Source organism: Hoplias malabaricus, chromosome 4 (assembly GCF_029633855.1).
Source record: "Hoplias malabaricus isolate fHopMal1 chromosome 4, fHopMal1.hap1, whole genome shotgun sequence".
In the NCBI taxonomy this organism is placed as follows: Eukaryota; Metazoa; Chordata; class Actinopteri; order Characiformes; family Erythrinidae; genus Hoplias; species Hoplias malabaricus.
Window position 1 is genome coordinate 15,305,224 of NC_089803.1, and position 60,948 is coordinate 15,366,171.

General features: G+C 40.1%; 4 protein-coding genes across 4 annotated transcripts; 1 reads left to right on the forward strand and 3 right to left on the reverse strand.

Annotated features, from left to right (window-relative positions):
• Positions 1–2,583: 2,583 nt before the first annotated feature.
• On the reverse strand, positions 2,584–5,182 carry LOC136695527 (uncharacterized). Its single transcript, XM_066669647.1, has 4 exons — positions 5,025–5,182; positions 3,795–4,347; positions 3,346–3,659; positions 2,584–3,214 (listed from the first exon to the last, which is right to left on the reverse strand). The coding sequence occupies exons 1-3, from the start codon at positions 5,169–5,171 to the stop codon at positions 3,367–3,369; spliced, it is 993 nt and encodes a 330-aa protein (XP_066525744.1). The 5' UTR covers positions 5,172–5,182; the 3' UTR covers positions 2,584–3,214; positions 3,346–3,366.
• An 18,313-nt stretch (positions 5,183–23,495) lies between these two features.
• On the reverse strand, positions 23,496–25,999 carry LOC136695505 (uncharacterized). Its single transcript, XM_066669621.1, has 3 exons — positions 25,825–25,999; positions 24,143–25,144; positions 23,496–24,011 (listed from the first exon to the last, which is right to left on the reverse strand). The coding sequence occupies exons 1-2, from the start codon at positions 25,969–25,971 to the stop codon at positions 24,164–24,166; spliced, it is 1,128 nt and encodes a 375-aa protein (XP_066525718.1). The 5' UTR covers positions 25,972–25,999; the 3' UTR covers positions 23,496–24,011; positions 24,143–24,163.
• Positions 26,000–44,177: 18,178 nt separating this feature from the next.
• LOC136695501 (uncharacterized) lies at positions 44,178–46,759 on the reverse strand. Its single transcript, XM_066669617.1, has 4 exons — positions 46,602–46,759; positions 45,384–45,936; positions 44,935–45,248; positions 44,178–44,803 (listed from the first exon to the last, which is right to left on the reverse strand). Exons 1-3 carry the CDS (start codon positions 46,746–46,748, stop codon positions 44,956–44,958), a joined length of 993 nt encoding a protein of 330 aa, XP_066525714.1. The 5' UTR covers positions 46,749–46,759; the 3' UTR covers positions 44,178–44,803; positions 44,935–44,955.
• Positions 46,760–52,511: 5,752 nt separating this feature from the next.
• Positions 52,512–54,464, forward strand: LOC136694923 (uncharacterized). The gene is made up of 2 exons (XM_066668753.1): positions 52,512–52,882; positions 52,967–54,464. Exon 2 carries the CDS (start codon positions 53,850–53,852, stop codon positions 54,462–54,464), a length of 615 nt encoding a protein of 204 aa, XP_066524850.1. The 5' UTR covers positions 52,512–52,882; positions 52,967–53,849.
• The last annotated feature ends 6,484 nt before the right edge of the window (positions 54,465–60,948 follow it).

Consider the following 60,948-nt stretch of genomic DNA (forward strand, 5'->3'; position numbering starts at 1 on the left):
ACTTTTCTTTTCCTTTAGTAGCACCTTCATTAGTGAGAGCATTGATTGGATTCTTGATCAGTGCAGCAAAAAGTAAATGAAAGAAGTTATCAGGCCCTTCAGGGTTTCTGTAGTGCTACAAATGTCCGCTCGTTCTAATATCTGTCATTTAACTGTCAGGTTTGAATTTCACTTTCGTAAATAATTATTGACTGCTTTTAATTGTGCGTTTTCTCAGTTGCGTTTCTCTGTCTCACTTTCAGTTCAAAAACCTGTTACTTTTGAGTTGTGGCCTTGTTATGATGGAGGTGAAGGGTTTCACAAAAGTAAATGATATGTACCCGAATGTTAGCTGCCACTTGAAGTGGAATTAAGATTTAGGTGTCAGAACGTTTCTGCTGCATTGTTTAAGGTGCAACGGAAAACTCAAATTCAGAATCTAGCTCCTAAAATAGAATGTTTTATTCCTTGAATATGTCTGTTCTCAGTTAAGGACGTTGCATTGTGTAAGACGTACAAAACGTACTGTAAGTACACGATGTAATAATATAATTATAATACATTTACTCCATTTATATTTCAGTTGTCAACAGTTTTCATTTTGTTTTCTGGCTGAGCTGTAAGTAAAGCGAAGGTAATGAGAGAGCGTAAAATTAGTTCAGAGTAGACACAAAATGATATGCAAATTAATATCCCGATTGTATTGGCCAATACCACTGTTTATCAATAACAGTTTTGGCTTTAAGTTCATTCATTGTCTGTAAGCGCTTATTCAGTTCAGGTTTGCAGTGGGTCCGGAGCCTACTAGGAATCATTGGGCACAAGGCAGGAACACACACTGGAGGGAGTGCCAGTCCTTCACAAGGCAACACACACACTAACACTTACGAGTCACCAATCCACCTACCGACATGTGTTTTTGGACTGTGGGAGGAAACCGGAGCACCCGAAGGAAACCCATGCAGACACAGGAAGAACACACCACACTCCTCACAGACAGTCACCCGGAGCGGGACTCGAACCCACAACCTCCAGGTCCCTGGAGCTGTGTGACTGACACGCTACCTGCTGCACCACCGTGCCGCCCCTTGGCTTTAAGTTGAACAAAGTAACTGTTTGAACAATGGGAGCTACAAAAAAAGTTGTAGGGCACAGTGTGTGTGACATGAAATAAATTTCTACACCCAAAATGGTGCAGTGTATATATGAATACATTTGTTGTTTGTATATTTTAATGACTTATTTATGAAATGTTTGTATGATAACTGAGTGGGCGGTCTTGCCCTCTCTCTACAGCAGCATTGGTCAGTTTTGGCCATGTGTCCGCATGGGTCTATTTCTCCACAGTTTGGCAGTCTTCTCCACTTCTGTCGGATGGGACTGTGGTTGGTGTCGACCGAGGGAGTGTGTCCTAAGTGCTGTGTCTTCGTGCTGGTGCGCTGCTGTTTTCAGGCGTTGCACTGCTTCTGGTAGACTATGACCTGTGGACTCTGTTCATATTATATATATATGTGCTCTTGAAAATGAACCCATTAACCCCATGTGCCATTCATACTGAGGTATATTTAGAGCAAAACTCATGAGCACATGTGACAGTGGAACTTTGGGTTGTAGAAAATTTCCTCTCCCACAAATACCTCTTCAAAGTTATACCTTCACAAATTCTTGGTGTTTAGCAAATTTACTGATTATTTTCTACAAATTCCACTGTGACGATTGCTCAAGTGTGTTTCTTGGAATGTACCTGTCATCACTTTCTTTGCTATTTTCAGCCAGAGATATGTTTTGATTTTTCTGAACTACGTGATTTAGGACATTTTCTTTCAAGTGGAAAGAGTAGTTTGAGGTAGTACACAAAGCTAATCTGAAGTTGAACACCATCTTCTTTAGACAAACACTGCTAAATATTTAAACTGGTCAAGTTTGTACACGGAAGGTTTTCTGATTTGTTGTACTTTAGTTTACAGATCATTGTAAGTTCTAAACAGATGAGTATCTTTAAAAATGGGCTTTCTTTTAATGTGGACACAACAAAATGGGAATATATTATATTTCTGTATGTGGGCAAAATGATATAATGGTTAGACCATATATTTAAGCTTTAATGATTTCATAAATATATATTTTATTTAGGAAGGGATAGTCTTTTTTCACCATTAATCTCTAAGGGGCCAATTAAGCCTAGTACACTCCATTAAAGCCCATGTCAGACTTTTGACACAATTCATAAAATACCATTATTTACCTTATATTCTAATATTTACATGAACTAATGCATACAATTTGAAATGAGAGGTTCATCTGGCATTTTATAAACAGATACTCCTTAGAAAAATCATTTATTAAAGACACCTGAAAACAGATGTCAGTGGGCTTCAGTACACACCCTCATAAAAATAACATAATACAATTTAAACTGTGCTACAGTGAGCACTTCAGATGAATATCTTCCACTTTAACCATTTTATCATTTCTAAAAATATTTTGTGCAGAGATGTTTAAAGTAAAGCAGTGAAAATCCAGAAAACAAAGTACAAAACCAGATAAACATTGAATTTTTTAGAAAAACCTTTTATTATAAAACATATAAAATGTATATAAAAAGGTATAAAAATATATAATCTGGATATAAAAATATATAATTTGTATATAAATATATATAATCTGGATATAAAAATATATAATTTGTATATAAATATATATAATTTGGATATAAAAATATATAATTTGTATATAAAAATATATAATTTGGATATAAAAATATATATAAATCCACACGGAGAACTCCACTGTGCGACTGTGCTTCATGCAGAGGATTATCAAATTTGTTTATATAGCCCCTTTTACAACTTAAGTTGTCACAAATCAGCTTCACATAGTTAGTGTCACAACACAACATTTAAATCAAAGCCCAATGTGAGCAAGCCGAAGGCGACAGTGGCAAGGAAAAACTCCCTCGAGCCTGGAGGAAGAAACCTTGGGAGGAACCAAGACTCACAAAGGGGATCCATCCTCCTCTGATCAAACTACAGATCGGATTTTAAATGACCACCAACTAAGTGTACAATAATGATAATAGTCTGGGGGCATAATAATAGTGCAGCAGATTGGAAGTAATTTTTTACCTCAACGATGTTCCCCACAAAGATGTAGGAAAGCTGTTTTTATAATCTTACCCACATCCTGATCAAATGAGAGATGTGAAGTTCATCATCGAGGCATCACAGTCGCTCATCTGTGGAAAAATTCACTCACTCAGTCAGTCCACTGTGTTTCTGGATTCCCAAACCAGGTTTTTTTCAGCGCCAGTTACGCAATGTTCCTCCTTCATTTTTCTGCTTATAAACAGAAGCTGACAGAACTTACCAACACTTCTGTGGACTCTGCTCATCTCCGTTTGTGGAACAGCCTCCTCAGGAACCCTCCAGATCTTCGAGGCGTCCTGGAGCCCTGGTTCTGATTGGGCTCGTCCTGAACCGCTGGTTCAGGTTCACTGTTGCTGTCTCTGGAGGCAGAGCAGCAACTGAAGGCTCTCAATGCCTTCCTCAGACGGGAGCCAATCTTCCACCGTCTGCTGTTTGTGGCAGGAGTTGGAGCACACTGCTCTGTGCTGGTGCTCTCAGGGTGGTCAAGAACTTGAGCCACCACTACTCCTGCCGATGACACGCTCTCTTCAGCACCTGAGGCACTGCCTTCAATGTCCTCTTCACCTGGCTGTGTGGCAGGAGTTGGAGCACACTGCTCTGTGCTGGTGCTCTCACTGTGGCCATTACCTTGAACCACTTCTCCTGCCGATGACCCGCTCTCTTCAGCACCTGAGACACTGCCTTCAACGTCCTGCTGCCGACTGGTTGAAGGCATCTCCTCCTTGACGCTGCTCTCAGGCTCTTCATCCAAGAAGATAAAGGTCCGTGCCTCTAAGATCTTCGGACCTCTCGCACGATAGGTTCGACCTATGAATGTGGTTTCGTCAAACCTCCGCACCATCTCCTCGTACTCCGGGTCATGAATGACCACAATATGACACTCCACTTGTGGCCTATATTTCCGTGCCTCCAGCTGTCGTTTGTGCACCCCTGTAGCGAGAGCGTAGGCTGTAAGGGGCTTTGTCGTGCAGCCTCTTTTTGATAAATCGTACCAAGCGGAAGTCCTCCTGGCGGGACGCAGACTGGTACCAGGCTGCTCAGAGCTGACGTTGCTGTCATCAACCTCATTGGATCCAGAGGTTGATGCAGCTACTGAGGCACTCTCGGTGTTCAGAGGGGTGTGGTCTGAACTGTGCTGGTTTGCCTCATTGTCCAGCAGGCCAACACAGATATAGCCATCTACCCCCATGTTCAGGGAAGCATCCTGATTGTTTTGTGATTTCTACAAATTCAGAAGGAAAAAAGAGGAGTTTAATGAAAATGGTTAATTAAAAGGACCAATTAGGGTCAGTTAATAATAACAGTAATTAATAACACTCATTTATTCATTGTCTTTAACCCATTATCCAGTTCAGGGTCGCAGTAATAATTAATAATAATAATAATAATAATAATAATACATAAAAAACAACATATACATTTAAATCCATATGATGAAAGATTAAAACCAAATACAGTAAATGTAATAATTCTCAGTACAATTTAATAACAATGTTATTTATATCCTATTACATTTAAAAATTAACATAAATATTGTTATTATATTCCATATACATTCTTTATTTAACTGCATAATAACACTTTTATTAAAAGAGGAAACAGTTTAAAGTTTAATTTTATCCCTAAAACAGAAGCTTTTTCTTCATTTAAAAGCCCTTATTTTCCCGAAGGACTAGTAGGCCTCTTTACTGACACTAAAGCCCCATTATTAATTTTACCGAGGTGTGATGAAGGAATGAATATATGATGTAAACAGTTCCTTGTACATTCGTGGCCGTTCTATTTAAAGTAATACGATCACATTAAACCGACTGCAGCTCTTTCAAACGGTTATTTCACTCTCTAAAGCAGAGTAGAGCTAGTTAACCCTATAATTCTCCAATAAATCACTGAACTTACTCTTCCCCAGATCCAGGAAAAGCCACCGCGTCTGATACCATAGATCAGAGCTCCGGTGGTGGCCAAAGCCACGGCACCCCTTAACGTGAAGGGGTTAAAGATGTTGAGCATCTCTCTGCGAGACAACAATAGCCAACCTTTCTCCATCGTCGACTTTTGTGATTCTGAGTGTGCCGTGTCGCGGGGTGCTTTTATAGCATTCCGTTCCCCACCAGCAGCCAATCACATTCCTCCTTTTCCTCATCTCTAGAAGGTTCAGTAACGTTCAGGAAAGTTCAGGAACCAGGGTCATTGTGACATCACGGCTCGGCCGCGCGCCGACAGACAGAGCGAGCTATTTTATCATAAGTGGACGCAGGGCGACTTCTGATTGGTTGCACGCAACTCATCGTCTGATTGGTCGATCGAGATCTGGAAACTAGTAAACAACGTTTTCCCCTGCGCCCAGCAAAACTAACCGGAGACTGAACCTCAGTAAAATAAAAAAAAAACTCAAAATTTACAATAATCTTGAACTCAGATATATTAAACATTTTAGAAAACGAGTTTAATTTTGTTTTTCTTTTCACTGTTTTGCCTCGACATGTTTAACCACGGAAGTAACAAACGTAGAAGGCGCGGTGTTTTTAAAAGGATTTTCGCGTCTGTGGACAGTTTTGCAGTGGGGGTCTGCAGGTGCAGAAGGAAGCCTCCAGTGCCGGCATGTTTTTAAGCTCGTATCGAGAGCTAATTTTACAAATCGCAAGAGACGGCTCGTCGTGTAGACTGCAGTTAAGCCAGTGTGGACCCTAACTGTACATCCCCGTCCTAATTCCCCTTCCCAAGGACCCCCGGGCAGCTGACGTCACACCTGATTAAAACACGACTGACTTCTCGCTGTCGATAACGTACACAAACCAGGCCGTGTTCCTCTGAGTGCTTTCTGTGCACGAAAGACTTTATTTATATGCAGTAACCTGGATAAAATCAGTACAAAGTGTGATATTCGCTCTGAGCCTAGGACTTTTACATATGGGGAGCAAAACAAAATGGAGTCAGGGGGTGCGCAGTTAGACACTAAGGTTTAAAGGTGTTTTAACGGTGTTATTTGTTGTTGAAAGACCTCTGAGTGCATTCTGTGTGTTAAACAGTCACTGCGGTAAAGTTGGGTTCATATTCGACATTCGTAATTCCGCTTTTTTTCGCCAATTATCAAACGTATATTCATCGGTACAGTTGCAGATTCCTAATGTAACAAAGAAAACCAAAAAACGACATCCATAACCTTTATTTACTAAACTGTACTTGCTGAGATTAAAGCAGAAACGCAGCCGATCATCGCTGTTTTTGCCCCTGCGCCCAGCTCCAGCGTTAGGGACCGTCGCACAATTAGAATAAATGTGTAGTGTTTAATGTTAATGTCCAAATATTAATCTCTTTCCTTATTGTACCTAATAATGTCACATCAACTTGCAAATGTACACACTTTTATTGCTTACACACTAAGGTTAATTTTGGTGAAAAATTGTTATTATTTATTTATTTTTTTTTTGTTTATTTTTAATGAATTCAATAACCAAATAAATATTAAACGTTATGGAACCAAATGATATCAAAACAACCTAGAAAAGTACAGATATTTATTCTTCACACTTTACTAGGCTTATTTGGATGAAAAATTCAGTCATTAATTGTATAATGATTAAAATAACCATATAAATCTATTAATCTCTCATTTTATTTTATTATATTATTTTATTTCATTTTATTTCATCCAATCCTACACGCGTTTAGAAGGGATGGCAGTTAGAAAAATCAAACCTATGGTTACCCTTTTTAATGATAATGTCAGTGCATTAGTGTGGACACCTGGCCTGTTGATATGGAACAAATGTGTGTGTCCCAAGGTAGAGACAGTGAGTTAGTCTCTGTAATCACTCTATTTGATGGAGAGCAATGGGCGAACTGTGCAGTAAAATTAACCTCACATCAGAGTCAGTGGTTTCGAGGGGAGGTACCTCACATTTCCTTAGCAAAGGGAAAAAATAAACAATGGAAAGACATGTCAAATTTGATTTTAACTTGTTCAACAATCACTGATTGGCAACTGAACCTTGGCTGTGGTCCAAAGGCAAATATGATGTTGGTCTTACGAAAGGATCTCCAGAATTAATAATCGCTCCAAAAAGTGATTACAGGCCGTGCACAACTCAATATCCTCTGAAAAACGAGGCCATCGATGGAATGAGGACAGATAACTGTCCTTATCTTAACTGTCCATGTTTAGCAAAGTACTTTCAATACATTTTCACGTGGATCTAAGTGTTAAATAAATAAAGGTATGCATTTAAAATATGAGAAAAACATTACCATAACAACACACAATTATTTAATAGTGATCTTTCTCCAGTTTTATTAGTGATCTCAGCTTCATCAGCGGGATTAAGTTAAACTTAATCACTTCATTAGTGAACATCAATAAGTCATGACCCATAAATAACGTTTTAAAATAATTTCAAAACAACCAATAAAGTTATTGTTTTGTAAACATCCCTAGAACTGTGTATTTCTAAACAAGGAAGCTGTGATATGGATGAGAACATGATCAGATCAGGTAGAATAAGTATTTACTGCATGTGTGACTTTTTTCTGCGCTGCTCTACGCTACGAGTCACACCCAGAGAGAGAGAGAGAGTACACTTTAATGACTCCGCGTGCGCAGCAGCGGGAGAGAAAAAAAGCTTGAGTGTCGATCTTTTTACATGAGTATTGATCAATACCAGCGTTGGTATCGATATTATCGATGTTTGGATCGATACAAATGGTTAAATTCATTGGGCATTATCTCTTTATTTTCAAAGTGTCCCAAAAATCTGAAAGACCCATTGAAGACACAATATAACAGACTAATAATATCCTGAATATGAAGAAATGTCTTTGTGGAATTTTTGTCATGGCCCTGTGAACATAGCAAGTGACATGATGAACATGTGGAAACATGAACTTTGGGGTATATGTCCTATGGCATTTTTATTTTTGAATTGTCAGATTATCAAGAATCTGAAATTGATTTTACAGAAGGTGTAGTACAGATATAATATCCCAAAGTGCAGAGTTTAATTCATAAAGTTTCTTTAAACACTGAATGTCTGTGTGTGTATTCACAATGTCTGGTTATTTCTAATATTATAAATATTTATATAGAAATTTGTGATTGTAGATTATTTATTTCTTGTAACAGTGTTTCTTGGCAATAAATCTTATACCGTTGAAAGGTCTGTACATTTCTCTTTTCAATGGTGCCACATTTGTAAGGAACATGCATTTGTGGGAGGAGCAGTAGAGCTGAGTGTGTGGGCTGCACCCATGAAAATCCTCTCTGCCAAACGCCAATTACATTGTACAACCAATGTTTATAAGTAATTTCTTCAGTTTTATTTGTTTAAGCTCCATTTCTTAGTGCTGTTCAAATGAAGGTCAAATGTCCATATGTTTAAATATGTTCAAAAAGACAAAGGTTTCATGGGGTGTCCTAATTTTCACACGCGTGTATCCCCCACAGTTCATGTTTCCACAGATTCTGTCATATCCCATGCTCTGTTCACAGGGCCATTACAAAAAAATCTCCACAGTAAAATGTCTTCATCTTCAGGACATCAATAGTCTGTTATATTGTGTCTTTAGTGAGACTTTCATATTTTTGAGACACTTTGTAAATAAAGAGATAATATCCGCGGAAGGAAGCTAAAGGTGTAGTTTTTCCACGGTATGGAAGTTGTGTTCGTATTTCGCCATCTAGCGGCGACAGAATGCAACTACTGCACCATTTAAGGTGAAAGAGAAATCCTAATGAATCGATTGCTCATCCTTTGTGTCCCGCAGAGGCGATTGCTCTAAGACTGCAAGTGAAGCTCAGCTTCCCCTAAAATGTCAAAAAATAAGTGATCAAATATATACTGTTGTGTGTACATGTCATTGAATAAATATGCACTACAACGCGCTCAACTTTTGTTCAGAATCAGCTTCTTATCACTGGTAAAAACGTGGCTTTCCTCTCAATCATTTCCGCAGCTTCACAGTTCTTTAAACAGTGAGGACGCTGAGAGTCCACAGAGTTCAATAGTGAAGCAGTGAAGTGCAGCGAAACGAGTCATTGGATAAATGCTGGGCTTTGTCCCGCCCATCGGAGGCTCAGCGTCTCTGGGGGTCTATGGGGCAGTGGGCTGGCCTCGGCTGGCCCGGACGCTCAGCTTCTGCATGGTGATTGGATGATCTGTCTGAGGCTGAATCACTTTTTGATTGACAGCGAAATGAGCAAATCAGCGATCCTTTGGTGTAGAGATCCGTGGGAGCAATACATTTTCTTTCTGTTCTGAGTTGAACCGGAGACTTTCTTAATCCTCTTAGCAGCATTTTCTTTGTTAAAAACGACTAGCGACAAATCGAGCTTCTATTTCTGTTGGGTTTTTTTGTAGCTGCTTGTGTTTGGAGACTGACTTCTATCACTCTTTCTGACTTCTATCGCAGTTTCTGTCCGGCGGGTGCTGCTGAGCCCCTCCACCGTCACAGATCACTCACAGGCGGACGCACTTCACATGGGCCAAGGCCGTTTAAGTAGCTTAGCTCTGCTGGTCATTGAGAGGACACTAGTCAAGTCCCTGGAAAAGACGCCTTGTTGGTACGACAGGGTCGCAGATCATTTTCTTGAAAAGGAACGGAGGGTAGAATTTACGTTATAAATAAACCGACACATTTTATGATGTAGGCCGAAATTGAGCTTCCCCTCCTTGAAAGACCAGCATCCGCCACTGGTATCCTGGATGTGTTCTCTGAATTTTTTTGTAACTTGTATTTTGGAATCTGAATTTGGGCTATCGAATGTGAACAACTTCAAAATATATTGTCTGAATTTTTTTGAGCTTGATTTTTTTTCATCCTTGAATAATAACAGTGAAAAGTGTTCTTGAAAAAGTTAATTCAAGAGCAATTATATTCAGTAGATAATTCAGAAGCAAAAATATTCAGAGGTGGAAAACTGAAGGCTTAAATTCAAAAGCAACAAAAGTCAGATGCATAATTTCAGTGTAAATAAACTCAGTGCTACAAACTCAAAGGTGGTAATATTTCAAAGTTTGATGAGACAGATTTGTTTCCATAAAGATATCATTTATAGATTATTTAAAAATAATTTTTAATAATCAAAATATTTAATAAATATCTATGAATACAATTTCTCCAGATGAATGCTGAGGCTGTGACATATTTTCAGGTTACAGGCTCCGCAGATTGTTAATCAATATTATATCAATATTGTTGATTGCTGTATAGATATTCAATATTAAATTATTACAGAGTTGTGAACGGAGAGATATATTTTGTGTTGCACTGAGGAGACAAGGGGTGTGGTGCAGTGGACGTTATTAATAAAACTGGCGGAGAGCCGCCGGTTCAGTTGAGATCACTAATAAAACTGGCAAGAAATCACTACTAAAACTGGTGGAGAGATCACTACTAAAACTGGTGGAGAGATTACTACTAAAACTGGCAAGAAATCACTAATAAAACTGGTGGAGAGGTCACTAATAAAACTGGCAAGAAATCACTACTAAAACTGGTGGAGAGATCACTACTAAAACTGGTGGAGAGATTACTACTAAAACTGGCAAGAAATCACTAATAAAACTGGTGGAGAGGTCACTAATAAAACTGGCAAGAAATCACTAATAAAACTGGTGGAGAGATCACTAATACAACTGGTGGAGAGATCACTACTAAAACTGGTGGAGAGATTACTACTAAAACTGGTGGAGAGATCACTACTAAAACTGGCGGAGAGCCGCTGGTTCAGTTGAAATCACTAATAAAACTGGTGGAGAGATCACCAATGAAACTGGTAGAGAGATCACTAATAAAACTGGTGGAATATATGAATTTGAATGTGAATATATTGGGAGTGGGATGTTTGGCCCACTAGATCCCACTTACAATCTATTTAAGTCAAATCAAATATATGGTTTGTGGGATCACACTTCCAATCTATCAGAACTGCGCTAAAATTAATTGGATCCGGGACCCCCTCCACCTGGTGCGCGAGGGCAGAACGGAAGTGAAAACGGCCGGACTTTGAGGATTTTTAGCTTGGAGAGGGGTGGAGAGCTCCGCCATCTGTCCTGGAGGCTCCCATGTGCCGCCTCAAAAGAGTCTCCCTTATAAACATCACAAGGGAGATAAAAGGCATTATAAGAAAACAGAGACGACCCGTGGTGGTCCACCAAATTAAGGTGAAGAACCAAAAAGACTTCAAAATCATCTCCAAGGCTACACTTTTAAAGTGCAAAGAAGAAACCAAAAAAGAGATTCTGCATATTCTTGGTAATGGTGCTTTAATTAACCAGCTTAATGCACTTTTCCACACTGACGATGCAAATTTTCATTGTTTGCTCTTTTTGTTCACAGAGATTCTTACTGAAAAACGCTCAATCAAGCTGCAGCAGATGTTTTATGGTTATTTAGTGGCCTACCTGTCCTATATTTATGGACACAGGACAGGGCTGTACCAGAACTTAAAAGTGGAGGAGGTAGTGCTAGCTAAACATGACACAAAGAAAGATTTGTAGCTCATAAAATGTAAGCATTTTCTTTAATTTCCTATCATCGCCATTAGTTCCTCAGCATATTTGTTATGTGTTTTTGTTTTTAGAAAGTGTAATTTGTTTAAATAAAGGGATAAATAAATTAAGGGGATCTCTGAGGATCTGGCAACCCAGTTTTGATAGTTCCTGGACCGGTTTCGAAGAAGCTGTTTTGATCGTTCTGTCTTTCCTGTTACTTGTTTCTACTCTTATTTCTGTACTTATTCTGTTTTTACAACTTACTAACCATCCATAGATCTATTTTATAGATTGTCTCCACAGGAAACTTTATTACAGAGGCACTAAAACTGCCACCGGCCCCTGGAGTACCGTTTCTGGTGTAAGTTCCTAAAATCAACCAAAAGTAGTAAGTACCTGCAATACCATGGCTACTACTGGCTGCTTTGCCTGCTCAGAGTGTGGCATGTTTAGTTTAACTCCCTTTTCCACCTCTAGTGATAATGATAGTGGTTGTGTTTGTGCTAAAGGTCAGCTAGTTAGCTCTCTGGTGGATAAAGTGGACCAGCTAGAAGTGCGCATCCGGAGCTTATTATTATCAAGGGATAAACAGCGAGATTCAGTGTTAGCAACTCCGGGTGCTTTAGGGGGAGTTAGCACCCCCTCGAATCCGGCGTTAGAGCCCTCACTGCAGGGTGAATGGGTGACGTCTCTGCAACATAGCCGGAAAGCTAAGGCTGATTCTAACTATGGCCAAAGCTAGCCCACCGGGACACCATGCTCCTCAGATTCGCATGTCAAACAGGTTTGCCCCGCTCAGTGAAGCACCTGCTGAGGAGCCTGTTAAGAGTGCTCTGGTTATACGAGACTCTATTGTTCAACACGTGAAATTAGCTACTCCTCTAGGGGTGCCGGCAGTAACAGTTAGCTGTTTATCGGGAGCCAGAGCGCCGGATATTAGTGGCAACCTTAGACTGATAGCTAATAGGAGATGTTCGAGGATAGTCATTCATGTAGGGGCCAATGATATTCGTCTGCGGCAGTCTGAGGTAACTAAGGGTAATATTAGAGAGGTGATTAAACTGGCCCAGACGATGTCTGATGCCGTAATCTGTTCTGGTCCCATCCCAATGCGGCGTGGCGCTGAAGCCTACAGCAGACTTTCGGCGTTAAACTGCTGGATCTCCAAGTTGTGTTACAAAGATCAAGTGTGCTTTATAGACAATTGGTTACGTTTTGAGGGCAAGCCTGGTCTTATAGGTAGGGATGGTATCCACCCCACGCGGGAGGGTGCTGCCTTACTTTCTTGCAGCGTAGCACATAGCCTTTTAGTTGGTCAGCAGAATAGTGTAGACAGCTGCTGACAAACCAGAGCCGGGACCAGGCCGCAGACAGACAGGCTAAATAGACCGTCTGCGAACTGCCTTGAGGCGTCACCTAGGTTCAACTGTATTGAGACTGTGTCTTTCTCCCAAACTAAACGTAAAAGTAGAAAAACAATATCAGCCTGTTTCAGCAACCTAATCAATATTAAATCATACACAATACCTAGCAGCAACACCTCAGAACTAAAATGTGGGTTACTCAACATAAGATCACTAAACTCAAAAGCAGTCATTGTAAATTATATCATAAATGATCATAAATTCAACGTTTTCTTTCTCATAGAAACATGGGTTAGACCAAATGAATATTCAGCACTAAATGAAGCCACCCCCCTAGATTATAATTATGTACATAGCCCAAGATTATCAGGCAAAGGAGAACCAGAACTTAAAAGTGGAGGATGTAGTGCTACCTGAACATGACACAAAGTCGTCGTCATTACTTCCTCAGCACATGTGTTATGTGTTCTTTATTTGCTCTCTTACCATTTGAACAGGTTGAGACGCACAAAACAAACGAAGAGTTTGGTGTCGCCCAGCTCCTCCTCACAGCTAAAGAGTTTGGGTGGATGACAGACTACATAAAAGTCAGGCAAAGGCTGATGGGATATGTTACTTCCAAGTACTACTTCTCAACTTCAACTCTGAATTCCTGCAAAAATCTAAATGAATACATGCAAGTGGCTTGGACAAAGATGAAGCTGCCAGGGAAGCCCACATTCACAGACATAAGCAGCTCCATCGCCACCTACGCAAGTGAAGCATTGTGTGAGCAGGACTATCATAACACCACATTTTTTTCCCTTCTCTCCCCTAATGACCTGATATATTGTCATCCTTTACAGGCTAGGAATGCCCTGGGACCACAGGAAAGAACAAAAGTATCTCAGTCCATGTGTCATGACCTCGCCACTGCCAACAAGTATTATGCCCTAAATGTGAGTGTTCAAAAGGCTGCTGAACATAGGTCATTGTTTGAAAGCCTTGCGGAGGGTCCTGAAGAGGAGCCGCCTGTGTTGGCAGATGAATCCGGAGTAAAACAGAAACAAAAAGGAAAATGCACAGGAAAATTCCAGAAAAAGACAGAGACGTGAGGAAGAAGAGACAACAAGTGAAGAGGAAGCCAACATCAAATACCAAGAAAGTGGTTCATCGCATGAAGAGGTATGTCATACTGTGGTGCACTACTTGTAAAAATATGAAAACCTAATTCTACACACTGTCTCATAGCCGTTTTTTTTCCCTCAGTTAAATGACAAGCTGTGAGGAGGAGCAGCAGGAGGCAGAGGAGAAGGAGGAGCAGCAGGAGGAAAAAAATGAAGGCAGGAAAAAGCCCCTTAGGAAAATGGTTCCTCGTGTGGTGCTTAAAAGACTGCAATTTCACCACTAAAATTATCAGGCGTGTCACCAAGGAGACTTTGGACTAAGAAACATTGCCCACAAAAATCCAAAAATGAGAGAATGAGAAAAGCTGTGAAGAGGGCCCTAAATTATTAATTTTGTATATAGTTTTGCATTATTCTTTTTCATGTTTTTGTGTGTTTTCCATTGGTTCGTTAGTGTTTGTGTTTTTCAAAGTTCTGCCTATTTTAAATAGTTTTTCTGTTTCACTTGTTCAACTGATGTCAGTGTGAGGTGTTTTTTATTATTTTGGTGAAAGTATTGATACAGAACCAGAGGACGTATAAATTATACAGTACTCTAAAATCTTGTACATTGTATAGAGTTTTTAAGTGTAACTCATTCATTCATTTGGTACACACCCGAGGTAAAAAGCTGGCATTGCCACATTGAATGTGTTATGATAATTGTACTGCACATACTTTTGTAGCTAGTATTTTCTTTGGCTTTAAGATTTCTACAGACTCATTCTCCAGCACCTGAGAGAGATTTCAGAAGAGATGAAGGACCTTAAAGTTCAAGTCAGACGCAACACAGACGTCTTGCAGAGTTTGAGTGGTGTGGAAGGAGACGTGTCTGCCAGACAACATGGTCAACGTACTTTTTATACTACTATTTTATGATTTTAGGGTCAATGTGCTTGCTGTTATGGGAGGGACATCTACAAAAGATGCAGTAGGAGGATGAAGGGGAGACTTTTCTCCAATGGCCTTGCTATGCAAATGAATTGGACAGGACTTGGTGGAAAGCTGGCCTTTAAATCAACTGAGAGAGAGAGAGGACATTAAGTTGTTAAAAAGTTTTGTGAATTTGAATGCATGTTCAGAGTCTTAGCATTTTTAACTTAATACACTTCAAAAGGAGTACCGAATACTATAAACATGAATTTGTCTTAAGTGTTTAAATGACAGTTTCCTAATAGATTTACATGTCATAATGTAATTTATGAAATGTGTTGTTGTTATATAAAAGCATTGTTGTATATATAAATAAAAGAGAGAATACACCTTTCTGTTTTATCCCTGATTTCTGGAAGGTGCAGTGTATATTGCTAGGGTGCCTCTAGAAACTTTGTTGGTATTTCTAATAATTCTTAGGGTGTTGCTAAGTACTTCCTTTGTACCCTAAGTTGTTGGTATGCAATTACTGTTGCATCTTTTGTTTATTGCTAGGGTATTTTTGTGTAGTTGTCATGGTAACTAGGGTGTTTCTAAGCTGTTCGTGGTGGTGGAGGAAATAAGTACGAGTATTAGGAATTGAAATCTAACAGAGCATTTGCAATCAGAAAGTAGTTTATTAACCTTAAGGTGGTCAACACACAATAGCACAGAGCACTATGTGAATGTGGACAAAGAAGATGTTTTCACAGAGAGTTTATAAAGGTAGTGTATACGTCATAACCATAAGATAATCACTCTTAAGTTTCTGCAAGCTTAGTGTCCTTAGAGACATCCCAGTTTGATAAACAAGATGAGGGACAGAATGTTTTGTTCTGATAAAGAGCTGCCCTCGAACTGACCTGACATACACTTAGTTTGTGAGTTCTGTTGACGATTAGAAATGAATATACAGACAAAAGAAGCAGACGGTCTTTAACAGAGACATATAAACATTTCCATTACAGTCCCCCCTTGTCTCTAAGGACACTAAACACATACAGAAACTCTAGAATCTGCACAAGGAAACTTGTATTACTACACAGACGTTAAAGGAGGAAGAAAATATATATGTTTGTTTGTTCAATTTCGATAAAGGAGGTGGTTTTAAAGGCTTCTGTCTCGTTATAGGAACCTTTTTGTAAAGCTAAGCAGATGGCTGGAGAATGGGGATTTAAATGTTCCTGAATGAATTTGCTGGTAAGATTATAACTAGCTGTGTCTAAACCAGGGGTCGGCAACCCGCAGCTCTTTGATCCCTTTGATGCGGCTCAGCTTTTGAAAATAAGTATTATTTTTTAAAATTTAATTAAAATTTATTTTATTTTAGTTTGTTCATTTTCAAAATGTAATTCTATGAAGATTATGGCGATGTGGCGATTGTAACATCTAAATTATTTTAATATTTAAAATATTTTTGTCGCCAACCCAACGTCTTTTTTTCAGAGTTAAAATGTTTTGTTGCATGCAGAAATGTTATTTCATTTTCCCTGCAGTCGTTCGTTGATTTCATGAATGTAACACAGTATAGTTTGTTTATACATCACACAAAGGCAAAAACCCTGTTATCTGCAGTGTTATGTCATTAAAAATTTCAAAAGGGTTTTGTGGCTCCCAGTGTTGTCTTTACTGTGTGAAACGGGTCCAAACGGCTCTTTGAGTGGTAAAGGTTGCCGACCCCTGGTCTAAACCCATCCAAGCTTTATTCACTTCATCATATGTATTTTCAGAAAGTGAAGACTCAAAAGGATCAGTGCTGGAATGTGGCATTAGTGAACATACAGTGTACGTGTCATGTGCGTTACCAGTTGTCTTCACTGTGAAGTTTGCATATTGCCAGTAAACATTTTGACTGTAGTCTATGAACCTTTCTGTAGTCTCAGGTTTTGCTTCCCTGCATATTTTCACCGTCATCCAGATGGACGCTGTCAGGACGATGCAGGCGAAGATGAATGCTGTCACCTTGCAGAGGTTGAACAAGATGTACATTTTCCTGCCATGGTGAATTTGTTGTGTCAATTCTGGGGCTGGGGCTCTTGCAGTGTGAGATGTGGACCCACGTGTCCCTCTCAGCAATCTTCACTGCAGTGTGAGTAGTCAGGAGCACCTGGAACGGTCCTTGCCAGCGATCCGCTTTCCAGTTCGCCCTCATGTAGACCTTAGTCAGGATCCAATCCCCAGGCTTCACCGTGTGTCCTGTAACTGCTGGGCTTGGTAGAGATTCTCTCACCCTCCTGTGCACATCACACAAAACAGAACACAACATTGCACAGTATTTTTGCATGTGATCGTCTTCCAAGGCCAGTGTTTCACTTTTGGGAGCACATCCTGTATTTGGCCGACGGCCAAACATTATCTGGAAAGGGAAGAGTTTCGTCCTGGACCACACTCTTTGTCTCAGACTCATGCACACCAGCGGCAGGGCTTCCACCCGATTTAGCCCTGTTTCTTGATACACTTTGATCAGTTTTTGTTTTATTGTGTCCCTTGCTCTTTCTACCGCCCCTGCACTCATAGGGTGATAGGCACAGTGTTTGTGTAGTGGCATGTCAATTACTTAGCTGATGTGTGTTAAAGATTTGAAAACACGTCAACAATCACAAGCAAATATTTCTTTTTCAGACGTGGTGTTAATTCAATAAAATCCATTTGTAGGTGATCAAAAGGCATGTCAGGTTCTGGATGTCCATGTGTGTGTTCATATGAAATGGCTCCTGTTGAGTTTACATTCAGAGAGGTGAGACACTTTTGAAAAATTTAGTGAGAAGCCTTTTAAACACCACTGTGGATTTACTGCGTCTACCATTCCTCCCAAGGTTTCTTCCTGACAGGGAGTTTTTCCTTGCCACCGTTGCCAATGGCTTGCTTTTTGGGGACTAGTCTGTGGATGCTGCGATGAACCTTACAGAGAATTTTCTTCATAATTTCGAAATTCTTATTATAGTAAATGGATACAAGTGAAAACATCTCTTTGTCTCCTTTGTCACGGTTCAGCATTTTTTCTCAATCACATTTAAAGAACATTAATGGCCCCACTATGCATGAAAAAAAACAAGTATGATGAAGTAAACAGCTGCTAATAAGTTAACCAATGTCTTAGCTATGTAAAATATAGTGGCAGTTTATTTAACAAATAAAAGTATAAACATGTTTAGTTGAACTCAAGTCAATTGTTTACACACAGAGATGTGTGATTAGCTCATGAAAATACAACTCTAGCTAAATTACTGGTATGTCTATCCATCTCTTTAGGTATTTTATATTTTTGTGTGTACCTGCGTCCCAGAGATGAACGTGCTTTGGTCTGAAATGTGCATCTCAGACCAAGAACAAAAGCAAAAGACCTTGTGAAGACGCTGGCTGAAGCTGGTAAGAGTGTGTCTTTATCCACAGTGAAACGAGAGCATGAAAGGCCACTCTGCCAGGAAGAAGACATTACTCCAAAAGAAACATAAAAAAGCCAGATTACTATTTGCAAACACACACAGGAACAAAGACCTTAATTTTTAGAGACATGTCCTGTGGTCTGACGAATCTAATATTGAACTGTCTGGCCATAATGACCATTGTTACGTTTGGAGGAAAAAGGGAGACGCTTGCAAGCCGGAGAACACCATCCCAACTGTGATACGCGGGGGTGGCAGGATCATGTTGTGGGGTTGTTTTGCTGCAGGAGCGACTGGTGCACTTCACAAAATAGATGGCATCATGAGGAAAGAACATTATGTGGCAATACTGAAGCAACATCTCAAGACATCAGCCAGGAAGTTAAGGCTTGGGCACAAATGGGTCTTCCAAATGGACAATGACCCAAAGCATACCGCCAAACTGGTTACAAAGTGGCTTAAGTATAAGAAAGTCAAAGTTTTGGAGTGACCATCACAAAGCCCTGATCTCAGTCCTATTGAAATTGTATGGGCAAAGCTGAAAAGGCAGGTGCGAGCAAGGCGGCCTACAAACACGGCTCAGTTACACCAGTTCTGTCAGGAGGAATGGGCCCGAATTCCTACCAACTGTTGTGAGAAGCTTGTGGAAGGATATCCAAAACGTTTGACCCAAGTCATACAGTTTAAGGGAAATGGTACCAAATACTAATGAAATGTATGTAAACTTTTTGCAGAAAGTAATAAAAATGCCTTAGAAATTCTCTCTCTCTCTCATTATTCTGGCATTTGGCAAATATAAATGACTTTGGTAATCCTAATTGACCTAAAACAGGAAAGGTTTATTCTGATTTCATGTCAGACAGTGAGAAAAATATGCATGTGTGTCTTTTTATGTGGTCTATGTAAATTTCTGGCTCCAACTGTATGTACAATGTTTTTTTATATTGCACATGTATTTAATAAAAGTGCATTTCCCATTTCCCTCACGTATAAAAGACATGTCAGAATGATTATGATTCAGTAATTGAAGTGTTACTGTAGTCATGATTAATGATAATGAAAAAATAAGATGAAAAATAAAAGCAACCATTGCTGTAAAAGCTACACCCAATATGCATCAGGCATGCATTAACCGTCTAGTCAGGTTTAAAAGGGTCTTTGCCGAATTGTTGATTGACGTACATTTCATCCAATCACATGATGACATCAACCACAGGAAACCAGCGGAAGGGGGATTAGGACGAGGATATACGATTAGGCTTCACACCGCATATGAAGGAACTTCCGAAATGGGACAGCCTACTCACGCCGCTGTGAAGTAATCGGTCTACAAATGCGTCCTTCGAAGGATGCAGCCTCTCAAATAAGACGCAGCTACTGCCTCAAAACACTATTAATAATCTTTTCATTTTCCTTTGTGCTGTACTGTGCAGGTAGTGTCACAGTCACACAGCTCCAGGGACCTGGAAGTTGTGGGTTCAACTCCAGGTGGCTGTCTGTGAGGGCTGTGGTGTGTTCTTCCTGTGTCTTCGTGGGTTTCTTCCGGGTGACTGTCTGTGAGGGGTGTGGTGTGTTCTCTCTGTGTCTGCGTGGGTTTCCTCCGGGTGACTGTCTGTGAGGAGTGTGTTGTGTTTTCTCTGAGTCTGCATGGGTTTCCTCTGGGTGACTGTCTGTGAGGAGTGTGGTGTGTTCTCCTTGTGTCTGCGTGGGTTTCCTTCCTCCCACAGTCCAAAAACACATGCTGGTAGGTGGATTGGTGACTCAAAAGCATCCATAAGTGTGAGTTTTTGTGTGCGTGTGTGTGTGTGTGCGTGTGTGTGTGTGAGGGAGAGTGTGAGTGTGTGTGTGTGTGTTGCCTTGTGAAGGACTGGCACCCACTCCAGAGTGTATTCTTGGACCCACCGCGACCCTGAACTGGATAAGCGCTTACAGACAATGTACAAATAAATGAATGTACTGTTCAAGAATCCAATCAATGCTCTTTTAAATGAAGGTGCTACAAAAGGAAAGTAAAAGTTTCATATATGTTGCTTCCACATTATCTATTTTTTTCTGGATGTTAAATACACTAAAGCATATTTCTAGCATGACTTGTACAATTTTAGCCATTTAAACATATTTATGAACCATTTGGGCTCAACTCACCAGTAGGACGTTCTTTAAATGTCTTTGTATTTGTTCTTGTCTTTGTTTATTTAAAGCTTTGATGGCTAAATTTGTACATGTGATGCTATAAATATTTAAACTGTATTTGGTGTGCGTATAACAGGCAGAAATAAATAAATGATGTGGAAGTTAGTCTCAGGAACGTGCTTTAAACTTTTATTTTCCTTTAGTAGCACCTTCATTAGTGAGAGCATTGATTGGATTCTTGATCAGTGCAGCAAAAAGTAAATGAAAGAAGTTATCAGGCCCTTCAGGGTTTCTGTAGTGCTACAAATGTCCGCTCGTTCTAATATCTGTCATTTAACTGTCAGGTTTGAATTTCACTTTCATAAATAATTATTGACTGCTTTTAATTGTGCGTTTTCTCAGTTGCGTTTCTCTGTCTCACTTTCAGTTCAAAAACCTGTTACTTTTGAGTTTTGGCCCCGTTATGATGGAGGTGAAGGGTTTCACAAAAGTAAATGATATGTACCCGAATGTTAGCTGCCACTTGAAGTGGAATTAAGATTTAGGTGTCAGAACGTTTCTGCTGCATTGTTTAAGGTGCAATGGAAAACTCAAATTCAGAATCTAGCTCCTAAAATAGAACGTTTTATTCCTTGAATATGTCTGTTCTCAGTTAAGGACGTTGCATTGTGTAAGACGTACAAAACGTACTGTAAGTACACGATGTAATAATATAATTATAATACATTTACTCCATTTATATTTCAGTTCTCAACAGTTTTCATTTTGTTTTCTGGCTGAGCTGTAAGTAAAGCGAAGGTAATGAGAGAGCGTAAAATTAGTTCAGAGTAGACACAAAACGATATGCAAATTAATATCCCGATTGTATTGGCCAATACCACTGTTTATCAATAACAGTTTTGGCTTTAAGTTTATTCATTGTCTGTAAGCACTTATTCAGTTCAGGTTTGCAGTGGGTCCGGAGCCTACTAGGAATCATTGGGCGCAAGGCAGGAACACACACACTGGAGGGAGTGCCAGTCCTTCACAAGGCAACACACACACACTGGAGGGAGTGCCAGTCCTTCACAAGGCAACACACACACTAACACTTACGAGTCACCAATCCACCTACCGACATGTGTTTTTGGACTGTGGGAGGAAACCGGAGCACCCAGAGGAAACCCACGCAGACACAGGAAGAACACACCACACTCCTCACAGACAGTCATCCGGAGCAGGACTCGAACCCAAAACCTCCAGGTCCCTGGAGCTGTGTGACTGACACGCTACCTGCTGCACCACCGTGCCGCCCCTTGGCTTTAAGTTGAACAAAGTAACTGTTTGAACAATGGGAGGTACAAAAAAAAGTTGTAGTGCACAGTGTGTGTGACATGAAATAAATTTCTACACCCAAAATGGTGCAGTGTATATATGAATACATTTGTTGTTCGTATATTTTAATGACTTATTTATGAAATGTTTGTATGATAACTGAGTGGGCGGTCTTGCCCTCTCTCTACAGCAGCATTGGTCAGTTTTGGCCATGTGTCCGCATGGGTCTATTTCTCCATAAGATCCAGGAGTTTTTAGCTTTTTGCAACCTCCCATCCATGGCCGCAGTTTGGCAGTCTTCTCCACTTCTGTCGGATGGGACTGTGGTTGGTGTCGACCGAGGGAGTGTGTCCTAAGTGCTGTGTCTTCGTGCTGGTGCGCTGCTGTTTTCAGGCGTTGCACTGCTTCTGGTAGACTATGACCTGTGGACTCTGTTCGTATTATATATATGCTCTTGAAAATGAACCCATTAACCCCATGTGCCATTCATACTGAGGTATATTTAGAGCAAAACTCATGAGCACATGTGACAGTGGAACTTTGGGTTGTAGAAAATTTCCTCTCCCACAAATACCTCTTCAAAGTTATACCTTCACAAATTCTTGGTGTTTAGCAAATTTACTGATTATTTTCTACAAATTCCACTGTGACGATTGCTCAAGTGTGTTTCTTGGAATGTACCTGTCATCACGTTCTTTTGCTATTTTCAGCCAGAGATATGTTTTGATTTTTCTGAACTACGTGATTTAGGACATTTTCTTTCAAGTGGAAAGAGGAGTTTGAGGTAGTACACAAAGCTAATCTGAAGTTGAACACCATCTTCTTTAGACAAACACTGCTAAATATTTAAACTGGTCAAGTTTGTACACGGAAGGTTTTCTGATTTGTTGTACTTTAGTTTACAGATCATTGTAAGTTCTAAACAGATGAGTATCTTTAAAAATGGGCTTTCTTTTAATGTGGACACAACAAAATGGGAATATATTATATTTCTGTATGTGGGCAAAATGATATAATGGTTAGACCATATATTTAAGCTTTAATGATTTCATAAATATATATTTTATTTAGGAAGGGATAGTCTTTTTTCACCATTAATCTCTAAGGGGCCATTTAAGCCTAGTACACTCCATTAAAGCCCATGTCAGACTTTTGACACAATTCATAAAATACCATTATTTACCTTATATTCTAATATTTACATGAACTAATGCATACATTTTGAAATGAGAAGTTTATCTGGCATTTTATAAACAGATACTCCTTAGAAAAATCATTTATTAAAGACACCTGAAAACAGATGTCAGTGGGCTTCAGTACACACCCTCATAAAAATAACATAATACAATTTAAACTGTGCTACAGTGAGCACTTCAGATGAATATCTGCCACTTTAACCATTTCATCATTTCTAAAAATATTTTGTGCAGAGATGTTTAAAGTAAAGCAGTGAAAATCCAGAAAACAAAGTTGTACAAAACCAGACAAACATTGAATTTTTTAGAAAAACCTTTTATTATAAAACATATATATATATATATATATATATATATGTATATAAAAATATATAATCTGTATATAAAAATATATAATTTGTATATAAAAATATATAATCTGGATATAAAAATATATCATTTGTATATAAAAATATATAATTTGGATATAAAAATATATATAAATCCACACGGAGAACTCCACTGTGCGACTGTGCTTCATGCAGAGGATTATCAAATTTGTTTATATTGCCCCTTTTACAACTTAAGTTGTCACAAATCAGCTTCACATAGTTAGTGTCACAACACAACATTTAAATCAAAGCCCAATGTGAGCAAGCCGAAGGCGACAGTGGCAAGGAAAAACTCCCTCGAGGCTGGAGGAAGAAACCTTGGGAGGAACCAAGACTCACAAAGGGGATCCATCCTCCTCTGATCAAACTACAGATCGGATTTTAAATGACCACCAACTAAGTGTACAATAATGATAATAGTCTGGGGGCATAATAATAGTGCAGCAGATTGGAAGGAATTTTTTACCTCAACGATGTTCCCCACAAAGATGTAGGAAAGCTGTTTTTATAATCTTACCCACATCCTGATCAAATGAGAGATGTGAAGTTCATCATCGAGGCATCACAGTCGCTCATCTGTGGAAAAATTCACTCACTCAGTCAGTCCACTGTGTTTCTGGATTCCCAAACCAGGTTTTTTTCAGCGCCAGTTGCGCAATGTTCCTCCTTCATTTTTCTGCTTATAAACAGAAGCTGACAGAACTTACCAACACTTCTGTGGACTCTGCTCATCTCCGTTTGTGGAACAGCCTCCTCAGGAACCCTCCAGATCTTCGAGGCGTCCTGGAGCCCTGGTTCTGATTGGGCTCGTCCTGAACCGCTGGTTCAGGTTCACTGTTGCTGTCTCTGGAGGCAGAGCAGCAACTGAAGGCTCTCAATGCCTTCCTCAGACGGGAGCCAATCTTCCACCGTCTGCTGTTTGTGGCAGGAGTTGGAGCACACTGCTCTGTGCTGGTGCTCTCAGGGTGGTCAAGAACTTGAGCCACCACTACTCCTGCCGATGACACGCTCTCTTCAGCACCTGAGACACTGCCTTCAATGTCCTCTTCACCTGGCTGTGTGGCAGGAGTTGGAGCACACTGCTCTGTGCTGGTGCTCTCACTGTGGCCATTACCTTGAACCACTTCTCCTGCCGATGACCCGCTCTCTTCAGCACCTGAGACACTGCCTTCAACGTCCTGCTGCTGACTGGTTGAAGGCATCTCCTCCTTGACGCTGCTCTCAGGCTCTTCATCCAAGAAGATAAAGGTCCGTGCCTCTAAGATCTTCGGACCTCTCGCACGATAGGTTCGACCTATGAATGTGGTTTCGTCAAACCTCCGCACCATCTCCTCGTACTCCGGGTCATGAATGACCACGATACGACACTCCACTTGTGGCCTATATTTCTGTGCCTCCAGCTGTCGTTTGTGCACCCCTGTAGCGAGAGCGTAGGCTGTGAGGGGCTTTGTCGTGCAGCCTCTTTTTGATAAATCGTACCAAGCGGAAGTCCTCCTGGCGGGACGCAGACTGGTACCAGGCTGCTCAGAGCTGACGTTGCTGTCATCAACCTCATTGGATCCAGAGGTTGATGCAGCTACTGAGGCACTCTCGGTGTTCAGAGGGGTGTGGTCTGAACTGTGCTGGTTTGCCTCATTGTCCAGCAGGCCAACACAGATATAGCCATCTACCCCCATGTTCAGGGAAGCATCCTGATTGTTTTGTGATTTCTACAAATTCAGAAGGAAAAAAGAGGAGTTTAGTGAAAATGGTTAATTAAAAGGACCAATTAGGGTCAGTTAATAATAATAGTAATTAATAACACTCATTTATTCATTGTCTTTAACCCATTATCCAGTTCAGGGTCGCAGTAATAATTAATAATAATAATAATAATAATAATAATAATACATAAAAAACAACATATACATTTAAATTCATATGATGAAACATTAAAACCAAATACAGTAAATGTAATAATTCTCAGTACAATTTAATAACAATGTTATTTATATCCTATTACATTTAAAAATTAACATAAATATTGTTTTTATATTCCATATACATTCTTTATTTAACTGCACAATAACACTTTTATTAAAAGAGGAAACTGTTTAAAGTTTAATTTTATCCCTAAAACAGAAGCTTTTTCTTCATTTAAAAGCCCTTATTTTCCCGAAGGACTAGTAGGCCTCTTTACTGACACTAAAGCCCCATTATTAATTTTACCGAGGTGTGATGAAGGAATGAATATATGATGTAAACAGTTCCTTGTACATTCGTGGCCGTTCTATTTAAAGTAATACGATCACATTAAACCGACTGCAGCTCTTTCAAACGGTTATTTCACTCTCTAAAGCAGAGTAAAGCTAGTTAACCCTATAATTCTCCAATAAATCACTGAACTTACTCTTCCCCAGATCCAGGAAAAGCCACCGCGTCTGATACCATAGATCAGAGCTCCGGTAGTGGCCAAAGCCACGGCACCCCTTAACGTGAAGGGGTTAAAGATGTTGAGCATCTCTCTGCGAGACAACAATAGCCAACCTTTCTCCATCGTCGACTTTTGTGATTCTGAGTGAGTCGTGTCGCGGGGTGCTTTTATAGCATTCCGTTCCCCACCAGCAACCAATCACATTCCTCCTTTTCCTCATCTCTAGAAGGTTCAGTAACGTTCCGTAAAGTTCAGGAACCAGGGTCATTGTGACATCACGGCTCGTCCGCGCGCCGGCAGACAGAGAGTGAGCTATTTTCTGATAAGTGGACGCAGGGCGACTTCTGATTGGCTGCACGCAACTCATCGTCTGATTGGTCGATCGAGATCTGGAAACTAGTAAACAACGTTTTCCCCTGCGTCCTGCAAAACTAACCGGAGAGTGAACCTCAGTAAAATAAAATAAAAAAACTCAAAATTTACAATAATCTTGAACTCAGATATAATAAACAACATTCATTTGTTCGGACCGGCACGCTGTTCTGTGTTAATTAATGAATTGCTTTATTTGACCTCATGGGTCCTGTCATGTGACTTGGTTAGAGGGGACTTTTATTTTAAGATGAGCTCAGACGCTGGAGTTGTAGTGATGTAGCAGGGCTTGGATCAGTGCTGATTGTGGTAACGGCTGAACGTGCACATTTCACTCCAGCTCCACTTGACTACGGTCACCTTTTCTACAACGACGATTATAATCTAGAAGCTGCAGCATTTGAGATTTGGGTGGGCACCACGACCTACTGCTGCAGCAAAACAAACCCCTGTAGGAGGGACTGACCCTCTAATTGGCTGCAGCACTAAACGATGGAGAGCTAACTCCGGCTGTTGATCGGCTACATAACAGTGACGACCAATGAGAAGCGTTCTCGGGGTCCGTGGAACACAGTGGTTGTTATTTCAGAAAACGAGTTTAATTTTGTTTTGTTTTTTTTCACTATTTTGCCTCGACATGTTTAACCACGGAAGTAACAAAACGTAGAAGGCGCGGTGTTTTTAAAAGGATTTTCGCGTCTGTGGACAGTTTTGCAGTGGGGGTCTGCAGGTGCAGAAGGAAGCCTCCAGTGCCGGCATGTTTTTAAGCTCGTATCGAGAGCTAATTTTACAAATCGCAAGAGACGGCTCGTCGTGTAGACTGCAGTTAAGCCAGTGTGGACCCTAACTGTACATCCCCGTCCTAATTCCCCTTCCCAAGGACCCCCGGGCAGCTGACGTCACACCCGATTAAAACACGACTGACTTCTCGCTGTCGATAACGTACACAAACCAGGCCGTGTTCCTCTGAGTGCTTTCTGTGCACGAAAGACTTTATTTATATGCAGTAACCTGGATAAAATCAGTACAAAGTGTGATATTCGCTCTGAGCCTAGGACTTTTACATATGGGGAGCAAAACAAAATGGAGTCAGGGGGTGCGCAGTTAGACACTAAGGTTTAAAGGTGTTTTAACGGTGTTATTTGTTGTTGAAAGACCTCTGAGTGCATTCTGTGTGTTAAACAGTCACTGCGGTAAAGTTGGGTTCATATTCGACATTCGTAATTCCGCTTTTTTTTCGCCAATTATCAAACGTATATTCATCGGTACAGTTGCAGATTCCTAATGTAACAAAGAAAACCAAAAAACGACATCCATAACCTTTATTTACTAAACTGTACTTGCTGAGATTAAAGCAGAAACGCAGCCGATCATCGCTGTTTTTGCCCCTGCGCCCAGCTCCAGCGTTAGGGACCGTCGCACAATTAGAATAAATGTGTAGTGTTTAATGTTAATGTCCAAATATTAATCTCTTTCCTTATTGTACCTTATGATGTCACATCAACTTGCAAATGTACACACTTTTATTGCTTACACACTAAGGTTAATTTTGGTGAAAAATTGTTATTATTTATTTATTTGTTTTTTGTTTATTTTTAATGAATTCAATAACCAAATAAATATTAAACGTTATGGAACCAAATGATATCAAAACAACCTAGAAAAGTACAGATATTTATTCTTCACACTTTACTAGGCTTATTTGGATGAAAAATTCAGTCATTAATTTTATAATGATTAAAATAACCATATAAATCTATTAATCTCTCATTTTATTTTATTATATTATTTTATTTCATCCAATCCTACACGCGTTTAGAAGGGATGGCAGTTAGAAAAATCAAACCTATGGTTACCCTTTTTAATGATAATGTCAGTGCATTGCACTGCTAGTGTGGACACCTGGCCTGTTGATATGGAACAAATGTGTGTGTCCCAAGGTAGAGACAGTGAGTTAGTCTCTGTATTCACTCTATTTGATGGAGAGCAATGGGCGAACTGTGCAGTAAAATTAACCTCACATCAGAGTCAGTGGTTTCGAGGGGAGGTACCTCACATTTCCTTAGCAAAGGGAAAAAATAAACAATGGAAAGACATGTCAAATTTGATTTTAACTTGTTCAACAATCACTGATTGGCAACTGAACCTTGGCTGTGGTCCAAAGGCAAATATGATGTTGGTCTTACGAAAGGATCTCCAGAATTAATAATCGCTCCAAAAAGTGATTACAGGCCGTGCACAACTCAATATCCTCTGAAAAACGAGGCCATCGATGGAATGAGGACAGATAACTGTCCTTATCTTAACTGTCCATGATTAGCAAAGTACTTTCAATACATTTTCACGTGGATCTAAGTGTTAAATAAATAAAGGTATGCATTTAAAATATGAGAAAAACATTACCATAACAACACACAATTATTTAATAGTGATCTTTCTCCAGTTTTATTAGTGATCTCAGCTTCATCAGCGGGATTAAGTTAAACTTAATCACTTCATTAGTGAACATCAATAAGTCATGACCCATAAATAACGTTGTAAAATAATTTCAAAACAACCAATAAAGTTATTGTTTTGTAAACATCCCTAGAACTGTGTATTTCTAAACAAGGAAGCTGTGATATGGATGAGAACATGATCAGATCAGGTAGAATAAGTATTTACTGCATGTGTGACTTTTTTCTGCGCTGCTCTACGCTACGAGTCACACCCAGAGAGAGAGAGAGTACACTTTAATGACTCCGCGTGCGCAGCAGCGGGAGAGAAAAAAAGCTTGAGTGTCGATCTTTTTACATGAGTATTGATCAATACCAGCGTTGGTATCGATATTATCGATGTTTGGATCGATACAAATGGTTAAATTCATTGGGCATTATCTCTTTATTTTCAAAGTGTCCCAAAAATCTGAAAGACCCATTGAAGACACAATATAACAGACTAATAATATCCAGAATATGAAGAAATGTCTTTGTGGAATTTTTGTCATGGCCCTGTGAACATAGCAAGTGACATGATGAACATGTGGAAACATGAACTTTGGGGTATATGTCCTATGGCATTTTTATTTTTGAATTGTCAGATTATCAAGAATCTGAAATTGATTTTACAGAAGGTGTAGTACAGATATAATATCCCAAAGTGCAGAGTTTAATTCATAAAGTTTCTTTAAACACTGAATGTCTGTGTGTGTATTCACAATGTCTGGTTATTTCTAATATTATAAATATTTATATAGAAATTTGTGATTGTAGATTATTTATTTCTTGTAACAGTGTTTCTTGGCAATAAATCTTATACCGTTGAAAGGCCTGTACATTTCTCTTTTCAATGGTGCCACATTTGTAAGGAACATGCATTTGTGGGAGGAGCAGTAGAGCTGAGTGTGTGGGCTACACCCATGAAAATCCTCTCTGCCAAACGCCAATTACATTGTACAACCAATGTTTATAAGTAATTTCTTCAGTTTTATTTGTTTAAGCTCCATTTCTTAGTGCTGTTCAAATGAAGGTCAAATGTCCATATGTTTAAATATGTTCAAAAAGACAAAGGTTTCATGGGGTGTCCTAATTTTCACACGCGTGTATCCCCCACAGTTCATGTTTCCACAGATTCTGTCATATCCCATGCTCTGTTCACAGGGCCATTACAAAAAAATCTCCACAGTAAAATGTCTTCATCTTCAGGACATCAATAGTCTGTTATATTGTGTCTTTAGTGAGACTTTCATATTTTTGAGACACTTTGTAAATAAAGAGATAATATCCGCGGAAGGAAGCTAAAGGTGTAGTTTTTCCACGGTGTGGAAGTTGTGTTCGTATTTCGCCATCTAGCGGCGACAGAATGCAACTACTGCACCATTTAAGGTGAAAGAGAAATCCTAATGAATCGATTGCTCATCCTTTGTGTCCCGCAGAGGCGATTGCTCTAAGACTGCAAGTGAAGCTCAGCTTCCCCTAAAATGTCAAAAAATAAGTGATCAAATATATACTGTTGTGTGTACATGTCATTGAATAAATATGCACTACAACGCGCTCAACTTTTGTTCAGAATCAGCTTCTTATCACTGGTAAAAACGTGGCTTTCCTCTCAATCATTTCCGCAGCTTCACAGTTCTTTAAACAGTGAGGACGCTGAGAGTCCACAGAGTTCAATAGTGAAGCAGTGAAGTGCAGCGAAACGAGTCATTGGATAAATGCTGGGCTTTGTCCCGCCCATCGGACGCTCAGCGTCACTGGGGGTCTATGGGGCAGTGGGCTGGCCTCGGCTGGCCCGGACGCTCAGCTTCTGCATGGTGATTGGATGATCTGTCTGAGGCTGAATCACTTTTTGATTGACAGCGAAATGAGCAAATCAGCGATCCTTTGGTGTAGAGATCTGTGGGAGCATTACATTTTCTTTCTGTTCTGAGTTGAACCGGAGACTTTCTTAATCCTCTTAGCGGCATTTTCTTTGTTAAAAACGACTAGCGACAAATCGAGCTTCTATTTCTGTTGGGTTTTTTTGTAGCTGCTTGTGTTTGGAGACTGACTTCTATCACTCTTTCTGACTTCTATCGCAGTTTCTGTCCGGCGGGTGCTGCTGAGCCCCTCCACCGTCACAGATCACTCACAGGCGGACGCACTTCACATGGGCCAAGGCCGTTTAAGTAGCTTAGCTCTGCTGGTCATTGAGAGGACACTAGTCAAGTCCCTGGAAAAGACGCCTTGTTGGTACGACAGGGTCGCAGATCATTTTCTTGAAAAGGAACGGAGGGTAGAATTTACGTTATAAATAAACCGACACATTTTATGATGTAGGCCGAAATTGAGCTTCCCCTCCTTGAAAGACCAGCATCCGCCACTGGTATCCTGGATGTGTTCTCTGAATTTTTTTGTAACTTGTATTTTGGAATCTGAATTTGGGCTATCGAATGTGAACAACTTCAAAATATATTGTCTGAATTTTTTTGAGCTTGATTTTTTTTCATCCTTGAATAATAACAGTGAAAAGTGTTCTTGAAAAAGTTAATTCAAGAGCAATTATATTCAGTAGATAATTCAGAAGCAAAAATATTCAGAGGTGGAAAACTGAAGGCTTAAATTCAAAAGCAACAAAAGTCAGATGCATAATTTCAGTGCAAATAAACTCAGTGCTACAAACTCAAAGGTGGTAATATTTCAAAGTTTGATGAGACAGATTTGTTTCCATAAAGATATCATTTATAGATTATTTAACAATAATTTTTAATAATCAAAATATTTAATAAATATCTATGAATACAATTTCTCCAGATGAATGCTGAGGCTGTGACATATTTTCAGGTTACAGGCTCCGCAGATTGTTAATCAATATTATATCAATATTGTTGATTGCTGTATAGATATTCAATATTAAATTATTACAGAGTTGTGAACGGAGAGATATATTTTGTGTTGCACTGAGGAGACAAGGGGTGTGGTGCAGTGGACGTTATTAATAAAACTGGCAAGAAATCACTACTAAAACTGGTGGAGAGATCACTACTAAAACTGGTGGAGAGATCACTACTAAAACTGGTGGAGAGATTACTACTAAAACTGGCAAGAAATCACTAATAAAACTGGTGGAGAGGTCACTAATAAAACTGGCAAGAAATCACTAATAAAACTGGTGGAGAGATCACTAATACAACTGGTGGAGAGATCACTACTAAAACTGGTGGAGAGATTACTACTAAAACTGGTGGAGAGATCACTACTAAAACTGGCGGAGAGCCGCTGGTTCAGTTGAAATCACTAATAAAACTGGTGGAGAGATCACCAATGAAACTGGTAGAGAGATCACTAATAAAACTGGTGGAATATATGAATTTGAATGTGAATATATTGGGAGTGGGATGTTTGGCCCACTAGATCCCACTTACAATCTATTTAAGTCAAATCAAATATATGGTTTGTGGGATCACACTTCCAATCTATCAGAACTGCGCTAAAATTAATTGGATCCGGGACCCCCTCCACCTGGTGCGCGAGGGCAGAACGGAAGTGAAAACGGCCGGACTTTGAGGATTTTTAGCTTGGAGAGGGGTGGAGAGCTCCGCCATCTGTCCTGGAGGCTCCCATGTGCCGCCTCAAAAGAGTCTCCCTTATAAACATCACAAGGGAGATAAAAGGCATTATAAGAAAACAGAGACGACCCGTGGTGGTCCACCAAATTAAGGTGAAGAACCAAAAAGACTTCAAAATCATCTCCAAGGCTACACTTTTAAAGTGCAAAGAAGAAGCCAAGAAAGAGATTCCGCATATTCTTGGTAATGGTGCTTTAATTAACCAGCTTAATGCACTTTTCCACACTGGCGATGCAAATTTTCATCGTTTGCTCTTTTTGTTCACAGAGATTCTTACTGAAAAACGCTCAATCAAGCTGCAGCAGATGTTTTATGGTTATTTAGTGGCCTACCTGTCCTATATTTATGGACACAGGACAGGGCTGTACCAGAACTTAAAAGTGGAGGAGGTAGTGCTAGCTAAACATGACACAAAGAAAGATTTGTAGCTCATAAAATGTAAGCATTTTCTTTAATTTCCTACCATCGCCATTAGTTCCTCAGCATATTTGTTATGTGTTTTTGTTTTTAGAAAGTGTAATTTGTTTAAATAAAGGGATAAATAAATTAAGGGGATCTCTGAGGATCTGGCAACCCAGTTTTGATAGTTCCTGGACCGGTTTCGAAGAAGCTGTTTTGATCGTTCTGTCTTTCCTGTTACTTGTTTCTACTCTTATTTCTGTACTTATTCTGTTTTTACAACTTACTAACCATCCATAGATCTATTTTATAGATTGTCTCCACAGGAAACTTTATTACAGAGGCACTAAAACTGCCACCGGCCCCTGGAGTAACGTTTCTGGTGTAAGTTCCTAAAATCAACCAAAAGTAGTAAGTACCTGCAATACCATGGCTACTACTGGCTGCTTTGCCTGCTCAGAGTGTGGCATGTTTAGTTTAACTCCCTTTTCCACCTCTAGTGATAATGATAGTGGATGTGTTTGTGCTAAAGGTCAGCTAATTAGCTCTCTGGTGGATAAAGTGGACCAGCTAGAAGTGCGCATCCGGAGCTTATTATTATCAAGGGATAAACAGCGAGATTCAGTGTTAGCAACTCCGGGTGCTTTAGGGAGAGTTAGCACCCCCTCGAATCCGGCGTTAGAGCCCTCACTGCAGGGTGAATGGGTGACGTCTCTGCAACATAGCCAGACAGCTAAGGCTGATTCTAACTATGGCCAAAGCTAGCCCACCGGGACACCATGCTCCTCAGATTCGCATGTCAAACAGGTTTGCCCCGCTCAGTGAAGCACCTGTTGAGGAGCCTGTTAAGAGTGCTCTGGTTATACGAGACTCTATTGTTCAACACGTGAAATTAGCTACTCCTCTAGGGGTGCCGGCAGTAACAGTTAGCTGTTTATCGGGAGCCAGAGCGCCGGATATTAGTGGCAACCTTAGACTGATAGCTAATAGGAGATGTTCGAGGATAGTCATTCATGTAGGGGCCAATGATATTCGTCTGCGGCAGTCTGAGGTAACTAAGGGTAATATTAGAGAGGTGATTAAACTGGCCCAGACGATGTCTGATGCCGTAATCTGTTCTGGTCCCATCCCAATGCGGCGTGGCGCTGAAGCCTACAGCAGACTTTCGGCGTTAAACTGCTGGATCTCCAAGTTGTGTTACAAAGATCAAGTGTGCTTTATAGACAATTGGTTACGTTTTGAGGGCAAGCCTGGTCTTATAGGTAGGGATGGTATCCACCCCACGCGGGAGGGTGCTGCCTTACTTTCTTGCAGCGTAGCACATAGCCTTTTAGTTGGTCAGCAGAATAGTGTAGACAGCTGCTGACAAACCAGAGCCGGGACCAGGCCGCAGACAGACAGGCTAAATAGACCGTCTGCGAACTGCCTTGAGGCGTCACCTAGGTTCAACTGTATTGAGACTGTGTCTTTCTCCCAAACTAAACGTAAAAGTAGAAAAACAATATCAGCCTGTTTCAGCAACCTAATCAATATTAAATCATACACAATACCTAGCAGCAACACTTCAGAACTAAAATGTGGGTTACTCAACATAAGATCACTAAACTCAAAAGCAGTCATTGTAAATTATATCATAAGTGATCATAAATTCAACGTTTTCTTTCTCATAGAAACATGGGTTAGACCAAATGAATATTCAGCACTAAATGAAGCCACCCCCCTAGATTATAATTATGTACATAGCCCAAGATTATCAGGCAAAGGAGAACCAGAACTTAAAAGTGGAGGATGTAGTGCTACCTGAACATGACACAAAGTCGTCGTCATTACTTCCTCAGCACATGTGTTATGTGTTCTTTATTTGCTCTCTTACCATTTGAACAGGTTGAGACGCACAAAACAAACGAAGAGTTTGGTGTCGCCCAGCTCCTCCTCACAGCTAAAGAGTTTGGGTGGATGACAGACTACATAAAAGTAAGGCAAAGGCTGATGGGATATGTTACTTCCAAGTACTACTTCTCAACTTCAACTCTGAATTCCTGCAAAAATCTAAATGAATACATGCAAGTGGCTTGGACAAAGATGAAGCTGCCAGGGAAGCCCACATTCACAGACATAAGCAGCTCCATCGCCACCTACGCAAGTGAAGCATTGTGTGAGCAGGACTATCATAACACCACATTTTTTTCCCTTCTCTCCCCTAATGACCTGATATATTGTCATCCTTTACAGGCTAGGAATGCCCTGGGACCACAGGAAAGAACAAAAGTATCTCAGTCCATGTGTCATGACCTCGCCACTGCCAACAAGTATTATGCCCTAAATGTGAGTGTTCAAAAGGCTGCTGAACATAGGTCATTGTTTGAAAGCCTTGCGGAGGGTCCTGAAGAGGAGCCGCCTGTGTTGGCAGAAGAATCCGGAGTAAAACAGAAACAAAAAGGAAAATGCACAGGAAAATTCCAGAAAAAGACAGAGACGTGAGGAAGAAGAGACAACAAGTGAAGAGGAAGCCAACATCAAATACCAAGAAAGTGGTTCATCGCATGAAGAGGTATGTCATACTGTGGTGCACTACTTGTAAAAATATGAAAACCTAATTCTACACACTGTCTCATAGCCGTTTTTTTTCCCTCAGTTAAATGACAAGCTGTGAGGAGGAGCAGCAGGAGGCAGAGGAGAAGGAGGAGCAGCAGGAGGAAAAAAATGAAGGCAGGAAAAAGCCCCTTAGGAAAATGGTTCCTCGTGTGGTGCTTAAAAGACTGCAATTTCACCACTAAAATTATCAGGCGTGTCACCAAGGAGACTTTGGACTAAGAAACATTGCCCACAAAAATCCAAAAATGAGAGAATGAGAAAGGCTGTGAAGAGGGCCCTAAATGATTAATTTTGTATATAGTTTTACATTATTCTTTTTCATGTTTTTGTGTGTTTTCCATTGGTTCGTTAGTGTTTGTGTTTTTCAAAGTTCTGCCTATTTTAAATAGTTTTTCTGTTTCACTTGTTCAACTGATGTCAGTGTGAGGTGTTTTTTATTATTTTGGTGAAAGTATTGATACAGAACCAGAGGACGTATAAATTATACAGTACTCTAAAATCTTGTACATTGTATAGAGTTTTTAAGTGTAACTCATTCATTCATTTGGTACACACCCGAGGTAAAAAGCTGGCATTGCCACATTGAATGTGTTATGATAATTGTACTGCACATACTTTTGTAGCTAGTATTTTCTTTGGCTTTAAGATTTCTACAGACTCATTCTCCAGCACCTGAGAGAGATTTCAGAAGAGATGAAGGACCTTAAAGTTCAAGTCAGACGCAACACAGACGACTTGCAGAGTTTGAGTGGTGTGGAAGGAAACGTGTCTGCCAGACAACATGGTCAATGTACTTTTTATACTACTATTTTATGATTTTAGGGTCAATGTGCTTGCTGTTATGGGAGGGACATCTACAAAAGATGCAGTACGGAGGATGAAGGGGAGACTTTTCTCCAATGGCCTTGCTATGCAAATGAATTGGACAGGACTTGGTGGAAAGCTGGCCTTTAAATCAACTGAGAGAGAGAGCGGACATTAAGTTGTTAAAAAGTTTTGTGAATTTGAATGCATGTTCAGAGTCTTAGCATTTTTAACTTAATACACTTCAAAAGGAGTACTGAATACTATAAACATGAATTTGTCTTAAGTGTTTAAATGACAGTTTCCTAATAGATTTACATGTCATAATGTAATTTATGAAATGTGTTGTTGTTATATAAAAGCATTGTTGTATATATAAATAAAAGAGAGAATACACCTTTCTGTTTTATCCCTGATTTCTGGAAGGTGCAGTGTATATTGCTAGGGTGCCTCTAGAAACTTTGTTGGTATTTCTAATAATTCTTAGGGTGTTGCTAAGTACTTCCTTTGTACCCTAAGTTGTTGGTATGCAATTACTGTTGCATCTTTTGTTTATTGCTAGGGTATTTTTGTGTAGTTGTCATGGTAACTAGGGTGTTTCTAAGCTGTTCATGGTGGTGGAGGAAATAAGTACGAGTATTAGGAATTGAAATCTAACAGAGCATTTGCAATCAGAAAGTAGTTTATTAACCTTAAGGTGGTCAACACACAATAGCACAGAGCACTATGTGAATGTGGACAAAGAAGATGTTTTCACAGAGAGTTTATAAAGGTAGTGTATACGTCATAACCATAAGATAATCACTCTTAAGTTTCTGCAAGCTTAGTGTCCTTAGAGACATCCCAGTTTGATAAACAAGATGAGGGACAGAATGTTTTGTTCTGATAAAGAGCTGCCCTCGAACTGACCTGACATACAATTAGTTTGTGAGTTCTGTTGACGATTAGAAATGAATATACAGACAAAAGAAGCAGACGGTCTTTAACAGAGACATATAAACATTTCCATTACAGTCCCCCCTTGTCTCTAAGGACACTAAACACATACAGAAACTCTAGAATCTGCACAAGGAAACTTGTATTACTACACAGACGTTAAAGGAGGAAGAAAATATATATGTTTGTTTGTTCAATTTCGATAAAGGAGGTGGTTTTAAAGGCTTCTGTCTCATTATAGGAACCTTTTTGTAAAGCTAAGAAGATGGATGGAGAATGGGGATTTAAATGTTCCTGAATGAATTTGCTGGTAAGATTATAACTAGTTGTGTCTAAACCAGGGGTCGGCAACCCGCAGCTCTTTGATCCCTTTGATGCGGCTCAGCTTTTGAAAATAAGTATTATTTTTTAAAATGTAATTAAAATTTATTTTATTTTAGTTTGTTCATTTTCAAAATGTAATTCTATGAAGATTATGGCGATGTGGTGATTGTAACATCTAAAATATTTTAATATTTAAAATATTTTTGTCGCCAACCCAACGTCTTTTTTTCAGAGTTAAAATGTTTTGTTGCATGCAGAAATGTTATTTCATTTTCCCTGCAGTCGTTCATTGATTTCATGAATGTAACACAGTATAGTTTGTTTATACATCACACAAAGGCAACAAACCCTGTTATCTGCAGTGTTATTTCATGAAAAATTTCAAAAGGGTTTTGTGGCTCCCAGTGTTGTCTTTACTGTGTGAAACGGGTCCAAACGGCTCTTTGAGTGGTAAAGGTTGCCGACCCCTGGTCTAAACCCATCCAAGCTTTATTCACTTCATCATATGTATTTTCAGAAAGTGAAGACTCAAAAGGATCAGTGCTGGAATGTGGCATTAGTGAACATACAGTGTACGTGTCATGTGCGTTACCAGTTGTCTTCACTGTGAAGTTTGCATATTGCCAGTAAACATTTTGACTGTAGTCTATGAACCTTTCTGTAGTCTCAGGTTTTGCTTCCCTGCATATTTTCACCGTCATCCAGATGGACGCTGTCAGGACGATGCAGGCGAAGATGAATGCTGTCACCTTGCAGAGGTTGAACAAGATGTACATTTTCCTGCCATGGTGAATTTGTTGTGTCAATTCTGGGGCTTGGGCTCTTTTGCAGTGTGAGATGTGGACCCACGTGTCCCTCTCAGCAACCTTCACTGCGGTGTGAGTAGTCAGGAGCACCTGGAACGGTCCTTGCCAGCGATCCGCTTTCCAGTTCGCCCTCATGTAGACCTTAGTCAGGATCCAATCCCCAGGCTTCACCGTGTGTCCTGTAACTGCTGGGCTTGGTAGAGATTCTCTCACCCTCCTGTGTACATCACACAAAACAGAACACAACGTTGCACAGTATTTTTGCATGTGATCGTCTTCCAAGGCCAGTGTTTCACTTTTGGGGGCACATCCTGTATTTGGCCGACGGCCAAACATTATCTGGAAAGGGAAGAGTTTCGTCCTGGACCACACTCTTTGTCTCAGACTCATGCACACCAGCGGCAGGGCTTCCACCCGATTTAGCCCTGTTTCTTGATACACTTTGATCAGTTTTTGTTTTATTGTGTCACTTGCTCTTTCTACCGCCCCTGCACTCATAGGGTGATAGGCACAGTGTTTGTGTAGTGGCATGTCAAATACTTAGCTGATGTGTGTTAAAGATTTAAAAACACGTCAACAATCACAAGCAAATATTTCTTTTTCAGACGTGGTGTTAATTCAATAAAATCCATTTGTAGGTGATCAAAAGGCATGTCAGGTTCTGGATGTCCATGTGTGTGTTCATATGAAATGGCTCCTGTTGAGTTTACATTCAGAGAGGTGAGACACTTTTGAAAAATTTAGTGAGAAGCCTTTTACAAACCACTGTAGATTTACTGCGTCTACCATTCCTCCCAAGATTTCTTCTTCCTGACAGGGAGTTTTTCCTTGCCACCGTTGCCAATGGCTTGCTTTTTGGGGACTAGTTTGTGGATGCTGTGATGGACCTTACAGAGAATTTTCTTCATAATTTCGAAATTCTTATTATAGTAAATGGATACAAGTGAAAACATCTCTTTGTCTCCTTTGTCACAGTTCAGCATTTTTTTCTCAATCACATTTAATGAACATTAATGGCCCCACTATGCATGAAAAAAAAAAAACAAGTATGATGAAGTTAACAGCTGCTAATAATTTAACCAATGTCTTAGCAATGTAAAATATAGTGGCAGTTTATTTAACAAATAAAAGTATAAACATGTTTAGTTGAACTCAAGTCAATTGTTTACACACAGAGATGTGTGATTAGCTCATGAAAATACAGCTCTAGCTAAATTACTGGTATGTCTATCCATCTCTTTAGGTATTTTATATTTTTGTGTGTACCTGTGTCCCAGAGATGAACGTGCTTTGGTCTGAAATGTGCATCTCAGCCCAAGAACAAAAGCAAAAGACCTTGTGAAGATGCTGGCTGAAGCTGGTAAGAGTGTGTCTTTATCCACAGTGAAACGAGAACATGGGCTGAAAGGCCACTCTGCCAGGAAGAAGACATTACTCCAAAAGAAACATAAAAAAGCCAGATTACAATTTGCAAACGCACACAGAAACAAAGACCTTAATTTTTAGAGACATGTCCTGTGGTCTGACGAAAATAATATTGAACTGTCTGGCCATAATGACCATCATTACGTTTGGAGGAAAAAGGGAGACGCTTGCAAGCCGGAGAAAACCATCCCAACTGTGAAACGCGGGGGTGGCAGGATCATGTTGTGGGGTTGTTTTGCTGCAGGAGCGACTGGTGCACTTCACAAAATAGATGGCATCATGAGGAAAGAACATTATGTGGCAATACTGAAGCAACATCTCAAGACAACATCAGCCAGGAAGTTAAGCCTTGGGCACAAATGGGTCTTCCAAATGGACAATGACCCAAAGCATACCGCCAAACTGGTTACAAAGTGTCTTAAGTATAAGAAAGTCAAAGTTTTGGAGTGGCCATCACAAAGCCCTGATCTCTATTGAAAATGTATGGGCAAAGCTGAAAAGGCAGGTGCGAGCAAGGCGGCCTACAAACACGGCTCAGTTACACTAGTTCTGTCAGGAGGAATGGGCCCGAATTCCTACCAACTATTGTGAGAAGCTTGTGGAAGGATATCCAAAACGTTTGACCCAAGTCATACAGTTGAAATGCCATACAGGGAAATGGTACCAAATACTAATGAAATGTATGTAAACTTTTGACTTTGCAGAAAGTAATAAAAATGACATCAACCACAGGAAACCAGCGGAAGGGGGATTAGGACGAGGATGTATGATTAGGCTTCACACCGCATATGAAGGAGCTTCCGAAATGGGACAGCCTAGTCATGCCGCTGTGACATAATCGGTCTACAAATGCGTTCTTCGAAGGATGCAGCCTCTCAAATCAGACGCAGCTACTGCCTCAAAACACTATTAATGATCTTTTCATTTTCCTTTGTGTTGTACTGTGCAGGTAGTGTCACAGTCACACAGCTCCAGGGACCTGGAAGTTGTGGGTTCAACTCCAGGTGGCAGTCTGTGAGGAGTGTGGTGTGTTCTCTCTGTGTCTGTGTGGGTTTCCTCCAGGTGACTGTCTGTAAGGGGTGTGGTGTGTTCTCTCTGTGTCTGCGTGGGTTTCCTCCGGGTGACTATCTGTGAGGGGTGTGGTGTGTTCTCTCTGTGTCTGCGTGGGTTTCCTCCGGGTGACTGTCTGTGACAGGTGTGGTGTGTTCTCTCTGTGTCTGCGTGGGTTTCCTCCGGGTGACTGTCTGTGACGGGTGTGGTGTGTTCTCTCTGTGTCTGCGTGGGTTTCCTCCGGGTGACTGTCTGTGAGGAGTGTGGTGTGTTCTCCCTGTGTCTGCGTGGGTTTCCTCCGGGTGACTGTCTGTGAGGGGTGTAGTGTGTTCTCCCTGTGTCTGCGTGGGTTTCCTCTGGGTGACTGTCTGTAGGTGGATTGGTAACTCAAAAGTATCCATAAGTGTGAGTTTGTGTGTGTGTGTGCGAGAGAGAGTGTGAGTGTGTGTTGCCTTGTAAAGGACTGGCGCCCGCTCCAGAGTGTATTCTTGCCTTGCGCCCTGTGATTCCTGGTAGGCTCCGGACCCACCGCGACCCTGAACTGGATAAGCAGTTACAGACAATGTACAAATAAATGAATGTACTGTTCAAGAATCCAATCAATGCTCTTTTAAATGAAGGTGCTACAAAAGGAAAGTAAAAGTTTCATATATGTTGCTTCCATGTTATCTATTTTTTTCTGGATGTTAAATACACTAAAACATATTTCTAGCATGACTTGTACAATTTTAGCCATTTAAACATATTTATGAACCATTTGGGCTCAACTCACCAGTAGGACGTTCTTTAAATGTTTTTGTATTTGTTCTTGTCTTTGTTTATTTAAAGCTTTGATGGCTAAATTTGTACATGTGATGCTATAAATATTTAAACTGTATTTGGTGTGCGTATAACAGGCAGAAATAAATAAATAATGTGGAAGTTAGTCTCAGGAACGTGCTTTAAACTTTTCTTTTCCTTTAGTAGCACCTTCATTAGTGAGAGCATTGATTGGATTCTTGATCAGTGCAGCAAAAAGTAAATGAAAGAAGTTATCAGGCCCTTCAGGGTTTCTGTAGTGCTACAAATGTCCGCTCGTTCTAATATCTGTCATTTAACTGTCAGGTTTGAATTTCACTTTCGTAAATAATTATTGACTGCTTTTAATTGTGCGTTTTCTCAGTTGCGTTTCTCTGTCTCACTTTCAGTTCAAAAACCTGTTACTTTTGAGTTGTGGCCTTGTTATGATGGAGGTGAAGGGTTTCACAAAAGTAAATGATATGTACCCGAATGTTAGCTGCCACTTGAAGTGGAATTAAGATTTAGGTGTCAGAACGTTTCTGCTGCATTGTTTAAGGTGCAACGGAAAACTCAAATACAGAATCTAGCTCCTAAAATAGAATGTTTTATTCCTTGAATATGTCTGTTCTCAGTTAAGGACGTTGCATTGTGTAAGACGTACAAAACGTACTGTAAGTACACGATGTAATAATATAATTATAATACATTTACTCCATTTATATTTCAGTTGTCAACAGTTTTCATTTTGTTTTCTGGCTGAGCTGTAAGTAAAGCGAAGGTAATGAGAGAGCGTAAAATTAGTTCAGAGTAGACACAAAATGATATGCAAATTAATATCCCGATTGTATTGGCCAATACCACTGTTTATCAATAACAGTTTTGGCTTTAAGTTCATTCATTGTCTGTAAGCGCTTATTCAGTTCAGGTTTGCAGTGGGTCCGGAGCCTACTAGGAATCATTGGGCACAAGGCAGGAACACACACTGGAGGGAGTGCCAGTCCTTCACAAGGCAACACACACACTAACACTTACGAGTCACCAATCCACCTACCGACATGTGTTTTTGGACTGTGGGAGGAAACCGGAGCACCCGAAGGAAACCCATGCAGACACAGGAAGAACACACCACACTCCTCACAGACAGTCACCCGGAGCGGGACTCGAACCCACAACCTCCAGGTCCCTGGAGCTGTGTGACTGACACGCTACCTGCTGCACCACCGTGCCGCCCCTTGGCTTTAAGTTGAACAAAGTAACTGTTTGAACAATGGGAGCTACAAAAAAAGTTGTAGGGCACAGTGTGTGTGACATGAAATAAATTTCTACACCCAAAATGGTGCAGTGTATATATGAATACATTTGTTGTTTGTATATTTTAATGACTTATTTATGAAATGTTTGTATGATAACTGAGTGGGCGGTCTTGCCCTCTCTCTACAGCAGCATTGGTCAGTTTTGGCCATGTGTCCGCATGGGTCTATTTCTCCACAGTTTGGCAGTCTTCTCCACTTCTGTCGGATGGGACTGTGGTTGGTGTCGACCGAGGGAGTGTGTCCTAAGTGCTGTGTCTTCGTGCTGGTGCGCTGCTGTTTTCAGGCGTTGCACTGCTTCTGGTAGACTATGACCTGTGGACTCTGTTCATATTATATATATATGTGCTCTTGAAAATGAACCCATTAACCCCATGTGCCATTCATACTGAGGTATATTTAGAGCAAAACTCATGAGCACATGTGACAGTGGAACTTTGGGTTGTAGAAAATTTCCTCTCCCACAAATACCTCTTCAAAGTTATACCTTCACAAATTCTTGGTGTTTAGCAAATTTACTGATTATTTTCTACAAATTCCACTGTGACGATTGCTCAAGTGTGTTTCTTGGAATGTACCTGTCATCACTTTCTTTGCTATTTTCAGCCAGAGATATGTTTTGATTTTTCTGAACTACGTGATTTAGGACATTTTCTTTCAAGTGGAAAGAGTAGTTTGAGGTAGTACACAAAGCTAATCTGAAGTTGAACACCATCTTCTTTAGACAAACACTGCTAAATATTTAAACTGGTCAAGTTTGTACACGGAAGGTTTTCTGATTTGTTGTACTTTAGTTTACAGATCATTGTAAGTTCTAAACAGATGAGTATCTTTAAAAATGGGCTTTCTTTTAATGTGGACACAACAAAATGGGAATATATTATATTTCTGTATGTGGGCAAAATGATATAATGGTTAGACCATATATTTAAGCTTTAATGATTTCATAAATATATATTTTATTTAGGAAGGGATAGTCTTTTTTCACCATTAATCTCTAAGGGGCCAATTAAGCCTAGTACACTCCATTAAAGCCCATGTCAGACTTTTGACACAATTCATAAAATACCATTATTTACCTTATATTCTAATATTTACATGAACTAATGCATACAATTTGAAATGAGAGGTTCATCTGGCATTTTATAAACAGATACTCCTTAGAAAAATCATTTATTAAAGACACCTGAAAACAGATGTCAGTGGGCTTCAGTACACACCCTCATAAAAATAACATAATACAATTTAAACTGTGCTACAGTGAGCACTTCAGATGAATATCTTCCACTTTAACCATTTTATCATTTCTAAAAATATTTTGTGCAGAGATGTTTAAAGTAAAGCAGTGAAAATCCAGAAAACAAAGTACAAAACCAGATAAACATTGAATTTTTTAGAAAAACCTTTTATTATAAAACATATAAAATGTATATAAAAAGGTATAAAAATATATAATCTGGATATAAAAATATATAATTTGTATATAAATATATATAATCTGGATATAAAAATATATAATTTGTATATAAATATATATAATTTGGATATAAAAATATATAATTTGTATATAAAAATATATAATTTGGATATAAAAATATATATAAATCCACACGGAGAACTCCACTGTGCGACTGTGCTTCATGCAGAGGATTATCAAATTTGTTTATATAGCCCCTTTTACAACTTAAGTTGTCACAAATCAGCTTCACATAGTTAGTGTCACAACACAACATTTAAATCAAAGCCCAATGTGAGCAAGCCGAAGGCGACAGTGGCAAGGAAAAACTCCCTCGAGCCTGGAGGAAGAAACCTTGGGAGGAACCAAGACTCACAAAGGGGATCCATCCTCCTCTGATCAAACTACAGATCGGATTTTAAATGACCACCAACTAAGTGTACAATAATGATAATAGTCTGGGGGCATAATAATAGTGCAGCAGATTGGAAGTAATTTTTTACCTCAACGATGTTCCCCACAAAGATGTAGGAAAGCTGTTTTTATAATCTTACCCACATCCTGATCAAATGAGAGATGTGAAGTTCATCATCGAGGCATCACAGTCGCTCATCTGTGGAAAAATTCACTCACTCAGTCAGTCCACTGTGTTTCTGGATTCCCAAACCAGGTTTTTTTCAGCGCCAGTTACGCAATGTTCCTCCTTCATTTTTCTGCTTATAAACAGAAGCTGACAGAACTTACCAACACTTCTGTGGACTCTGCTCATCTCCGTTTGTGGAACAGCCTCCTCAGGAACCCTCCAGATCTTCGAGGCGTCCTGGAGCCCTGGTTCTGATTGGGCTCGTCCTGAACCGCTGGTTCAGGTTCACTGTTGCTGTCTCTGGAGGCAGAGCAGCAACTGAAGGCTCTCAATGCCTTCCTCAGACGGGAGCCAATCTTCCACCGTCTGCTGTTTGTGGCAGGAGTTGGAGCACACTGCTCTGTGCTGGTGCTCTCAGGGTGGTCAAGAACTTGAGCCACCACTACTCCTGCCGATGACACGCTCTCTTCAGCACCTGAGGCACTGCCTTCAATGTCCTCTTCACCTGGCTGTGTGGCAGGAGTTGGAGCACACTGCTCTGTGCTGGTGCTCTCACTGTGGCCATTACCTTGAACCACTTCTCCTGCCGATGACCCGCTCTCTTCAGCACCTGAGACACTGCCTTCAACGTCCTGCTGCCGACTGGTTGAAGGCATCTCCTCCTTGACGCTGCTCTCAGGCTCTTCATCCAAGAAGATAAAGGTCCGTGCCTCTAAGATCTTCGGACCTCTCGCACGATAGGTTCGACCTATGAATGTGGTTTCGTCAAACCTCCGCACCATCTCCTCGTACTCCGGGTCATGAATGACCACAATATGACACTCCACTTGTGGCCTATATTTCCGTGCCTCCAGCTGTCGTTTGTGCACCCCTGTAGCGAGAGCGTAGGCTGTGAGGGGCTTTGTCGTGCAGCCTCTTTTTGATAAATCGTACCAAGCGGAAGTCCTCCTGGCGGGACGCAGACTGGTACCAGGCTGCTCAGAGCTGACGTTGCTGTCATCAACCTCATTGGATCCAGAGGTTGATGCAGCTACTGAGGCACTCTCGGTGTTCAGAGGGGTGTGGTCTGAACTGTGCTGGTTTGCCTCATTGTCCAGCAGGCCAACACAGATATAGCCATCTACCCCCATGTTCAGGGAAGCATCCTGATTGTTTTGTGATTTCTACAAATTCAGAAGGAAAAAAGAGGAGTTTAATGAAAATGGTTAATTAAAAGGACCAATTAGGGTCAGTTAATAATAACAGTAATTAATAACACTCATTTATTCATTGTCTTTAACCCATTATCCAGTTCAGGGTCGCAGTAATAATTAATAATAATAATAATACATAAAAAACAACATATACATTTAAATCCATATGATGAAAGATTAAAACCAAATACAGTAAATGTAATAATTCTCAGTACAATTTAATAACAATGTTATTTATATCCTATTACATTTAAAAATTAACATAAATATTGTTATTATATTCCATATACATTCTTTATTTAACTGCATAATAACACTTTTATTAAAAGAGGAAACAGTTTAAAGTTTAATTTTATCCCTAAAACAGAAGCTTTTTCTTCATTTAAAAGCCCTTATTTTCCCGAAGGACTAGTAGGCCTCTTTACTGACACTAAAGCCCCATTATTAATTTTACCGAGGTGTGATGAAGGAATGAATATATGATGTAAACAGTTCCTTGTACATTCGTGGCCGTTCTATTTAAAGTAATACGATCACATTAAACCGACTGCAGCTCTTTCAAACGGTTATTTCACTCTCTAAAGCAGAGTAGAGCTAGTTAACCCTATAATTCTCCAATAAATCACTGAACTTACTCTTCCCCAGATCCAGGAAAAGCCACCGCGTCTGATACCATAGATCAGAGCTCCGGTGGTGGCCAAAGCCACGGCACCCCTTAACGTGAAGGGGTTAAAGATGTTGAGCATCTCTCTGCGAGACAACAATAGCCAACCTTTCTCCATCGTCGACTTTTGTGATTCTGAGTGTGCCGTGTCGCGGGGTGCTTTTATAGCATTCCGTTCCCCACCAGCAGCCAATCACATTCCTCCTTTTCCTCATCTCTAGAAGGTTCAGTAACGTTCAGGAAAGTTCAGGAACCAGGGTCATTGTGACATCACGGCTCGGCCGCGCGCCGACAGACAGAGCGAGCTATTTTATCATAAGTGGACGCAGGGCGACTTCTGATTGGTTGCACGCAACTCATCGTCTGATTGGTCGATCGAGATCTGGAAACTAGTAAACAACGTTTTCCCCTGCGCCCAGCAAAACTAACCGGAGACTGAACCTCAGTAAAATAAAAAAAAAACTCAAAATTTACAATAATCTTGAACTCAGATATATTAAACATTTTAGAAAACGAGTTTAATTTTGTTTTTCTTTTCACTGTTTTGCCTCGACATGTTTAACCACGGAAGTAACAAACGTAGAAGGCGCGGTGTTTTTAAAAGGATTTTCGCGTCTGTGGACAGTTTTGCAGTGGGGGTCTGCAGGTGCAGAAGGAAGCCTCCAGTGCCGGCATGTTTTTAAGCTCGTATCGAGAGCTAATTTTACAAATCGCAAGAGACGGCTCGTCGTGTAGACTGCAGTTAAGCCAGTGTGGACCCTAACTGTACATCCCCGTCCTAATTCCCCTTCCCAAGGACCCCCGGGCAGCTGACGTCACACCTGATTAAAACACGACTGACTTCTCGCTGTCGATAACGTACACAAACCAGGCCGTGTTCCTCTGAGTGCTTTCTGTGCACGAAAGACTTTATTTATATGCAGTAACCTGGATAAAATCAGTACAAAGTGTGATATTCGCTCTGAGCCTAGGACTTTTACATATGGGGAGCAAAACAAAATGGAGTCAGGGGGTGCGCAGTTAGACACTAAGGTTTAAAGGTGTTTTAACGGTGTTATTTGTTGTTGAAAGACCTCTGAGTGCATTCTGTGTGTTAAACAGTCACTGCGGTAAAGTTGGGTTCATATTCGACATTCGTAATTCCGCTTTTTTTCGCCAATTATCAAACGTATATTCATCGGTACAGTTGCAGATTCCTAATGTAACAAAGAAAACCAAAAAACGACATCCATAACCTTTATTTACTAAACTGTACTTGCTGAGATTAAAGCAGAAACGCAGCCGATCATCGCTGTTTTTGCCCCTGCGCCCAGCTCCAGCGTTAGGGACCGTCGCACAATTAGAATAAATGTGTAGTGTTTAATGTTAATGTCCAAATATTAATCTCTTTCCCTATTGTACCTAATAATGTCACATCAACTTGCAAATGTACACACTTTTATTGCTTACACACTAAGGTTAATTTTGGTGAAAAATTGTTATTATTTATTTATTTGTTTTTTGTTTATTTTTAATGAATTCAATAACCAAATAAATATTAAACGTTATGGAACCAAATGATATCAAAACAACCTAGAAAAGTACAGATATTTATTCTTCACACTTTACTAGGCTTATTTGGATGAAAAATTCAGTCATTAATTGTATAATGATTAAAATAACCATATAAATCTATTAATCTCTCATTTTATTTTATTATATTATTTTATTTCATTTTATTTCATCCAATCCTACACGCGTTTAGAAGGGATGGCAGTTAGAAAAATCAAACCTATGGTTACCCTTTTTAATGATAATGTCAGTGCATTAGTGTGGACACCTGGCCTGTTGATATGGAACAAATGTGTGTGTCCCAAGGTAGAGACAGTGAGTTAGTCTCTGTAATCACTCTATTTGATGGAGAGCAATGGGCGAACTGTGCAGTAAAATTAACCTCACATCAGAGTCAGTGGTTTCGAGGGGAGGTACCTCACATTTCCTTAGCAAAGGGAAAAAATAAACAATGGAAAGACATGTCAAATTTGATTTTAACTTGTTCAACAATCACTGATTGGCAACTGAACCTTGGCTGTGGTCCAAAGGCAAATATGATGTTGGTCTTACGAAAGGATCTCCAGAATTAATAATCGCTCCAAAAAGTGATTACAGGCCGTGCACAACTCAATATCCTCTGAAAAACGAGGCCATCGATGGAATGAGGACAGATAACTGTCCTTATCTTAACTGTCCATGTTTAGCAAAGTACTTTCAATACATTTTCACGTGGATCTAAGTGTTAAATAAATAAAGGTATGCATTTAAAATATGAGAAAAACATTACCATAACAACACACAATTATTTAATAGTGATCTTTCTCCAGTTTTATTAGTGATCTCAGCTTCATCAGCGGGATTAAGTTAAACTTAATCACTTCATTAGTGAACATCAATAAGTCATGACCCATAAATAACGTTTTAAAATAATTTCAAAACAACCAATAAAGTTATTGTTTTGTAAACATCCCTAGAACTGTGTATTTCTAAACAAGGAAGCTGTGATATGGATGAGAACATGATCAGATCAGGTAGAATAAGTATTTACTGCATGTGTGACTTTTTTCTGCGCTGCTCTACGCTACAAGTCACACCCAGAGAGAGAGAGAGAGTACACTTTAATGACTCCGCGTGCGCAGCAGCGGGAGAGAAAAAAAGCTTGAGTGTCGATCTTTTTACATGAGTATTGATCAATACCAGCGTTGGTATCGATATTATCGATGTTTGGATCGATACAAATGGTTAAATTCATTGGGCATTATCTCTTTATTTTCAAAGTGTCCCAAAAATCTGAAAGACCCATTGAAGACACAATATAACAGACTAATAATATCCTGAATATGAAGAAATGTCTTTGTGGAATTTTTGTCATGGCCCTGTGAACATAGCAAGTGACATGATGAACATGTGGAAACATGAACTTTGGGGTATATGTCCTATGGCATTTTTATTTTTGAATTGTCAGATTATCAAGAATCTGAAATTGATTTTACAGAAGGTGTAGTACAGATATAATATCCCAAAGTGCAGAGTTTAATTCATAAAGTTTCTTTAAACACTGAATGTCTGTGTGTGTATTCACAATGTCTGGTTATTTCTAATATTATAAATATTTATATAGAAATTTGTGATTGTAGATTATTTATTTCTTGTAACAGTGTTTCTTGGCAATAAATCTTATACCGTTGAAAGGTCTGTACATTTCTCTTTTCAATGGTGCCACATTTGTAAGGAACATGCATTTGTGGGAGGAGCAGTAGAGCTGAGTGTGTGGGCTGCACCCATGAAAATCCTCTCCGCCAAACGCCAATTACATTGTACAACCAATGTTTATAAGTAATTTCTTCAGTTTTATTTGTTTAAGCTCCATTTCTTAGTGCTGTTCAAATGAAGGTCAAATGTCCATATGTTTAAATATGTTCAAAAAGACAAAGGTTTCATGGGGTGTCCTAATTTTCACACGCGTGTATCCCCCACAGTTCATGTTTCCACAGATTCTGTCATATCCCATGCTCTGTTCACAGGGCCATTACAAAAAAATCTCCACAGTAAAATGTCTTCATCTTCAGGACATCAATAGTCTGTTATATTGTGTCTTTAGTGAGACTTTCATATTTTTGAGACACTTTGTAAATAAAGAGATAATATCCGCGGAAGGAAGCTAAAGGTGTAGTTTTTCCACGGTATGGAAGTTGTGTTCGTATTTCGCCATCTAGCGGCGACAGAATGCAACTACTGCACCATTTAAGGTGAAAGAGAAATCCTAATGAATCGATTGCTCATCCTTTGTGTCCCGCAGAGGCGATTGCTCTAAGACTGCAAGTGAAGCTCAGCTTCCCCTAAAATGTCAAAAAATAAGTGATCAAATATATACTGTTGTGTGTACATGTCATTGAATAAATATGCACTACAACGCGCTCAACTTTTGTTCAGAATCAGCTTCTTATCACTGGTAAAAACGTGGCTTTCCTCTCAATCATTTCCGCAGCTTCACAGTTCTTTAAACAGTGAGGACGCTGAGAGTCCACAGAGTTCAATAGTGAAGCAGTGAAGTGCAGCGAAACGAGTCATTGGATAAATGCTGGGCTTTGTCCCGCCCATCGGAGGCTCAGCGTCTCTGGGGGTCTATGGGGCAGTGGGCTGGCCTCGGCTGGCCCGGACGCTCAGCTTCTGCATGGTGATTGGATGATCTGTCTGAGGCTGAATCACTTTTTGATTGACAGCGAAATGAGCAAATCAGCGATCCTTTGGTGTAGAGATCCGTGGGAGCATTACATTTTCTTTCTGTTCTGAGTTGAACCGGAGACTTTCTTAATCCTCTTAGCAGCATTTTCTTTGTTAAAAACGACTAGCGACAAATCGAGCTTCTATTTCTGTTGGGTTTTTTTGTAGCTGCTTGTGTTTGGAGACTGACTTCTATCACTCTTTCTGACTTCTATCGCAGTTTCTGTCCGGCGGGTGCTGCTGAGCCCCTCCACCGTCACAGATCACTCACAGGCGGACGCACTTCACATGGGCCAAGGCCGTTTAAGTAGCTTAGCTCTGCTGGTCATTGAGAGGACACTAGTCAAGTCCCTGGAAAAGACGCCTTGTTGGTACGACAGGGTCGCAGATCATTTTCTTGAAAAGGAACGGAGGGTAGAATTTACGTTATAAATAAACCGACACATTTTATGATGTAGGCCGAAATTGAGCTTCCCCTCCTTGAAAGACCAGCATCCGCCACTGGTATCCTGGATGTGTTCTCTGAATTTTTTTGTAACTTGTATTTTGGAATCTGAATTTGGGCTATCGAATGTGAACAACTTCAAAATATATTGTCTGAATTTTTTTGAGCTTGATTTTTTTTCATCCTTGAATAATAACAGTGAAAAGTGTTCTTGAAAAAGTTAATTCAAGAGCAATTATATTCAGTAGATAATTCAGAAGCAAAAATATTCAGAGGTGGAAAACTGAAGGCTTAAATTCAAAAGCAACAAAAGTCAGATGCATAATTTCAGTGCAAATAAACTCAGTGCTACAAACTCAAAGGTGGTAATATTTCAAAGTTTGATGAGACAGATTTGTTTCCATAAAGATATCATTTATAGATTATTTAACAATAATTTTTAATAATCAAAATATTTAATAAATATCTATGAATACAATTTCTCCAGATGAATGCTGAGGCTGTGACATATTTTCAGGTTACAGGCTCCGCAGATTGTTAATCAATATTATATCAATATTGTTGATTGCTGTATAGATATTCAATATTAAATTATTACAGAGTTGTGAACGGAGAGATATATTTTGTGTTGCACTGAGGAGACAAGGGGTGTGGTGCAGTGGACGTTATTAATAAAACTGGCGGAGAGCCGCCGGTTCAGTTGAGATCACTAATAAAACTGGCAAGAAATCACTACTAAAACTGGTGGAGAGATCACTACTAAAACTGGTGGAGAGATCACTACTAAAACTGGTGGAGAGATCACTACTAAAACTGGTGGAGAGATTACTACTAAAACTGGCAAGAAATCACTAATAAAACTGGTGGAGAGGTCACTAATAAAACTGGCAAGAAATCACTAATAAAACTGGTGGAGAGATCACTAATACAACTGGTGGAGAGATCACTACTAAAACTGGTGGAGAGATTACTACTAAAACTGGTGGAGAGATCACTACTAAAACTGGCGGAGAGCCGCTGGTTCAGTTGAAATCACTAATAAAACTGGTGGAGAGATCACCAATGAAACTGGTAGAGAGATCACTAATAAAACTGGTGGAATATATGAATTTGAATGTGAATATATTGGGAGTGGGATGTTTGGCCCACTAGATCCCACTTACAATCTATTTAAGTCAAATCAAATATATGGTTTGTGGGATCACACTTCCAATCTATCAGAACTGCGCTAAAATTAATTGGATCCGGGACCCCCTCCACCTGGTGCGCGAGGGCAGAACGGAAGTGAAAACGGCCGGACTTTGAGGATTTTTAGCTTGGAGAGGGGTGGAGAGCTCCGCCATCTGTCCTGGAGGCTCCCATGTGCCGCCTCAAAAGAGTCTCCCTTATAAACATCACAAGGGAGATAAAAGGCATTATAAGAAAACAGAGACGACCCGTGGTGGTCCACCAAATTAAGGTGAAGAACCAAAAAGACTTCAAAATCATCTCCAAGGCTACACTTTTAAAGTGCAAAGAAGAAACCAAAAAAGAGATTCTGCATATTCTTGGTAATGGTGCTTTAATTAACCAGCTTAATGCACTTTTCCACACTGACGATGCAAATTTTCATTGTTTGCTCTTTTTGTTCACAGAGATTCTTACTGAAAAACGCTCAATCAAGCTGCAGCAGATGTTTTATGGTTATTTAGTGGCCTACCTGTCCTATATTTATGGACACAGGACAGGGCTGTACCAGAACTTAAAAGTGGAGGAGGTAGTGCTAGCTAAACATGACACAAAGAAAGATTTGTAGCTCATAAAATGTAAGCATTTTCTTTAATTTCCTACCATCGCCATTAGTTCCTCAGCATATTTGTTATGTGTTTTTGTTTTTAGAAAGTGTAATTTGTTTAAATAAAGGGATAAATAAATTAAGGGGATCTCTGAGGATCTGGCAACCCAGTTTTGATAGTTCCTGGACCGGTTTCGAAGAAGCTGTTTTGATCGTTCTGTCTTTCCTGTTACTTGTTTCTACTCTTATTTCTGTACTTATTCTGTTTTTACAACTTACTAACCATCCATAGATCTATTTTATAGATTGTCTCCACAGGAAACTTTATTACAGAGGCACTAAAACTGCCACCGGCCCCTGGAGTAACGTTTCTGGTGTAAGTTCCTAAAATCAACCAAAAGTAGTAAGTACCTGCAATACCATGGCTACTACTGGCTGCTTTGCCTGCTCAGAGTGTGGCATGTTTAGTTTAACTCCCTTTTCCACCTCTAGTGATAATGATAGTGGATGTGTTTGTGCTAAAGGTCAGCTAGTTAGCTCTCTGGTGGATAAAGTGGACCAGCTAGAAGTGCGCATCCGGAGCTTATTATTATCAAGGGATAAACAGCGAGATTCAGTGTTAGCAACTCCGGGTGCTTTAGGGAGAGTTAGCACCCCCTCGAATCCGGCGTTAGAGCCCTCACTGCAGGGTGAATGGGTGACGTCTCTGCAACATAGCCAGACAGCTAAGGCTGATTCTAACTATGGCCAAAGCTAGCCCACCGGGACACCATGCTCCTCAGATTCGCATGTCAAACAGGTTTGCCCCGCTCAGTGAAGCACCTGCTGAGGAGCCTGTTAAGAGTGCTCTGGTTATACGAGACTCTATTGTTCAACACGTGAAATTAGCTACTCCTCTAGGGGTGCCGGCAGTAACAGTTAGCTGTTTATCGGGAGCCAGAGCGCCGGATATTAGTGGCAACCTTAGACTGATAGCTAATAGGAGATGTTCGAGGATAGTCATTCATGTAGGGGCCAATGATATTCGTCTGCGGCAGTCTGAGGTAACTAAGGGTAATATTAGAGAGGTGATTAAACTGGCCCAGACGATGTCTGATGCCGTAATCTGTTCTGGTCCCATCTCAATGCGGCGTGGCGCTGAAGCCTACAGCAGACTTTCGGCGTTAAACTGCTGGATCTCCAAGTTGTGTTACAAAGATCAAGTGTGCTTTATAGACAATTGGTTACGTTTTGAGGGCAAGCCTGGTCTTATAGGTAGGGATGGTATCCACCCCACGCGGGAGGGTGCTGCCTTACTTTCTTGCAGCGTAGCACATAGCCTTTTAGTTGGTCAGCAGAATAGTGTAGACAGCTGCTGACAAACCAGAGCCTGGACCAGGCCGCAGACAGACAGGCTAAATAGACCGTCTGCGAACTGCCTTGAGGCGTCACCTAGGTTCAACTGTATTGAGACTGTGTCTTTCTCCCAAACTAAACGTAAAAGTAGAAAAACAATATCAGCCTGTTTCAGCAACCTAATCAATATTAAATCATACACAATACCTAGCAGCAACACCTCAGAACTAAAATGTGGGTTACTCAACATAAGATCACTAAACTCAAAAGCAGTCATTGTAAATTATATCATAAGTGATCATAAATTCAACGTTTTCTTTCTCATAGAAACATGGGTTAGACCAAATGAATATTCAGCACTAAATGAAGCCACCCCCCTAGATTATAATTATGTACATAGCCCAAGATTATCAGGCAAAGGAGAACCAGAACTTAAAAGTGGAGGATGTAGTGCTACCTGAACATGACACAAAGTCGTCGTCATTACTTCCTCAGCACATGTGTTATGTGTTCTTTATTTGCTCTCTTACCATTTGAACAGGTTGAGACGCACAAAACAAACGAAGAGTTTGGTGTCGCCCAGCTCCTCCTCACAGCTAAAGAGTTTGGGTGGATGACAGACTACATAAAAGTCAGGCAAAGGCTGATGGGATATGTTACTTCCAAGTACTACTTCTCAACTTCAACTCTGAATTCCTGCAAAAATCTAAATGAATACATGCAAGTGGCTTGGACAAAGATGAAGCTGCCAGGGAAGCCCACATTCACAGACATAAGCAGCTCCATCGCCACCTACGCAAGTGAAGCATTGTGTGAGCAGGACTATCATAACACCACATTTTTTTCCCTTCTCTCCCCTAATGACCTGATATATTGTCATCCTTTACAGGCTAGGAATGCCCTGGGACCACAGGAAAGAACAAAAGTATCTCAGTCCATGTGTCATGACCTCGCCACTGCCAACAAGTATTATGCCCTAAATGTGAGTGTTCAAAAGGCTGCTGAACATAGGTCATTGTTTGAAAGCCTTGCGGAGGGTCCTGAAGAGGAGCCGCCTGTGTTGGCAGAAGAATCCGGAGTAAAACAGAAACAAAAAGGAAAATGCACAGGAAAATTCCAGAAAAAGACAGAGACGTGAGGAAGAAGAGACAACAAGTGAAGAGGAAGCCAACATCAAATACCAAGAAAGTGGTTCATCGCATGAAGAGGTATGTCATACTGTGGTGCACTACTTGTAAAAATATGAAAACCTAATTCTACACACTGTCTCATAGCCGTTTTTTTTCCCTCAGTTAAATGACAAGCTGTGAGGAGGAGCAGCAGGAGGCAGAGGAGAAGGAGGAGCAGCAGGAGGAAAAAAATGAAGGCAGGAAAAAGCCCCTTAGGAAAATGGTTCCTCGTGTGGTGCTTAAAAGACTGCAATTTCACCACTAAAATTATCAGGCGTGTCACCAAGGAGACTTTGGACTAAGAAACATTGCCCACAAAAATCCAAAAATGAGAGAATGAGAAAGGCTGTGAAGAGGGCCCTAAATGATTAATTTTGTATATAGTTTTACATTATTCTTTTTCATGTTTTTGTGTGTTTTCCATTGGTTCGTTAGTGTTTGTGTTTTTCAAAGTTCTGCCTATTTTAAATAGTTTTTCTGTTTCACTTGTTCAACTGATGTCAGTGTGAGGTGTTTTTTATTATTTTGGTGAAAGTATTGATACAGAACCAGAGGACGTATAAATTATACAGTACTCTAAAATCTTGTACATTGTATAGAGTTTTTAAGTGTAACTCATTCATTCATTTGGTACACACCCGAGGTAAAAAGCTGGCATTGCCACATTGAATGTGTTATGATAATTGTACTGCACATACTTTTGTAGCTAGTATTTTCTTTGGCTTTAAGATTTCTACAGACTCATTCTCCAGCACCTGAGAGAGATTTCAGAAGAGATGAAGGACCTTAAAGTTCAAGTCAGACGCAACACAGACGACTTGCAGAGTTTGAGTGGTGTGGAAGGAAACGTGTCTGCCAGACAACATGGTCAATGTACTTTTTATACTACTATTTTATGATTTTAGGGTCAATGTGCTTGCTGTTATGGGAGGGACATCTACAAAAGATGCAGTACGGAGGATGAAGGGGAGACTTTTCTCCAATGGCCTTGCTATGCAAATGAATTGGACAGGACTTGGTGGAAAGCTGGCCTTTAAATCAACTGAGAGAGAGAGCGGACATTAAGTTGTTAAAAAGTTTTGTGAATTTGAATGCATGTTCAGAGTCTTAGCATTTTTAACTTAATACACTTCAAAAGGAGTACTGAATACTATAAACATGAATTTGTCTTAAGTGTTTAAATGACAGTTTCCTAATAGATTTACATGTCATAATGTAATTTATGAAATGTGTTGTTGTTATATAAAAGCATTGTTGTATATATAAATAAAAGAGAGAATACACCTTTCTGTTTTATCCCTGATTTCTGGAAGGTGCAGTGTATATTGCTAGGGTGCCTCTAGAAACTTTGTTGGTATTTCTAATAATTCTTAGGGTGTTGCTAAGTACTTCCTTTGTACCCTAAGTTGTTGGTATGCAATTACTGTTGCATCTTTTGTTTATTGCTAGGGTATTTTTGTGTAGTTGTCATGGTAACTAGGGTGTTTCTAAGCTGTTCATGGTGGTGGAGGAAATAAGTACGAGTATTAGGAATTGAAATCTAACAGAGCATTTGCAATCAGAAAGTAGTTTATTAACCTTAAGGTGGTCAACACACAATAGCACAGAGCACTATGTGAATGTGGACAAAGAAGATGTTTTCACAGAGAGTTTATAAAGGTAGTGTATACGTCATAACCATAAGATAATCACTCTTAAGTTTCTGCAAGCTTAGTGTCCTTAGAGACATCCCAGTTTGATAAACAAGATGAGGGACAGAATGTTTTGTTCTGATAAAGAGCTGCCCTCGAACTGACCTGACATACAATTAGTTTGTGAGTTCTGTTGACGATTAGAAATGAATATACAGACAAAAGAAGCAGACGGTCTTTAACATATAAACATTTCCATTACAGTCCCCCCTTGTCTCTAAGGACACTAAACACATACAGAAACTCTAGAATCTGCACAAGGAAACTTGTATTACTACACAGACGTTAAAGGAGGAAGAAAATATATATGTTTGTTTGTTCAATTTCGATAAAGGAGGTGGTTTTAAAGGCTTCTGTCTCATTATAGGAACCTTTTTGTAAAGCTAAGAAGATGGATGGAGAATGGGGATTTAAATGTTCCTGAATGAATTTGCTGGTAAGATTATAACTAGTTGTGTCTAAACCAGGGGTCGGCAACCCGCAGCTCTTTGATCCCTTTGATGCGGCTCAGCTTTTGAAAATAAGTATTATTTTTTAAAATGTAATTAAAATTTATTTTATTTTAGTTTGTTCATTTTCAAAATGTAATTCTATGAAGATTATGGCGATGTGGTGATTGTAACATCTAAAATATTTTTGTCGCCAACCCAACGTCTTTTTTTCAGAGTTAAAATGTTTTGTTGCATGCAGAAATGTTATTTCATTTTCCCTGCAGTCGTTCATTGATTTCATGAATGTAACACAGTATAGTTTGTTTATACATCACACAAAGGCAACAAACCCTGTTATCTGCAGTGTTATTTCATGAAAAATTTCAAAAGGGTTTTGTGGCTCCCAGTGTTGTCTTTACTGTGTGAAACGGGTCCAAACGGCTCTTTGAGTGGTAAAGGTTGCCGACCCCTGGTCTAAACCCATCCAAGCTTTATTCACTTCATCATATGTATTTTCAGAAAGTGAAGACTCAAAAGGATCAGTGCTGGAATGTGGCATTAGTGAACATACAGTGTACGTGTCATGTGCGTTACCAGTTGTCTTCACTGTGAAGTTTGCATATTGCCAGTAAACATTTTGACTGTAGTCTATGAACCTTTCTGTAGTCTCAGGTTTTGCTTCCCTGCATATTTTCACCGTCATCCAGATGGACGCTGTCAGGACGATGCAGGCGAAGATGAATGCTGTCACCTTGCAGAGGTTGAACAAGATGTACATTTTCCTGCCATGGTGAATTTGTTGTGTCAATTCTGGGGCTTGGGCTCTTTTGCAGTGTGAGATGTGGACCCACGTGTCCCTCTCAGCAACCTTCACTGCGGTGTGAGTAGTCAGGAGCACCTGGAACGGTCCTTGCCAGCGATCCGCTTTCCAGTTCGCCCTCATGTAGACCTTAGTCAGGATCCAATCCCCAGGCTTCACCGTGTGTCCTGTAACTGCTGGGCTTGGTAGAGATTCTCTCACCCTCCTGTGTACATCACACAAAACAGAACACAACGTTGCACAGTATTTTTGCATGTGATCGTCTTCCAAGGCCAGTGTTTCACTTTTGGGGGCACATCCTGTATTTGGCCGACGGCCAAACATTATCTGGAAAGGGAAGAGTTTCGTCCTGGACCACACTCTTTGTCTCAGACTCATGCACACCAGCGGCAGGGCTTCCACCCGATTTAGCCCTGTTTCTTGATACACTTTGATCAGTTTTTGTTTTATTGTGTCCCTTGCTCTTTCTACCGCCCCTGCACTCATAGGGTGATAGGCACAGTGTTTGTGTAGTGGCATGTCAAATACTTAGCTGATGTGTGTTAAAGATTTGAAAACACGTCAACAATCACAAGCAAATATTTCTTTTTCAGACGTGGTGTTAATTCAATAAAATCCATTTGTAGGTGATCAAAAGGCATGTCAGGTTCTGGATGTCCATGTGTGTGTTCATATGAAATGGCTCCTGTTGAGTTTACATTCAGAGAGGTGAGACACTTTTGAAAAATTTAGTGAGAAGCCTTTTACAAACCACTGTAGATTTACTGCGTCTACCATTCCTCCCAAGGTTTCTTCTTCCTGACAGGGAGTTTTTCCTTGCCACCGTTGCCAATGGCTTGCTTTTTGGGGACTAGTTTGTGGATGCTGTGATGGACCTTACAGAGAATTTTCTTCATAATTTCGAAATTCTTATTATAGTAAATGGATACAAGTGAAAACATCTCTTTGTCTCCTTTGTCACAGTTCAGCATTTTTTTCTCAATCACATTTAATGAACATTAATGGCCCCACTATGCATGAAAAAAAAAAAACAAGTATGATGAAGTTAACAGCTGCTAATAATTTAACCAATGTCTTAGCAATGTAAAATATAGTGGCAGTTTATTTAACAAATAAAAGTATAAACATGTTTAGTTGAACTCAAGTCAATTGTTTACACACAGAGATGTGTGATTAGCTCATGAAAATACAGCTCTAGCTAAATTACTGGTATGTCTATCCATCTCTTTAGGTATTTTATATTTTTGTGTGTACCTGTGTCCCAGAGATGAACGTGCTTTGGTCTGAAATGTGCATCTCAGCCCAAGAACAAAAGCAAAAGACCTTGTGAAGATGCTGGCTGAAGCTGGTAAGAGTGTGTCTTTATCCACAGTGAAACGAGAACATGGGCTGAAAGGCCACTCTGCCAGGAAGAAGACATTACTCCAAAAGAAACATAAAAAAGCCAGATTACAATTTGCAAACGCACACAGAAACAAAGACCTTAATTTTTAGAGACATGTCCTGTGGTCTGACGAAAATAATATTGAACTGTCTGGCCATAATGACCATCATTACGTTTGGAGGAAAAAGGGAGACGCTTGCAAGCCGGAGAAAACCATCCCAACTGTGAAACGCGGGGGTGGCAGGATCATGTTGTGGGGTTGTTTTGCTGCAGGAGCGACTGGTGCACTTCACAAAATAGATGGCATCATGAGGAAAGAACATTATGTGGCAATACTGAAGCAACATCTCAAGACAACATCAGCCAGGAAGTTAAGCCTTGGGCACAAATGGGTCTTCCAAATGGACAATGACCCAAAGCATACCGCCAAACTGGTTACAAAGTGTCTTAAGTATAAGAAAGTCAAAGTTTTGGAGTGGCCATCACAAAGCCCTGATCTCTATTGAAAATGTATGGGCAAAGCTGAAAAGGCAGGTGCGAGCAAGGCGGCCTACAAACACGGCTCAGTTACACTAGTTCTGTCAGGAGGAATGGGCCCGAATTCCTACCAACTATTGTGAGAAGCTTGTGGAAGGATATCCAAAACGTTTGACCCAAGTCATACAGTTGAAATGCCATACAGGGAAATGGTACCAAATACTAATGAAATGTATGTAAACTTTTGACTTTGCAGAAAGTAATAAAAACGACATCAACCACAGGAAACCAGCGGAAGGGGGATTAGGACGAGGATGTATGATTAGGCTTCACACCGCATATGAAGGAGCTTCCGAAATGGGACAGCCTAGTCGCGCCGCTGTGACATAATCGGTCTACAAATGCGTTCTTCGAAGGATGCAGCCTCTCAAATCAGACGCAGCTACTGCCTCAAAACACTATTAATGATCTTTTCATTTTCCTTTGTGTTGTACTGTGCAGGTAGTGTCACAGTCACACAGCTCCAGGGACCTGG

Bases quoted from the DNA above. Each gene is read 5' to 3' on its own strand.
- LOC136695527 (XM_066669647.1), bottom strand. From the start codon at position 5,171: ATGGAGAAAGGTTGGCTATTGTTGTCTCGCAGAGAGATGCTCAACATC. The intron at 4,348-5,024 runs GTAAGTTCAGTG...CTGAATTTGTAG, and splicing joins TTTCCTGGATCTGGGGAAGA to AAATCACAAAACAATCAGGA. The intron at 3,660-3,794 runs GTGCTGAAGAGA...GCAGTGCCTCAG, and splicing joins CGTTGAAGGCAGTGTCTCAG to GTGCTGAAGAGAGCGTGTCA.
- LOC136695505 (XM_066669621.1), bottom strand. From the start codon at position 25,971: ATGGAGAAAGGTTGGCTATTGTTGTCTCGCAGAGAGATGCTCAACATC. The intron at 25,145-25,824 runs GTAAGTTCAGTG...CTGAATTTGTAG, and splicing joins TTTCCTGGATCTGGGGAAGA to AAATCACAAAACAATCAGGA.
- LOC136695501 (XM_066669617.1), bottom strand. From the start codon at position 46,748: ATGGAGAAAGGTTGGCTATTGTTGTCTCGCAGAGAGATGCTCAACATC. The intron at 45,937-46,601 runs GTAAGTTCAGTG...CTGAATTTGTAG, and splicing joins TTTCCTGGATCTGGGGAAGA to AAATCACAAAACAATCAGGA. The intron at 45,249-45,383 runs GTGCTGAAGAGA...GCAGTGCCTCAG, and splicing joins CGTTGAAGGCAGTGTCTCAG to GTGCTGAAGAGAGCGTGTCA.
- LOC136694923 (XM_066668753.1), top strand. From the start codon at position 53,850: ATGGCCAAAGCTAGCCCACCGGGACACCATGCTCCTCAGATTCGCATG.